The sequence below is a fragment of the Apteryx rowi genome, unplaced genomic scaffold (assembly GCF_003343035.1).
Source record: "Apteryx rowi isolate R43461 unplaced genomic scaffold, aptRow1 scaffold_677, whole genome shotgun sequence".
Taxonomy (NCBI): domain Eukaryota; kingdom Metazoa; phylum Chordata; class Aves; order Apterygiformes; family Apterygidae; genus Apteryx; species Apteryx rowi.
The window spans coordinates 1,575-73,663 of record NW_020450957.1 but is presented as its reverse complement, the minus strand read 5'-3'; the positions used below and the strand labels follow the sequence as shown (position 1 = coordinate 73,663).

Below are 72,089 nucleotides of genomic sequence, written 5' to 3'. Positions count from 1 at the left end.
GTTATAATATTTACGTGCCAGTAAAATATATAATATCACTGTGCTTTTCATAGCTTTGTGCAGGAGGAGATGGATATTCCTCATTACTGTATTTCAGACTTGAGTGTAATGTTAATATTTTAAAACACTTAAATGAGCTGATGTTGAGAGCTGTTGCAGTTAGGTGCCTAGGAGTCACTGGCTTGGTAGAATTCCCCTGGGTTTAGGTATCTAGGTTTCTTGCACTGTTGTCTCAGAATAAGGTATATAACAGTCAGCACGCATGACTGTGGATGTGTCTAAATTTTCCAGTTAAAAATTCACTGTTTTTGTTTTCCTCTTTGGCTCGGAGGATTTCCTACCAGTTCTCTCTCTCTCTTACAGCAAGAGAGTTTGTTAATCGCCAAACTGCGTGGCAGGGGAAAAGGAAGCTTTGGTCTGCTTGGCCAGCACAAGCCTGCCTAAGGCATGACTTTGGCTTACTCCTTGCCTGCATCTGTCACCGCTCATGGCACTGCAGCTGCCCTGGTGGCCCCAGCCGCCCTCCCGGTGCTGGCCCTGGCCACCGCAGCATGGGGGACCCCCAGCAAGGGGCACAGGCTGACCGGGCTCTCCATGAGCTTCTGCTGCTGGAGCAGCCCCTCAGCCCTGCTGCAAATACCCCTGGTGGGAAGACCAGACCCCATCATAGCAACTGTCCAAAAGAAAGTGAAAGAAAAGGCTTGGGCTACAGTCAAGGGGAGATGAGGAAGTCCGACTTTGCTGAGTCCCTGAGCAGGGAAAGGCTGTGAAGGCTGGGCAGTGCGGCAAGACTCTTGCACGGGCACAGACATAACCCTGTCAGCTCTTTCAGCTGGTGCGCTGGTTTTAGACCATCTCCGCAATTCGAGTCATCTGGCAGCCATGCATTTTCCTTTGGCATTCAAAATCCTTAAACAGGCTTGACAAGTAAACTGCAGCCTTACTCTGCCCCCCCTCAGAGAGCCTGGCGCTGGTTTCGGGGCCGCTGGCAGAGCAGGGAACCCTGCTCACAACCCAGGACCAGCAACGGAGGTGCTGTGTTGTCTAGCTTCTCGTGGATTCGGTACCCCAGGACCCTAGCTTTTCTCCATTTAATAAAACCCAGCTATTTTTATGCATAAACATATTCAAACTACTAATATATTTTCTATCCTTCACAGATGAAGACTGAATGTAAAATAAACCCACTCTAAATTATTTGGTAATGTTATACTTGTTTCTTGTGCAGCTACTTTTAATTGTGCACTGAAAACAAAAAACTACTTGTAATTTTCTTAGGTTTTTGTAATTTGTTATTGACTCTTATAGATTATTCAGTAAACTCAGATTGCTTTTTGTCTTAATTGGGTCTTGCCTGCTTTCTGCCCTGGCCAATTTTCAGCCTATCATCTAAGTTGTTCTGTGCCTTAATAAGATTGACTTGTTGATTCAAGGCAGTATAACATTTATTTTACACTTCATATTCCCCTCAGTTTGTGTAGAAAGATTATTTTAGAATTAACATATTTTGCAGTTGGCTTTAGCAGATACTGCTTTTCCGGAATATCTCACTAGCTAAAAATAATCAGTAGTAAGAACATTGCAGAGGAACAGGGAGAAGAATGCTGTTCATTCAGACTCTTCCAGCAAACATTTATTTTTTGAGCCATAGTGGTAATCACACACCCCATAGTAAACTTTTCTAAAATCAGCTTTTGGAATTTTAATACTTTTCTCATGCCTGAACTGAGTTTGTCTGATTTTCAGGCAGAGGGAGGGTTTTGTTAGCACAGAAATTGGTGGTTGCAGGTGTTTAATAAACCTATTTATGTAGCAGTTAATAAACAAGTGTTCAAGTATATCATCTGCTTGAGCCTCTGCCATTCCTGGTTCTGTGTTGATGTTTTTTAATGCGGTTAAGTTACCTCAAATATTTTATTCAATTTAAATGTCATATTATGGGTAACAGGCATTTTGGATAATCTTTTTCAGTGATAATAAATCTGTTGATTCCTGTTCTAAAAAAGGACATAACCTTGTTTCTGACTTAATACAGTGCATAAGAAACATTAATGTGAGCTTCAGAAAGGATCCATTGAAGTTTCGGGATATGAATATTGCTGACTCCATCATACTCCCATAAACTTTATCCAAAGATAATTTGTGCGGTAGTCACAGCAGAGATAAGGTATTGACATATGAGAATTATTGTATGCTTGCTATTGAACAGTCATCCTACAAATCTTGGGAGAGGTTTTGAACAAATGAAGTGCAACTGTCGGTCGTACGTCGCAGACGAAAGCTAGCAGTGAAGCGCGTGCGCAGGCGCCGAGGGAGCGCGGGGGCTCCCAGCCGGGCGCCCCGGCGAGTGGCCTCGGGCAGGGGCCCCGCAAGCCATCCGCGCGCGCAAGCGGCACCCCGAGACCGGCGCTCGGCTCCGGGCTCCGGGCTCCGGGCTCCGGGCTCCGGGCCCCGGGCTCCGGGCTCAGCGCCCAGCCCGAGCACACGCAGCCTCCGCCGCGCCGACGCCTGCTCGCCCGCACGTTTCTTTGGGAGCCGGCTGGAAGTTTCCGTGGTTTCCCGTTTTTCAGCGGTTCTGTTCTGACTGGGAGGACGATCAATTCTCCCTCCTGACATATCCCATTAGCCGGGGCTGGGCTGAGCCTTTATCGGGTTTTGCAGTTCAATAGAAATCTGCATTTGAAACCATTCTCCTCTTTGCCAGCTGTGATTACAAGGTAATGATCGGATACCTGCCCTCACCTTACTTTGCCTGGCTTACTTGCAGGTGGCAGGTTCTCCTTTTTTACTTTTGTTTCAGCTATTAAGCTGTCTGAAAAAGCTAGAGCTTTGTTACAGTAATGAAGACGTATTTTTTTTTCTTTCTTTAATTGTTAAAGATTACAACATGTATCTTTTGATTTCTGTTCCAAAATCTTTCCCACAGATGAACTGGTGGTTGAATGGTTGCATTCTTCCACAACCTGATAGGAAACCTGATAGGATTAAGAAAAAATGAAAATTTTACGGTGATTACTTGTTCATCAGAAACTGAACTCTAATTTAAGAATTAGAAATATGTATGATTTCCTTGGAAGTACTATCAGCACTGTATACTCATGAAATAAACAAGTGTAGATTTTTTTTTTTAAATTGCTGCACACGAGGTACTTAAGTATATTTTTTCCCATTTTTTACATACCCCTACAGTAACAAAATTAAAAGCTATAAGTATCATTATTAATGACCTGTAAGCAAGTATAAAGGTTATATATGTATAGCCCAGAAATGGGATTAGAAAGGAGACCTAATTTTATAGTGCTGATACAGAAGCAGCTCATATTCATTTTTCTTCGGCAGCACACCATCTCTGTGTAGATTCATTATAAAGTTATTAAAGCAACACTGTATTATCAAACAACTTTAAGGCTGAAGATATACGCAGGCTTTATAATAACTACCAGCCCCTTTAATAGAATATAAATATCATACACAATGTCATCACTGTGCACAAAGCCAACCATCCTATAAATCAGTGTAATACACCAGGGATTTACATGTATATATTGTATAGGAATTGTCATGTAGAAGCCTAAATTAAAATAACTTTCTTTCTATAATTAGTATGTCAAGTTAAGTGAGAGATTGAAGTGCAACTGTAAGAGTAGTTTTAAATGTTATTCTAAATTTCTATCACTGTTCTGAGAAAAAATACATCCTGCAAATTTTCCTTTTCAGTCTCCCCCACATTTTCCATTTTCTATTCCAGGCCTGGGGAAGAACAGTTATTTTTGAATTTATTTATTGTGTTATTGTGGATTTCATGTAAGTCTGGATTCCTTCTCTTCCACATGATAGGAAATTTGCACCAATGCAATATAGAGAAATTTGAAGAACATAAAGCTTTTCTCACCCTTAGTATCTTCCTCACCCTGCTATGCAAATATATTAGGCAAGTGCATTATAATAAGAAGCCCTGAACTGGCAGAAACCCGGATTAGATGATGGAAATGTATGACCCGTATTTCTCCTCCAGTTCAAACTAACCATAAAACTCCATGTTAAAGCACATGAAAACATCGTCCTCCACTTGAGGGAGAAGAGGTTAGACGTGGTGTTGAGCAGGCTCCTATTTGACCTCAAAATTACAAGAAGCTTGAGGATCCATGGAGAAAAATGGTTTTACCCCTGCCTGCTCTGGAGCTCTGCAGGAGGACCTTTCCTAGCCTGTACTTCTACCTTCCTTTTTCAGACAGTTGTGTTAAGGAGTTGAAGTTGGCCTTCAGCTCATCGTTATACTGAGGATAAGATATGTGAGAGCTATGGATCGGAAGATGAAACTATTTGAATAATTTATATTTCAGCTTTTCCCACCACTTAGGTTTTGTAGAGAAGCCTGTTGCTTTGAAGAGGCCTGAGTTTCTGTGCAGCTCCAATGCATATTGGAAAGGTCCCCTCCAGCCAGCGCCTTCTGCAGTTTCTGCTTTCCAGCTTTAGCTCGTGCAGTTATAATGCCTCATTTCCCACCTCAGCTATGAAAGAGGGTAGCGTGCCGCTGCCTGGTATCTTAGCCCCAGCCCGCGCCGTGCTGTGCGGAGAGGAGCAGCCTGGATCCATCTGGTGAGGGGTGACCCCGGCTCTGCTTGCTCGACCCCTCCCGGTGTGCATGCGCCTGGCTAGGCAGTAGCTTCGTTTTGAAGACTTCTGATGATTTACACCTTTTGTAAGTATGCATCTCTTACCTGTCACTTTGCTCCTCCAGTTTCCTTTGCTGCTCTGGGCCTGTGATCTTTAAGGAAGACTCTTTCTGGGTTATTTACTTAATTGTTGACTTTAATGGTAAGATCATTTCCTTCTAACAGGAAAGCAAACTGATAAGTTTGACTAATTATTGCCCCTTACTAAATGTTCTCTATTTTTCAAGTGTGAAACTGGGTGTTGTGTGTATTGTTTTGTTGACAAAAACACCTTTTTTTTAAAGAAAGCAGAAATCATTTATGTGAGTGAAGTAACAGCTGTTAGTGCTTTGCTGTGGCATTTATCATTGCAAATAAGTAGAACACTTATTCTCCTGCCCTCTCTCAGCAAATTTCAGCTCTGTGTCACCCTTCTTTCTTGAGTGTATAATACTTGCTTGGTACAAAATCAGTGTAGCTTTACTACTGAAGCAATGAAAAAAATCTGCTCTATTTAGTAACTGTTCTGTGGATATTATTTTTTTCTGTACACAGACTGAAGAGTCACTCCCTTGCTGCTTATTCACATCATTCTTTATTTCTGATTGAATTTCTTCTGTCCACTGAGCTTCATAAAGGATTGAACAAAATTTAAATATCAATTGCGTCTTAAATGTATATAAAGTATTTGAATATATAAAAGCAAAAAAACCCAATGCATAGAAATAAGTATCGCAGGAGCTGCAAGATTTCTGGTGGGAATTTTTGAAAAGAATCTATTTTTCTGGTGGGACCTTTTGTAAAGGATCTATTTTTCTATTGAAGATTACAGTATATTTTTAGCTAATTATCCTCAGACATAGTTTTTATTATCTCCTCTGTTTAATGACAGCAAGTGCAGCTGTGTGTGCTAGTGTTAATTCTCCCTTTATTCCTGTGAATCTCAAGCTTACAGTCTTTCTTTGGCTTTCATCCATTTTTTTGGTATTCTGGAACTTCTTCAATCCAAGTTCTCAAATGAAAGGTTGTGCTTCGGCCCCTAAGGACTGCAACATAATATGGGACATGGAGGCTACGAAGGCCTGACAGATCTTGTGCTTTGGTCTGCTGGAACTTCTACTGACTTCTCATCCTCCCCTGCCTGACAAACAATTCAGGGTAGATAGAAACCACTGAATCTGAGGTATGAAAGCAGGATTTTACAGTGCTCTAAATTCAAATGCATAAAGATATAGGGATACGTCTTTTATTAATGGTAGCAATTTTATTAAATAAAATAGAATTTTCAGTAAAATAAAAGGAAAGACTAAATAATTGATCAAGGGGGAAACCTGTTAAATGAATGTTATGCTTAGCCTATGTTGCTGCAAACAGCTGAGGTCTTTGAAAGAATAAGTTACAAGACTGCTTGTTTGTCCAGCTTGAGGTTTTGTACTAGTACACCTTGTTGTAGCATGTGAACTCCAATAAAATTGTTTTGTTCAATTGATTTTTTTACACTGTTATATCTTGCTTTGCAAATAAATTAAACAGAAAATTACTGGACTTTTAAGAAGAGCACATCTCTCTACAAGCAACTAGAGCAGAAAATCTTTGTAGTAATTGACCTGCTGAGACTAATTCAAATATTCAGTGGCTCTGATGTCTTCTGCCTTAGTGCACCAAAACCTGAGTACAATAGTCTTCAGGACTAACTTCAGGAAATGCTCATTTTTCCAGGCAATTATTTTTGGGTAAAAGTAGGGAGGTAGGAAAGATGTAGTTGTGTAGAGTTCAGTTGGACAATTCTTTTTCAGGCTTGTTTTGTCATGAAGCTATGGGGAAATCTGTTTTGCATTTAAGAGCTGCTGTTACATTTGTTTCATCATAGCTTCCTTCATAAGAGGAAAAAACACATTGGAGTGCTCTGTCTGAAATGTCGTACTGATGACTCCTGCTATAAATTGTTTCTGTACCTGCCTTTACGTTTGGGGCAAACCCTGAGGAGAACAGATTTTTTTTAAACTGCTTCTTAAGGCCTATCTCCAGTTATATCTTTCTCTGTGACCACGTTTTCTTTCTAAGGAAATTATATTTAAATATGTTTGTTGTCATCTCTACTGGCACGATAGCTGGTTAAATGTTGGACTACAAGCTTGGGGGCCTCAGATCCCCTGGGAATTTATCTCCCAGACCCTATTTTTAGGAGGTGTGAGGCACCTGGCTACACATTGCTGGGCCAGCTGGGAGCTGGCGGTGGTGGCAGCGGTAGCGAAGGAGTGGTGCATCCTGCGGCGCCGCACAGGGTCCAGCCTGCAGGGCTGCACTCTGAGCGCCAGCCTCAGGGGGCCTGCAAGGCAGAGCGGCCGCTGTGAGGTGTCCTGTATTGCATGTTCAAATCCTATGTGCTGCATGGAAAGTATATGGGACATAGCTTTCCTGGTACTTCTGTGGTTGTCAGGCATCTGGAAAAGGAGCTGTGCAGCTGAATGACCCTTTACTTTATTCTCCACTCAATTTTGCATTCTCATAGTTGATCTCTGCACAGGCAATAGCAGCTCTTCTAACTTCTTCCAATAAATTACGTGTCTGTTAGGGTCTGCTCCAGACTGAACAATTTCAAATATTACCTGTGTCCCAAGACAGAGGCCCCCAGTTTGCTATGTATTCACTGGTCCAAGAAGTTGGAGGCAGCTAACTTTTTGCAGGTAATGCTACAGCTTGAAACCATTCATCACCACTTGTCTGAGTTTTTGAGAACCCCAAATTCCAGTTTGTGCCCAGGGCAAATTTGGTCATTTGAAGGTACCTGCTTCTGACAAATCCCAGATGGATTTTCCAAATTCTTCCTGCTTGATATCAGACATGACAAAAAGGGTGAGTGTTTTCATCAGACAAAGGGACCAAGAAGTGGATGGAAGAGGGGATAGAGGTGACATGGTTACTCAGGAGATGTAGAACAGCTAGCTGATTTTGCACTACCTCAGTTGTATTTATAATTACCTTCTCATAGGAGGAGACTTTACTATATGTAAATTGAATCCTTTTGTTTCTGTATTGTTAGCCCAGTTTCCTATGATGTTTTCTGTTTACCCCAGCTACCTTAGAACAACTTCTGGTCCGGCAGATCAGTTTTAACCACATCTGGCAATGTGGCAGGTTTTAAAGACATTAAGTTCCTACAAAGGGCCAGCACATCACGTTTGTTTTCCATCCAGCCTTCCCCTCCCTGCGCTGAGCAGAGCAGCTCTCCTAGGCTTGTGTGGACACTCAGGGACAGCGGTTCCTTGGCCTGGTGGTACCCATTCTCGCGGCGCACCGTGCTGAAGGGCTGGGAGTGAGAGGTCTAAGAAGTAACAGAAAGAAGGTGAGGGTAATGCAATTCAATTGTGAGGGGAAAAAAAAAAATCAAAGGCAACCATTCATGCTGCTGCTCATAAATGGTTTCTTTTTATTTTCCTTTTAAAAAAAATCTCACTTCATTTTTATTGTCTTCCCCAACTCCACGTGAAATCCACAGATACAGTAATTGTTCTTCCTCCTCCTGTCAAAAAGAAGGTGACATACTGAACAATTAAGGTTTTTCTTTTTTTCATAATAAGCTACAATGTCTGAAAGAAGAGAAGACTCAATTTTTAAAATCACCTGGAGAGTGAGAGGACAGACTGCTGTTTCAAAGAGACCCGGTCTTTATTTATAGTAAAGTAGAAGCTTTTTCTTCTTTAGGACTATGAAATAAATTGTACCACTCACTGCTTTTGGTTTGCAATATTAACACTTGCTGCAAGACCTAATCTACTTTCTGTTGTCCCAGCCTGAGAAGATTAGTGATATACCAATAGCTGAGACATTTTTTGCTATTAGGAATCCTGTCCTCAATGAATGCAGCCCTTTCTCAATGAATTCAGTCTCAACAGGGCCCTGGTTCAGACCGCCTGCACCTTGTGTCACTCCAAAACCAATTACAAAGCTGTCATCAGGAGACAGGCTGCGAAACAAAACTGCACATGTACTGGTAATTTTCTGTACCTGGATACACTTTGTACTGCTGGCTGCTTCAAAAATCCACACCCATAATCTGAAAGGCCGGTTGGTTATTACTCGCTTGAAATCTTAAACAGCTTAACAGAAATTATGCTGTAACGTAGAATATTTAGGAGATAATATTCCAATGAATAGGATAGTCAAAAATATGTTTTTTAACTCAGCTATGAATATTTTGAGGCACGTTTTCCTCTCCACTTGAGCATAAAAGGGGGGAAAATTCCTAAATACGTAGTAACCTTGTGTGCCTGGCAGATGAGAAGCAAGTTATGCATGTTGCAATGAACAAATATACAGTATGAGTTCTATAATTTTCCATTGCATTAATTTATCTGAATATATTTAGGTCAGTAATTTAAATTAAGGCTGTTTATGACAACTGCTGTAGAAGGAAATATCGTTTGCTGAGCTATATTTTAAAACCATGTCATTGACTTTTGAAAACCGCTTCAAAGTTAAATGCACAAAATTGCTTCGTCAAAATAATATTCTACCATACAATTAAAACATAAAAGATGAAAAGTTAAAGGTCTTGCATATTTTATACATAAGAGTTAATTTTTCTAAAAACTGTTTAACTGAACTAGGATTACTTTTATAGAAAGACACTGCATGATGTAGTCAGAATATCATATAAAAATCTGGCCTTCTCACCTTTCTCTCTTTATTTTTTAATTCTGCATTTAATACACATTAACTTTTGGCATTTTAATTTTTCAGAACCTAACTGAACCATCCTATGGTAAATCTTGCAGAATGAAAGCAGAGGTGTCAGAAAACTCTGTGGAAGCCCTGCATTAATGTTCCTCTCCTAGGAGAACGTCTGAGCTACAGATTTTCCGTTGTAGCATCTATGGACCACTTTTGAATGAGAGGGTCCTTTGCTGTAGTCAGGTGACCTTCTTCCTCCTGACCCCAAAACCTGTGCAAAATCTTTTCTGCAGGTGCCAGTGTTAGTGCTAGAAATAACTTTACAGATGGATAGCCCATAAGTGAATTAAGCTCTGCCAACATGCCGGGTGTTCAGAGCAATCAAGGGAGTGACAAATGGTCACTTCCTACCAGGAAATCCTATCTCAAGAATTGTAGTCCGGTTGCAGGAGAAGAAAGATGAGCTTTGACTGCTCCTAGAGATGGTTAATGGTGTGGAGGGAGTGAGAAGCAGGTTAGCAGAGGTGCTTGGGACATGCAGCACTGCTTCTTCACTCCAAAATTCCTGGTACTAGAAACCGCCAGTCTCCAAACATTGTCCGGGGTGGCAAAGAGTTGGTTCTGGCATGGAGGCTGGGATTATCTTCAAAGGGAAGAGCAAGTAAGGAAGGAAACTTAGCACTTTTAAAGGAGGAGGAAGGCCAATATGGGAAAAAAATAGGAATAATAAAACACTCAGAATGAACCTTTAATAGCTGTAAAATTGAATGCGATTTTTAAAGTAACAATGCTTTGACTGCTTAAAAATTCTTTTTCACTGGGAGAGAAAAATAGAGCAAAGGAAGTAAAGTTCAGTTAAATATAGAGAGAGCTTTCATCTTTTATTTTCAATTGTTGACTCCAAAGGGGTGTTCAGGAGAAAATGAAAACTTGCATCACCATATAGCTGCTTACTGAATGTAAATCTCCTCCTAATTGTAAATCAGACATTGCAAAGACCCTGACAGTCAAAGTCTTGAAGTAGCCACTGATTCTGCCTGTCTTTGCTCTTGATTGTCTATTCTGAGATGCTTTACATGGTTCAATTGAAAAAAAAAAAGTCATGACTGGTAACTTGCTTGTAGATCTGCAAGAGCTACTTTACAGATGCTGCATTTGCATGACCACTGTACTATTTGTGAAGAGTATCTTTTGACATTTCCATCCACTTCTTTTTCAAGTTTAACAGAAACATTAATACTCGTTCTAAAAACGTGCTTATTTTTTCACAGTGAGAAGTCATCTGTTTTTAGTTCTTTTCACACTTTAAAGTCACTTAAAAATGACTTGAAACTGTTTAAAAAGTAGTTTGATTATAATAATATGGAGATCTTGCATCATGTTTTTTAAACCCTTTGCAATGAAACCTAGTTATTGGACTATCAGATTCAGTCCCCTACTCTTACAGGCAGCCGTATTATACAGTTCCTTTCATAAATTCCATTTTAAAAGTATTTAGGCTTTCCTTAAGCCATGATATTCCAGGTGAAAGGTTGTTCCAAAATTTCAGTTTTATTTAGATCTATTCCTTAGATGTGTGTTTAGATCTTCCTTCTGATTTCTCGAGTGTGAGCTATTTGCACTCATTCATTTTTGTGTCCCTGTGTTTTGTGCCTCGGTGGTTCTTTTCCCTTCCTATTGTTTACCACTGAGTCATATCCTCTCTTAGCCTTGGGTCTCGTTACCAATCTAATTGTTTCTGGTATGATAAGCTGAGTTCTCCTGGCCATCCTAGCAGTCTTCTCTGCATCCATCTCACTTGAAAGTGGTGGTGTGGAGGACCCAGTGGTCACAGAGTATGCAGTGAGGGGGTTTTGCTTTGGACTTGCTCTAGTTTATTGCTATGAACCGAGCACCCATTAGCAGGTGGCGCACATTAAATATGCCTCTGGAGTGTATCTTCCAGTTTTGCTTTTTCTGAAATGAATTTGGTGTGCTCTGGGGCTGCTCTGTGATGTGAATCAAAGCATTATAAGCAGGGGTGATAATGATTTACTTAAAAAGCACACTCCCAATCCAGACTACAATGCTGCTGTAGACAATCCCTTATAATACCAGGGCACTTCCTTGAGGAAGTGGGATTTATTCCAGTGTCCTTTTCCCAAACTTTTTCTTTTCATTCTGTTACACTGAAGGTCATGCATGGTAATTGGTTGCTGTCCTGCATTGCTATCCATTAAGATGAGCACTACAGGTTTTTTTATGAAGAGGAAAATAGAGATCGGTGTAGGCAATTTGCAAATATGCCATTTCTTTCTACTCAGATGTCTTGATATTAATTTTTTCTCGTAGGATAGGTCAATTAAAAGTAAATCAATTTTTAATATGAACTAGTTTAAAAATGCAGGTACTGAAACCAATGATCATTTATCCACTTCAAATAAATGTGCTTCTGAGTTTTTGTTTTAACTGTTTCTTTGTATTTTTTGCTGTTACAAAATGGCATGATTTTACTAGGATCTAAATGTGTTTAAAGGCATATTAACCAAGAGAGAGGAAAAAAAGGAGCTATCTATAGTTTTACTGTCCCTTTAGGGAACCATTGCTTGAGCTTCATTAATATGCATTTTAGCACAATCTAATTTACTCATATGGCTGGCCCCGGGTGTTTGGAAAGGCAACCAGAGGAAAATCAGATCATACTAAAATTAGAGACAAGAAATATTGAATGCCTTCCCTTTTAGGTCCTTGAAAGGCACATATTAATTATAACTGGATGAATTTATGAAAACTAATACTATGAACAGCTCCAATAGCAATTATTTTTGAAAAATGATCTCTACCAATAAGTGTATGCTGATCAAAGTGCACATAAAATGTTCTTTTAAAGAAAATATGTATATACTGCCCCCCCAAAACATTAAATATTTAGTGCAGTGCCCCCTGTGACACCCTTTTGATGTTTATTTATTCACTGAAAACCAGAATACAGAGCTTCATTTCTTGTGCACCATCTCTTGAATGGCTTTGAATGGGGCAGAACATCAGATTTCTGATGGATTTGCCCAGTCCTGCTAAAAGAGAGTAGGTCTTGGCTGGGCCACCAAAAGCCAAGACCAACAACACAGGGAGGAAAAAGTGAAAAGGTGTGGGGAAAAAGGGTTAAAAAACTGTCTTTGTATGACCATTGAAGTGCTCCGTGCTTCCGCTAAGGCAATAGGAGGGTTTGGCAAGCAAATGCTCACAGCTGGTCTCTGAACTGCTGACAGGATGCAGTGGTGACATAAAGGGGCTTTCTATGATCGTTTCCTAAGTGACTCCTTGCTTTGCAGCGTGAAGCGTAAGCAAAACAACATCAGACAAATTAGACTGCAGGGGCCTTTGGAGCAGCGCTCGGCGGTCTGCCCTTGCCTCTGCACTCTGAACTCTCCAGCTGGGGAGGCACTTGCCTGGGGAAGAGGCTATTTCAGAATAAGTCCTGAGGGCTGCAACAGTCCGAATGACAGAGAGTGCAGGCTGCTGAGAGCTGCATGTGCTGCGGAAACACTTAGTCATCTCCAGAGAGATTCTCATTTGAAATATCTGGCCTTCCTACTAGTCAGAAATAGTTCAGACCTCACCGCAGAGCTTGGTGACATTGCGTGCAGCGGCACAGAGGCCTGGATGACCCGTGGTGGAGAAGCAGTGCTGCCTGGCTGGGCTGGTTCACCCGCCGTCCCGGTCTGGGAGCCTGTGTGCACCCGGCTCCGGAGCTGATAACGTCTCGCCAGGGTTTGTGAGGACCATGAAGGAGCTGGGAGGGTGTCTCCCATCCATGTGCTGTGTAGAGCTGCTCAGAATAATTTTAATCCTTGTGCCAGAAATTTGGTAAGAGGTCTTGCTACTTCAGCTAGGAAGCAACTTTCCTTATTCCTAAAGAAACAAAGTTTCTGCTTCTGTTTCAAAAATGGTTTAATTTCAGGAGAAACCACACAGAAGCGTACTCACATGCAAATCATCTGATGTTTGTCGGATGTATTCATTATATCTCAGTGAAGCACCACGAACAAACATTGCTTTGATGTGATAAGCAGGGTGACATTAAAGGTGAATACTAGAGCATGCTATTAAGATGGAGTTTAAAATGTACTTACTGAAAGGAATAGACTCTCTGCAGAGGGTGCCATTTAAGAATAGTCCATCTAAAGAATGTTCTCTTAAAGTAAAACATCAAAGAGGGGATAGAAAATATGTTTTTGACCAGGATTCTGGAAAGAAATCAAAGACATGAATTTTATTAAATCACCAAGGAGTTTAAGGAGAAGTAGATTTAAAATGTGCATGAAAAGTATTGCAGTAGGTGAAGATGGAAAATAAAATATCCAGCGACCTGGGAAAAACAGAGAAAAGAAGAATAAAAAAAAAAGAGGATTTAGAAGTACCATAGGGAAAAAGGTTACACTGATGGACGGAAAAACATACAGATGGGAAGCAGATTTTGCTCCTATCTGACCCGAACAACAAGCAAGGACCATTCCCAGAATTAAACAGTACATAAATGTGTTCTTTTAACCTTGACGAACTAATTAGGGGAACTTTTATAAAGGCAACTAGAAGGAAAAAAAGATGGTTGAAACCTCTCTGTACCCACTCTTTCTCTGAGACTGAGAATTGTCAATGAGCAAATTTGTAACAAAGAAAATACTGTCTTTAATCATTTAACTGCCTGTTAATAAAAATACATGCTTTTACAATAGACAAAGCTATGCCAATAAACTGTCTTCCTCTGAGTGTCTCGGTAACATTGCTGCATAGCAGGAATGACCAGAACCTGGACCTTAATGAGAAAAAGTTATGCTCTGCCCTTGCACTCCTGCAGCCACCAGCGTGTGAGACCGCAGCCACGCACAAAAGGACGAACTGCGGCTTGCAGAGTTGAAAATTCAGCAGCAAAAATGTCCAATGAGAGGGAAGCCAGTGTCCTGCTACCAGCCTGCGGGGTGTCCAGGGAACAGGCTGCCAGGAAGAAGGAATTACATCTGGAGCCTGATAACTACCCTTGCATCCAGTGGTTGTAAGCCATGTGGTTGCTGCTCTCAATGGGACGGGAAGAGAGGCTGATCTTTGCCCTTCCTGCTGCTGTCCTTGTGCCCATCCATCTGGCAGCAGGTGCAGCCGGGCCTGCAGCTTGCAGCCAAGGGGGCTTGGAGCTGCAGGCAAAGGGAAGAAGAAGGGATGGGGGGGGTGAGGAGAAACGGCCTCAAGGCTAAAAATAGTGGCTGGGATGTAATATGAAAAGGTTAGCACTTCAGTCCTGGGGAGAAACAAGCATTTTTCAAGTTACGGGCTCCCAGTGCGCAATAAGCAGAATAGCTGCTGTGTAACATGGACTCCATTCTATTTCTTGCTTGGTTCATCCCTTTCTCATTTAAACTACTTTCTTTATATCAAAGGTTTGAATGCTTATTTGTCCGTTGTTTGAGCCAGCACTTTGTTTCACCTCTGCTGGAAGCACAGAGTATTTTCTACGGCACGTGTTCTAGCTAATGCTCCTGCAAGACTCCTCCGACATTGTGAGTGGGACCTCTCATGGAGAAAGGCTCCTGACTTTCTCTTCCTTCTGGCTGCTTTGTTCAGTTAGATGCTACAGGGCTTCTTTAGAGTCTCTTTGTTATACACTGTCAGTTAAAATGTTGTGTGAATGCTGTAAGAAAATACATGAAAAATGTTAATGACATATTACACATGGTATTTTGATGAATAAAATTATAGAAGAACAAGGATATCATATAAATGATATTCTGTGTGTCTTTGTTGTAGTCATTAATACGATGCCACTGCTATATGTGTTTCTGGGCATTAAATTAGATCTACGAACAAATATTTTTACTCAAGAGTCAAGAGCTAGAGGGCCAGGAGTTGTGTACATAAAAAAATCCAGATGAATCCAACTGTGAATCACCATTTACACTATCTCTTGATGGCTGGTTAAATGTACTTAAACCTGTAGTTTTAACTAGGGATGCACAATCAATGTATACTGTACTTAAAAATAGGGATACTCAAGGAGGGCAGAATATGCACAGTAAGCAAGTTTGGTTTCTCTTCATTCAGACAGTTCAACTCAGGTAGAATTTAAGAAATGCATCTGAAGCCTTCAGGGTTAAATGCTGGACTGGTTAGTAACAAAGCAGATCAAGAAGAAAAGGTGGAACAAATAGGGTGCTGGTACTTTGTGTTACTTTCATGTGGAAAAAAGAATGTGCCTGAATCATACTGTATTTAAACTTGAGTTGTGAGCATTTACTGCTTGGATAAGACATCATCTGTCTAGAGTTCTCTGTATAACTTGGCATACATAACTGCAGGATTTTGCTGCAGAGCTGGGAAAAGAAAATATGTTGGGTTCTTGACATCACTGGTCCTGAGAAACCTATGCAAATTTATACCTATAAATATACTATGCAATTGTTATTATTATCTAGTCATGCTTCATTCAAGCCTAAAATTCTCTGCTTGTCACATGCCAATATGCTGTGAATGGATATTACTGTGCTCAGCTGTAAACTTTCTGTCCAATATGTCTTTGCAGAGAGCATCTCTTTGCCCTTGCCTTGTTCTGGAGATGTTTGCAAGGTCAGTCTGAAAGTTCCTCCAGCACCTAAAGGCAAGCAGCTGCTTCACTCAGGCATGTGCAAGCACCTATTTCCAGCCTAGCACCTACTGCAGTCCAGAGTTTCCACCTTTCCTGCCTTTTCTGCCTTTGCACCGCAGAGATTCACCTTGTAAGTGTGCTCTGAGAGTCCTAACACCTACAAAAATAGCACCAAAAGCAAGATCTTCAGTGACTGGACACCAAAAGCAAGAGGTCACCTAACCCCTTCTCCAGCTCCCCGCAGGATCGGTTTGTACCTGCATTGGACATGTCGCTTACGACTTCTGCTGGAGAGATTCTATCGTCTCCCCAAATGAGCTTTTCTAGAGCATAATTGTCTTACTGCAATAAAATGTGCCTTAATGTCTAGCCTAAATATCCTTTCTTTAATCAAAGGCTACTATTTCTTGTCTCATCACCAGAGATGGATAACAGATCCTTCTTACTTCTTTGCAGCAGTCTTTTAGGTACTCAGCGACTCTGATCATGTCCTTCATCAAAACCCCTAACTCTTTCATAACAGTCCTTATAAGTTACGTTTTTTAGACCTTGCATCATTCACACTGTTACTGCACTCTCTCTATTTGTTTCATATCATTCTCAGTGTGGTGCCATTAACCTGGCACTGCACAGAATACATCAGTTTAGGCCTTCCTGGTATTGAACACTTCAGACAAAATCCACACACCTTGCAGACAATATTGCTGTTCGGTTAATTGATGCAGCGGTGCTTACGCCTGACATTTGAGAGCACTTATCCAGGAAATGGAGAGACTGATTTTTATCCTTTCCTGAGCCCCTAAGTGTTTGGATCCACCCTGCCCCCAAACCAGGAGAATGTCTGGGTTTTAGCTGGCTGAGATAGCTCTGCTTTCATTTGTAGTTGCTCTACTCCGTGTCTAGAAAAGGAAGATTCATTTGGGCAGAGAAAAAGATCTCATGAGGTAGGAATGCAACCAGATGGTTATGGCACTGGGATGGGAATGGCCTCTGGTGTTAATGAATTTTTATAGGTGACAGTCCTCATTCTTATGTATTTTAATTGTGAGTTTACTCTAAAATACACAGAAGCTATAATATAGGGCAAACCTAAAAATGGAAAAAATTGTTCTAAGGATGTACTGTTCTCTGTCAGACAGGGATGGTACTGATGTGCTTAGGTTCAATTTCCATCATGATTCTGATTCCACATCACCAAGGACAGGAATGCCTCCATTTCACAGGATCCGCAATAGTTATGATTCATGTATAAAAATGAAATTCAAGCATAAAAAGTCCATGCATAAATATTTACAGGATAAAGACCAGAGTCTTGGCCATAATGAATTCACTGGGATCACATAACCGGACATTTGACAAAACAACCTTTCTTCAGAGGAACAGCCTTGGAATATGAAATCACTGATTAAAAATTTCCATTCAAGTCAATAGAAAATTATGTCAAATATATTGCGTACATATATATAGGCAGGGAGGTGTGTGTGTTTGAAAGTGAGACCTGGATTTTAACCTGAATTAAAATGTTAAAAATAGTAGGATCCTGTTTAGCAGAGGTGACATGAGAGCCCTCCTTAGATATACCACTGTATCTTTCTACATTTTGGGCCAGTCATGCTACTTTTATGCATCTGCCTTACATATTCAGCTAAGATTTCTTCATGACAGGAGAGGGAATTACATGCTCAGAGCTGGGTAAGGAGGGTGACTTACCAAAAGAGTACCCCTGAGAAAATGTGTGTTCTTATATAGTGTGTAATTTAACAAATAAATGACAGGGTCAATTTGATAGCAGGATAAACAAATATTTTCATCTTCCTCTCGCCTAGCGAGTTTGACGATGATTACCCTTATTGTCCACTTTTTCTTTAAAATCTGTAATTTCTCTTGCTTGTCATTTTAGCTATGATGGCATTGCTTGATGAATGTGAGGTCAGGTATGCACAAGAAAGGACAGGTTATAGGGAGAGGGCTATTACTGTAAGAAGATGTAATGAAATGTTTATAAAGTTTAGCAGTCATTAAAATGTCTTAATTAAGTAGGATAATTCTAGTACCATTCAATTCTCATAAAGTCAGGTGATTGGGCCACGACGCCATGAGGGTCTTTTGTCATCAAATTCCTACTACAGCTGCATGGATTTTGGACACAGAGAGACTGTCAGACATCCCTATTAGGTGTGTAGGAAGGAGGGAGTGAAGAATGGCCGGGCGAGGATGGCCTCAGAGAAGCATTCGGTCTCTGCCAGCGGGTAAAGAAAACCCTTGAAAATAGAAGTGATTTAGATTAGTGATTAGATTTTAAGGTCCCTTTATACAACCAAGTAATGCAAATTCCCCTTGGTAAGAAGAAAACCAAGGTGTAATTTTACAAATATGCCACTGACTTTGCACATGAAATTGGGAATATAACTTGCCTCCTTTAGGCCTCAGCTCCTTTTCTCAGCCTGCCCTGAGACAAATCAAGACTATTTGTAAGGTGTTTGTATACTGATGTGATAGGTAAAATGGAAACACATAAACAGGAAATATTATTTATCTTATAAAATATTTATTTAAATTCACCATTTTCTGCAGTCTTTTTGATATTATGTAGATTTGATACTAGTTTGTCTGTTCATTTAGCTGAATTGGTAGATATATTATTTAAAGTCAGCAATAGAGATTTTATAACATGAACAAAAACTTCAGTAATATTTCCACTGTCAGAATGATCTGAGAGCCCATGAGCAGACCACTAACCCACACAACATCAAAAAGAGAACCAAAACACTGTACTGCATTTAGAATTGAGAAATTAGCCACCAGAGGGAGTTGAGTGAATACAATACAACTGGTTGGTATTGGCACATAAAAAACATTAAATGTTTAAGATATAAGGCTCAAGATTGAAATTTTCTCTATGGCGTCCTCAGAAAATTCCATAGCAATTCAATATCTAATGAAAATCAGCTTAAAAGTTTGGCTTTTTTCTACACAGGTCTGAGTACAAAATTTATACAGTAAAAATGCTGCCTTGATGCCTCATATTTAACCTTCATTATTTGTGCAAAGTATGTGCTTGCTCCATAAAAACAAATTACTAAGTAAGTTGTCCAAATTTTTGCTTGGAAATATAACTTTGGGACTGAAAATCAAGACATGCTTTATATATCATGAACACTTTCACTGAATTAGTATAAAAATCTCAGTAATCTGGAATTCTCCTGGCAAGTGCTTTGCTGGTGATAAAGCAGATTACAGCTGATTGCTGTAATGGCTCTGCATTGCTGATACCAGAATGAGCTGGAGAGCATCATGCAACAAATACTTTGGCTCTGAATATAATGAGTAGAGAGTGGAGGAAATACAGTGCCTTTTTGTTTTTTCAGAATTATCCTTTTTAACAGACCCAATGTTTAAAGAGGTATGGGATCTATTCCAAGCAATACTGAAGCCTTTTATAATGCCAGTATGGTATAAAGGTGCCTAACAAGAAACAAGAAGAGAAGCTGATATGATCTGATGCTTCAGCAAGAAAAAGAAGTTCTTCAGAGGGGGTCTATCCATTCAGTGCTTCATTTGGTCTTACTTACTACACTTTGACTCACTTCTGCAAAGCTCTGTAATACAAAAATGCATGCACACTCCTCCCTGAAGTAACAACCCTATCGAAGCATTAGGAATCCATTCGTCACTCATTAAAAAACAGTTTCCCATTCCCATAACTGCACAAGGCTGAACTCTATATCTCAGCTGTATGAAGAAGCAACAGACTGAACAAGAACACAAATAGCTAGGAAATAGCAATTTCCTAAATGTGGCAGGTAAGGGGAGGTATTAGAGGGCCTCCTCTACTGTTTCCTGCCTGCTGCCTATTCCCGATGCCCAATTTCTACTCACTACTGTTCCCCAGTGTATCACTTGCACAGTTTTTCTGCAGGCCTCTGTCCAAAGTAAAGCTCATTTTAAGGCTAGGGTATGTCACAGAAGAGGTACTACTGAGTCTTTATGCATTCTTTTTTAATGTGGGTAATCCTTTATAAACCTGGAGATATTTTACCTTTCAGGAATTGCAACATTTTTTGTTCTACAGACCCAACATACCATCACTCCTGGGTTATCCTTATGACCTTTACAATTTCCATAATCCCTTTCTTTTAAATCTGCAATAAATTTGTGGTACAGAAATGGCAAAACACAAACCCTAACCAGGAGGATCTTGCTTTCTATTGTTCTTTTTCATACACAGCAGAAAAGTTCTCATCACAGAACAAATTTTTTGCAGGAGCTGCTGTGGTGGCAACCTAGCAATTCTATTACTTTAAATTGTTGCACACATAGAACACCACCTGTTCATAAATACAAGTGTAACAGTTAAGTGAAAAATATTTATATCTTTTTTATTTTTGCCACCTTCATACTTGTAGGAAATTAAAAAAATAATTAGAAAAAAGCATTAATTTAGAAATTAAAATTTAAAATATAATTTGCCATTTTCATTCATCTAGGCAATTATACATATTTGAGGCTATTGATACTATCTTCATTCATTTTTCTGGGGAGTGGAAGAGGAATTTTTGGTAGGGATCCATGGAAGGAATTTCATCATAGTTTACAAGAGCAGTAGAGAATCTGCCTCACAAATGATGCTATAGTGTAACTCAAGCAAACTTTGCAGTGTTGCTTTTCTAGCACTTCTGACTGGAGAATATAGCAGATGAATCTGCAGAAGTTCACTAGTCCTGCTGTACATTATCCTCTAACTTGCTTTTTATGCTTCACCCCAAAAAAATCCCATAGAGGAATATATATCACATCTTTCATGCTTAGTGTTTGTGGGTGTTTTTATATGACATAGGTAATGGAGCTGCAGTGCTGTGTTCACTTTCTAGGTCAACCTTCTGGAGCTTTGGAAGGGATATATATGTGTGGAGGGAAGGAAAATATCTTGGCCCTTCTTTAAAATTAGTTAAAAGAGAGAACAGGTCCAACAGTGCTTACATGGCTCCATAAAGCACTGTCAAATATCGTTCGTACTCTTACCCGCCCCTTTGTAAATGGCGAGGTATAGTCATACCATTTTAAATCTGCCTCATGCAAAATTATGGCTTATTTCAGCCCGCAAGTTCTAAATATATTTGAAACTTGCATCTGAACAGGTATTCAAATGACTGTTTTACTTTAAAGTTGGTCAGAAAGGCTTTCGGTTAAACTTTTTCTTACTATAGTTTCATTCATTTTTAAGTGTTATTAGAATATGTTTCTCCATTTTAACAGGGAAATTATTTAAATTGATTAAATTTAATTAAGTACAAATGGAGAAAAATGCCTCATTTTTATGAGATAAAATCCTTTGTTCAACTATTATTTTGATTCAATTTGGACTTTAGAGTATCAATTGGAATATGATAGACTATTGTTATATACATACATATATATATATATTTATATAGTCCTTATATAAAATATTAACTGTTCCAATACTGAAAAAATGTGGTACTTCAGCATAAATACAACTCTGTTTTTAGATTTTTATCCCACTCTGGAATAAAACATTTTGCAATGTTAGATTTTCCACAGAAATGAACATTCCATTTCCTTGCAAGTTTATTTTTTCAGTATGAGAAATACCATTAAAACACAGCTCAGACCTGAAACTGATGCTTATCACAAACAAGAAATTCATAATGACACGCTTACTGTCACATTAGCTTGAAGATATTGAATCAGATTCTATAAAACCCTTAGTTTTGTAAATAGTTCTTACAAACATGACTAGGCCAAATCTGTTCTCTTTAGTAATATTTTTAGGCAACAGAAAACTCTCAGCAATTAAAATATTGTTCTCAAACCTTGCTATTTCCCCAAGTCAAATGAGAAATGTACAGATTATGTTTTTAGTGCATTTCGTGCTAATTTAGCAAGCAAAACAATGTGGAAGACAGGCTATCTTTGGAGCTGATTAAAGAAACCTCAGATGTCAGGAAGTACACAGCTCTTTTAAGGAAAGAAGAATATTAAGTAGCCTTTGAGCAGCACTGTGATGTGACATTTTTGTAAGGAACTCATTTGGAAAAAAATGAAGTGCAGATCCTCAGAAGAGACTGAGAAGAATGCAGCTATTATGCTTTTATATTTTTTGAAAAGGGCGATGACTTGTTATTCTTATCCACAAGAAAGTATCCTTCAGTAGAACCAAATCCCAGAAAAATAGGAAGGGTAGATATCTTCTCATAGGGTTGTCTTCTTAATTCTCTCCCTTTATTTTAAGTATCACTTATTGTTCCTAGGGCCTTGCTTCTAATCTCCTTGGAAAATTATCCAAGATGTTAACAGCTGAGAAAAGATACAAATGCTCATGGGAAGAGATAGGAACACAGTAATAGATCCACTCACGAACAGTTCTTGGATACTAAAGAGCAATTCCCACAGGCAGTGAAATGAATAACATTATGTCAAATATTTTATGCAAGAAAAACCTTAATAGTATTTCAAAAGTATTTCTACCTAAATGGCTTTCCTGTAATATGCAAAAGTCTGTGTCATTCCCTCTCACTAACTGTAGGGAGATGTGGCTGAAAAAAATCCCTGTAAAGGTGCTCCTAAGGCATTCTGTATAGATGTGTCCCACGGCAGCTGGTTTTGCATGGTTGGGAGCAGCCAGAGGAGCTGCCCAGGTCTCGCAGGTTGGTTGAGATGTGCAGCTGCCTGCAGAGAGCTGGGGGCTTCCTCCAGACCCTGATACTGGGGCTTCTGTCCCCAGCTGCTGCTTGGAAATGCTTTTACTGTCTCTCTGAGAGGCTTTTCTTGACTCCACCACAGAGGACCTATGAGAAGGACAGACTGCACCGGACAGGCAGCTCTGTGCAGTCCCCAACATATAGTGGAGGAGTGGGAGATGCACTGGCATGCACAATTCATACATCTCACAAGCTGGTAATACCTTCCCTTACGCTGAAGGAAGCTGCGTGGATTTATAACGCGTATAAGGCAGCTGCATAGGATACCCTAAAAAATTTTTTTTTCATCAGTGTAGAAAGGCAAATCAGTTTGTTTGGGTTCATCACTGCTATGTGAAATCACTGGTTTTGATTCTCAAAGAGGCTGCTGCAAGGAGAAATCCCCCTGGAATCCACTTGAAACCTGGGTGAATGAGAGAAGAATCAGGCTCATTTTACAGAGCTATTTCTTGAATGTAGATAAATGCAGATCACCTCACACTCCTTATAAATTGCATTATTCAGCTGATGTATAAATCCCTTGTGGAAAGCCATAGTCTGCTGAAGTGAGTCTAGAAACAGAGTCAGCTGTTTTAATTTGCCTTGCATCTGTTTACTTGCAAAGATATTAAAGGACAAAGTTTTATGAACCCAAACCCGTATTTGGAGGCTTAAGGAAGAAAACAGTCTCTGGGTCTATTTACCTAACTGAAGGTGCAACACCTGATGTGTGCACATCTTGAAAGATTTGTAATGGGTGAATTGCCATCCCTACTCAGAGAGCAAATAGCTAGGTACCACCAAGGTTGCTAATGGCTACATTTCTTCCTTTTGTTTTCTTGTTTTGTGTCCTCTTCATTGTGATGGAGTGCACTGGCTGAGCAATGAGCTGTGAAACTGCATTTGTTCACACAATGAAACTCTAAAGTGATTTGGTCCCAATGCAGCAGAAACTCAGACATTTGCCTTTACCTGCAAAGGAAGCTTGTCCCAAGAGACACAAAGTGAGATAAAAATAAATGGCAAACATACATGCTATAGTGCCAAGGATCCAGAAACCAAGCATGGACTACAGTATAGATTTGTAAAGCTGTACTAGTTCCAAAAAAAGGAAAAAGAAGAAGAAGATGGATCCTGAATTTACTGGTGCACCTCCAAGTGCAAATAACACAATCATTTCCATAGATATTGTCATATCTGGAACTCTAGAAATATCTTGTTTTTCATATTAGGAACAAAGACTATGACAAAACCCCAATCAGCAGAGCCTTGGAGTAGAATTGGTCAATATTTTGTTTGGAATGAGCACACCAGCACATCAGAAGGCTCCCAGTCTTGGCATAATGCAGGCTAAAGAGCCACAGCAAGTTAACTCTCTAACAAGGCAACTGGAGGAGACAGGTTAAATAAGAAAATTTGTAAACCAACATCTCAGAGTCTTTGCAGGACAAGACTTTTCCTCCAGTCTTGCCTCTAATCCAGCAACTTTCAGTGGCTCCCTGGATTGAACAAATTTCATAAGGTCTTCTATGAGCTCCCTAGACAGCTTCTGGCTTTCCATGACCCCTGAGGGTTATGGTGATGGTATTGATGGTGTTTCTGCACCCTGCTCTTCTCACATGTCTCCTGGACTGTGCTGACTCCTTCCTACCTGCTTCATCCTGCAAATTAGAAGCCTCCTCCAACTGAACAAGCACAGCCACTTTCAAGAAAAACACAGTTTCCTTTCTTCTTTCCTTCCCTTCCACTGGTTATAACTCATCCACTTTGGTACTTTCCCCTCTGCTGCACAGCCATTGTTTTTTTTTAGATAAAACATACACTGTACAATGCCATTTACTGTAAACAAACACAAATCAAAGAGTTATAACCTCCATCGCAGAGGGCAGAAAATGGAACAGGGACACCCAGTCATAGCTGTGAACAGCCAAGTATCCTGCTCCTAAGGAGGAAGGGAGTATGGAGGCAGTTAAATAAACTAGCATTGGAAGGAGGAATTCTAGAAGAAAATTCTTCTCTTTTCCTCCTGCAGAGTTCCCCATTGCCCAGCCACATTCCTCAGCTGGATGCAGACAGATTTTAGCCTTAGGGAGACATAGAAAAGGCGAAAGATTATGGAGACACAACATTGATGGAATATAAAGGTTAAGACTGAAATAGCTTTCATTCTAATCCAACCATTTAGTCTTTTTAATTTTCTGACAAAATTTCTTATTTTAGCCTGTTTGCATTTCAGGGCAAGCCAAATGAGTTTGCTATTTGATCTACAGACAAAGGCTGAGCTATTTAGAAGCCTCTTGTGCCCTACCAGGTAGCTACCGAACGCTGTGCTCTTCCAGGATCATCAAGCAGACATGCAGTAGTTGTGGTAATGTGATGCAGACAGCTAACTCCCATGCATGGTGCTCCTGCATCATTCAAATTTTGTAACTATATGGGTATCACTTTGGAACTACTTTCTCAGCTCAATAGAAGAATTCTTCCAGGAATGGGACAATTAGTTTATGGCAGGACTTTTGGCATAAGACTGTGAGGAAGCCTACACTTCAACCTCATTTTGTGCATGAGGAGAGACACAAAGCAGTATTTCCAAAGTTAGATGTCAAAAAGCAAGACCTCTGAGTAAAAATAACCCCATTTTCAGAATCACCAAGAACCTATGGCTCTCATTGCCTCTGATGTGTCATCTAGGAAATAATCTATGTGAAAAGCACCTGACCAGGGCCTTAATTAGGTGAGGTGTTGCAGGCACGCAGCTTGAACAATTTTGGTGCAAAATTCTGAGCTTATATTTAACCAGGAGCATTTCATCAGATCCAGCACTTTTTAAACTCCCGAAGACATTTCTCCCGTAGTTTGTAGGAAGCTGCCTTGTGCAGAGTAGGCTAGAGGATAAGATGTTAAGGCGGTTAGCTTGAGATCCCAGAGAACCAAGTTCAATTCTCAGTTCCACCATAATCTTCCAATTTGGCAGTTCATTGTTTCTGCTTCACTTCATCATTTTTATTGCTTTTGAAAAAAAGCTGAAAATCTTTCTAGACCATGTATGACATTACATATTTTTTAAGTCTCTGTATATGTCTGCAAGTTTAATAAAAATGACAAATCTGCAGCAAGTTTTAACTATTTGCAGTTTGGGACTTAATTTGTTTATATATGTTTTTGTAGTTTTGACCTTTCCATTGTTTTGAGATTATCACACTTTAATGGAAGAGCATTATGTAAATATAAATTAGAGCAGAAACCAAATTTCCGTATTTTGAGTATGAGTGAAATTTTCTGTGTTACCTTGCATCAACAAGAGTGTAATTCTTCCAGGAACCATCTCAGGAGGAAACTGAGTTGCTTTTCTTGGCTGACTCCTCTCTTACCTTATGGACGGTAGAATAAAAACCTATTCCATCCTTTTTTGGGGCATAGATTACTTCTGAAGAGATTCTGCGCTCCCTAATCAGCTGCACAACAGTCCTTCCGAGCCACCTCTCACAAATGGATATCTCGCTGAGGAGTGGAAGCGAATATCTCATATCTCTTTATGTTCCAGTATTTCTGGTTGTGTCCTAGGAACCAATAGACAATGATCTGAAACACTCAGGAAAAAATAAGAACATATAACATGATTTGGTTAAACAATCTGACTCACTAAAATAAAAGCTACTTACTTGAAGATGGAGAAAGTTGTTAGAATAAGTTTCATAGACATAACTCTGTTCTGAAAAAAGTTTTAACAGTTATGTATAGTCATGTAGATGGAGATATAGATAAATTACCTGCTCCTCTGTATCAAAAATAACAGAGTCATCTTGTTTATCTCAATGTTTTATCGATGTTAATAGATATGAGTTAAATCATTCCACAGATATGACAAGCGCTGCACCTAAAGGAAAAGTTCCACAGAATTTAACATAGAGCAGATTTAAAGACCTTTTTCTTACCAAATTTATGGAATTCTGAATGATTTATAATATTCCATTACTTTCTGAAAGTTTTTAGAATCATATCAGTTGGATCATATTGATTTCCAGTGGTTCTCTTGGTTTCTAATTAAACAGCTCTACAGGCCTCGACTATCCTCATCACTGACAAAAAGCAGCCTCAATCAGACAATCTTTATGAAAAAAATGTGTTCTCATTAATGTTTGCTTCAGAACAGCATCCAGATACTGTCCTTAGTCATGAGTTTCATTTAGAGTGAAATAAAGACACATAATATATGCAAAGACAAACAGTAAAATTCATCTTCTTAACAAGATTAGGATTTTACTTACAGCTTTTGTCACAATACATTTACAGTTAAACTTTAGCCTACCAACTTATCTTCAGGCTTTTGCAGAGTCTCACCCAGGCACAAGTATTATTCCCGTACATAGATATTTCTACAGCAGATAGCAGAACAAGGTATAAGACAAAATAATTCAATAGACGTAAACAACCATGGTCCTTAAACTCTTATAAACCCCATAAACAGGTGCATAAATACATCCCTTTTTAGGTCAGCACTTATACATGTGCTTTAATTTAAGCTTATGTTTAAATCATATTGAATCCTATAGGATTTATCACATTGATGCTTTCCCAGGCAGGAACCTGCAAATGTGTGAGGGAAGATGTAAGCCAAGCTATGGGAATGTGCTCATACCAGGATTTAAATTGAATTTTGATGAAAAAGTATTACCAATCAAATAAAACAAGTAGACAGCTATAATGCCTACTACCTACCCTACATAGCCAATATCATGTGTTATTTCTTCTTTTCCTTCCCCAAACAAAAATAAATGAATTTTGTTAATAGAAGCAAGAATGCATACCCACAGAACTTCTTGTCTTCAGAACTGTTTCATTACCATGAATTAAACTAATTAAAAATAAATGTGCTCTTTGAAAATATCAAGACATGGCCTTTATCTTTTTTGACTTGATATATTTTATAACTTTATACTATCACTTCTTGTTGAATTGTGTAAATTGCTGGCATTAGTATCTTGATAAAGTACTTCTCTAGAGAAATTTCATTTATCTTAAAAAAGGGAAAAAAAAGAACTGGATTTTCCTGAGATTTTGCAAGTTGCATCCTACCTTACAGTACAGCAGTTTTTCATCTAAGAATTTTAGTGAAAGTTAAGAAAAATGATACACTGAGTTTATGGCTCCATTGGCTTTAATGGATGTTTTAGCATTGTAGTTGTAATTTCTGGAGATCATTTTAACATTTTTTGTTCATGATCTCTAAAGTAGCTTGACCTTCAACCACATAGGTAATTTTACAGGTCTTGCTAAATATCATTTAATGGGAGTATTATTGAGAAAAATAAAGGTTGTTCCCTTCTCCCCCTCAAAAATCTAAGAGGAATTAATGCTTAAAATCAGCATATTAAGAAAAAATATGAGTTTTTTTTTTTTTTTAAACTCTGAGCAGATACTAAGCTGGGAGGGACATGGATGGGGCCTGGTCCCTGGGACTTCCAAGTACATGAGGCCATGCTTTCCATTGTAAACGTGGGGAAGAATATACAGAGAGAGGACTTGAAATTAGCTGCCTATGGAGAGGGGCTCAAGGAACAAACTTGCATTCATGTGTCCAAAGGTAGGCAACTAGAATACGACATACTCAGAACAAGTGGCTTCTTTTGAAAATGTTGACTCATTTCCCAAAGTGTGTGTTTTCGTTCTTTATACAGAGCACACTTTAAGATGATTCTATTTCTAGACAAACAGATGCCAGTTACTTAATTTATTCTTCTTAGATTTCACATCTTATACTGTGTTTGTGAAAGTTGTGCCCGGTTCTGTGCTGTTTTTGCTACTGCTGTAGTTACTCTAAAAATAACGTCTGTGAGGGCGATATTTTTAGTAATCATTTTAAATTACTTTGTCAGTGGTTGCAATCACATTAATCATGTTGAATGTTTTTGGGTGCTCAAATAAATGTAAGTACCTCCGTAGGAGCCCTGTTATAATTAATACTAACATCCTCTTATTAAAAGCCTTAGTTTCAATGAAAGAAGTGTAAGATATCTGTTGTATATGAGACTGAGGTGAATTTTTTGGAAACTAAGAGATTTACTTCTATATATTTTTTTTCCAAATGAGGATGACAGAATAAAGAATAATATGCAACTGAAGTGGCTTAGAGAAACAGGAAAGCAGGTGAAAGTCTGAAGACCGGACCTGTGGATGAAAGCACTGATGAGAGCCCGAGAGTTAAAATTCTTGGATCCTGAGACCAGTGTCTGCCATTCCCATCTTCTCTTCTACTGGGGACTAGCCATTTTATGAGGGACAGAGGTCCCTGGCTTGGGAGATGTTCTGAGTTACCAGCAGGGCTCCTACAAAAACTTGGATAAAATATAGCTTTTCTTCCCCCACTGGAAACCCACAGCGAATATTGACACGGCTGCTGCCTACTATCGCTGGGAGAATCAATCCCCCACCAAGGAGAGTTGCTCACGCGGGGATGTAATTTGCAAATAAGCGCTGGTCCCATGGGTATATTTCCTTACGCAAAATAAACCTTAAAGAAGGTCTCCTGCATGTCATTTTCTTTTATGGTACAGTGTATATTACTAAAATATCTCTATTTAACAAAGGGATCTGTCTTTAGCCCAGCTCTTTGCTAAGTTGACATAAGCTTCTAATTTAATTGAGGATTTCCAAGCATTTTTTATTTAAGGCAAAGGTAGTCATTTTTTGTCTTGAAAATGTCTCATACTAAATTCTTTTCCCATCAGTTAAGAGACACTTTTTGACATCTTTAAGCAACGGAAAATAATAATTTCTGACAGCATCAGTGTGCTATAGGCATGGCATCCCAGAATGCTACTACTCCTCAGAATGTAAGAGGAAATGGTCAAGATTTTTTATAATACGTTGGAGGTGAATAAACATGTATTTTTATTTTAAAGACATTCCAAAAGAGTTTAGAAAATGCTGGTGTACTTCAGCATCTTTTGTTGTGAGAAAGTGAGCTGTTATTTCTGTCACTTGCTGAGAACTGCTATCTTAGTGATACAAAATCGTACTTTGCGGCAGAACCCTGAGCCTTACAAAGCAGATTAGGTTGAAAACACTCACATCCTTTCAGAAGAATTTGGGAAACTCGACTGCTTCAGTACTACAGTAAATTCTGCTATTAAAAAAAATATTTTGGCTAATTCAGCAAAGAGCTTGCAAGCTGCTCTGCTTGTTTGATTTAATTTAATGTTGTCTTTTAAAACGCTCTACAAAAGCTTGTACGGGGAGAAGAACTTTTTCATTGTCAATATGCTGTCCCTCCAACTAGACTTTTCATTTTACATAGGATTTTTTTGTACTTCTTGAGTTCAATTTACTTAGCCCCTTTTTAATGAGTAAAGATATCACATAAGTGAACATGGCTAGTGAAACCTAGTCTGACGACATTCTTATCAGGGAAACAATAGATCAGAAAATCTATATATTAAAGAAATCTTTGGCATTGATTACATGCATTACAGCTGGTAATCATATTGACTTCTTGCTCACAGAATCTGTGAATTTGTGATCTAACAGTGTAAAAACACAAATCAAATCTTTTTCCTTGTTTTGTGTCACAGTGCACAATCCCATGTATAATTGCTGAGTAAACACCAAAGTTCATGCTGTTTTCTTGCTACACCACCTTAGACATCAGAAAAGACTGCAGTTAATCACAGTATTCCTATAAACTATGTTATAGGGCATTATATTCCTCTTTGAAATTTACTGCATTTAGGTGCAGTGATATAATTTTTTTCATGTTATTCATCTCATCCAACACACTCCCCCATCCCACTCTCTGCAAAATACCTTTTAAATCAAATCACAGTTCCCAGAAACCTATTTGCAAAGGCTCTTAAAACATTTGTTCCAGGAGTGAAATCTGAGTCCTATCAAATGTTATCAGCATAGCACTGGTAATAATTCTACAAGTCTAAATAATTAAATAAGGGAATTCTTAAGAGAAAATTATAGTTGATTTATTGTGGCAATCTGAAAAGTTGAGTGTTAAAAGGTACTTCTTACTATCAACTGACCACAAAAATTATTGAAAATTAAATTGCTTTACTCATGAGCTCTATAACAATATTCATGGGGAAATCATGACATTAATTTCTGTGATGACATTGTAGCATTTTCAGTACTGTAGTTCATGAGTATGGCCTGCAGGCTATCTGTAGTGAAGGACTATGATTCAGCAGCATGTGAGGTGTTTCTACGTGTATGCAACAAAAGGAGAAGTTTGTCCCAGACCCCTTCTCTTTATATAATCCTCTGGACTTGGCCCCAGTCTTCTCCCTTTCTCCCCACAGTCCCTGTTTCTCTGATTCTCCTAATCTCCACTTCCTATTTCATGAAGGTTATCCAGTGATGTGGATTAGCAATGTAAATATATGGTTATTCTTTTCTATGCCTTCTTAGATGAAAACTAACATTTCTTGTGCTTGTTTGTTCAGCTCTGCAAAATGAGTAGGCATTTTAACAGGACACCCAGGCATTCCTCTTGCATGGTTCCAGTTAATTTAGAATCCATCACTGTGCCTTTGTATTCCAGAGTAGTCAACTGAGAAGTGTCTAGCACTTTCAAAAAATGACTTTTTCTCACAGAGCCAATAGTCCAAAAAATACTGACTATACCAGCAAATAAATAAATATCAACAATTTCTCCTTTATTATATTTCTCTAAACAAAATAATTCTAACAGATTTAGGAGGCATGTTTTTTTGTTGTTGTTTGCTTCCTTTACAGAGCTGCGTTGTCCCTACCATAATGTTTTTTTCTGTTTTTAGTGATTTCTTTCAATTGGAATGACCTTGAATTGGAGTAAGACTTATTGAACTGTAATTCTTATGTTTACACTTTAAAAATGGCCTTTTTAAAAGTATGGTTAAACACTTGCTTTATTCTAATCCTCTAATAAAGACTTTAGCAACGGATTATATGCCTCTGCTTATGTCTCTTCTTCTTAAATATTCACCTTGATCTTTATCAATAACATCAGATCTCAAAAGTACTTAACAAATAAGGCAATTATTTTTATCAGTTTTGGAGCTAGGGAAATAGAAACATGGGGTGGTGAAGTGACTCTTTTAAAACCAGTCAGAAGATTAGTGCCAGGGCTGAGCATTCAGATCTCCATGTTCCAGTGCAGAGATAATGCTCTCTCTCCATCTTAACCTCCTTTTGAATTTTACTGCGAATTTCTTCTGGTTTGTGTGATTGTGTCCCCTTAATTTCTTTATTTAGTTTGGTGCTGTTTTGGACACATGGTTATCTGTCTAATCTTTATCAGAATGAGCAGGTGCTTCTTCTATGTTCTCTCTGATTAGCTATGATGTAAAAACAAAGCGTCTTCTTGGCAACATCTTTATGCTTCTCAATTTTCTTCAAAACTCTTTGCTAGTTTAGCTCAATCTTCCCCAAAGTATGATCCATCAGATGGATCCAGCCTGACTAAATGATTTTTCTAGCCCACAATGTATTCCTGCAGCCCCTTTTCCAAGTGCCTTGGAGGCATGAACAGGGAGTGGGATGCTTGTTGAATTAATTGCTTTGCCAGCCTGTGACCTGTCCCTGCCTCCTTCTTTCCCTCTCTCTGCAGGGCCTTCATCAACATGTGACTGGATGTGCATCTTTCACATGAAAAATTATAGCATCCCCCAATAAATTAGGGTTGTATTTCTGGTTCTAGGAGTGCACTGGCAAATGTGGCTGGATACTTGCTTGTGTGCCATGGTGTCTGATAGACCTTCTTTACTGTTTCAGGTTTTGATGTCTGCTATGATACTGGTGCATGGTGATGTTGGCTGGTGTAGTGCTTTCTTTTGGCCTACCTTTTAGAAATATGTGTCTCACAGGATATGCTGACTTCACAGAAATTAATAAATAAAAGTATTAAATCTGATCTCTCATTTAGACTAATCTTCCTGCCTGGTTCAGGCATGTGGACTGTCCTTGCATTCTTACAGCAAGTCCAACAGGAACGCCCTACCATCTGCAAAAGCAATTCCCTACTCATATCATGCTTTGATTCTGCAGGCCTTTTTAGCCAGTACCTCACTTAGGCACACTCTTCAAGTTTAAAACTTGCTTAAATGTTTTCCTTTTGATATATTTATTTCAGTCTATAGGCAGGAAAATGCACATTTTTATTAGATGGCCTACTTTAAAAGATGACTTATTTCAAAAGAAGCAGTGACGCATTTTAGGATAATCCTTGCTCCCTTCCTAAATCTTTCTGTCTCTTGGAAAGATTCTCATTCCCTCAGTTCCACTTACCTCTTTACTTAGAAGTTTTGATAATAAAGGAGAATTGTGCAATGAGCCAGGAAACACAAAGACTAGCTTTTGTAAATCACTTTGGCAAACAGGGATGGGTTCAGATATGCTTTTAAGCACTTTACTGATTTTCTTGTAGCTGAGAATTTTGTTTCAAAGAGACTATATTTCCTTTACTGTTTCTTTGCTCACCCTAGAAGTTTCTATATAAACCTTTTTTGACATTTACTATAGCTCTTTAAAAATCAAATGATAATTTTAAGGTTAAACCACAGAATTGTGATTCAGTAGATCTAGATTTTTTCTCTTTCTAACAATAATTTTCTCTGGGACCTTGCCAAAAATCACTTGCAGGGTATGTCTGTATCCACCACCCACGGCAATTACTGCCAGGAATAAGAAATACCTAAGTAAATGGCAGAATTCTTCTTATGGCCTCATTTTGCCCACATATAAAAGGAAGCTGACCCCTTTCCAGAATAATGATGTGTTTAATTTGCTACTTTTTGGAGAGAACTTTTGAAGCTACCAGAAAACATTAAAGAAATGCCATAGACATGCAGAATTACTATTTTTCAGAATAATAATCCTCATATAAAAGAGTCTCATGAAATCTAGTAGATTTGAAGTGACAAATGTTCTACATAAATTGTGTTTTAGAAGACAGATTGTACAACTTAGAAGTCCTTAATGAAATTAGTATTGTTAATATACATTTTAATTTTTAAACAAAATTATAAATGATCTGTTCTTTAGGATGGCTCAGCAAACCTAAGGAACAATTAAAACTTTCTACTAAATTCTGTATCACTTTTCCGATAAGAATGAAGAAACCATGTCAAATTTTTTGAGCCCATAAGGCCTTTTGGGAATAATTCTGATGAAGATTTCTCATAGAAAAATACAGAGATGGAAAGGTTTGTTATGATCACAGTTGGATGAAAAACTTCCTAGGGATTTGCAAATGGCAGTTGGCAGACAGTATGCAAATTAGAATTCTGATATAGTATATCGGAAATAAAATTGTTATGAGTTATTAATTTTCATAGGGACTTCTTCCTTAGTGTTAATTTGCGTAAAGTTGCCTTTGTCCCCAGTCAGGAAGTGACAAAAGAACTTTACTATAGGTGCCAAAAGTACTGTCATCTTGAATGAAGATGGGAGTCTGTGCTTTCTGTTATATAACTGAACTAACTGAGAAGGAAAATGGAAGCAGAAATATTCCTTGATGGAAATAACTACTACTTTAATGGAATAATGTCAAAGATCACTTAGTGGTGAGTTATCACTTCAGAATCTTGAAATCAGTAGGAAACATTGGCAAGCTACTTTAAAATCTGCAATACTGTGAGATTATAACTGACTGTGAATAAACACTTTTTCCTTCTGTCCCTAAAATATAAGGAAAAATATGCAACATTTGATGAGATGAGATCCCAGGTCTGAAAACAGCCACAATGGAAGAAAAATATAACACTGATGGTGGAGGTTATATGTACAGGAGGATGTAGGATCAGATCTTTAAAATGTGACCATCTGTTAAATGTTAAATATAGAAAAGATCTGTATTGTGAGGAAAACATGAAAATTGACATTTCCAACAACTGACATCATTAAAGAAACACACCAGGGCATGTAGTTAATGAGTCCATGCCTATGATGCTCAAATGTTTATTACAGTTCTATAAATAAATGACTCACCTGTAAAAATTTTACTTGGCCTTTTGGCTGAGGTCTGCACAGGTATGGGCAGTGTAAGCTTTTCTAGGAGGCAGGACATATGCGTCTGAGCTTCCCACTGCTTCTGGGACTGCCCCAGGCCAGCCAGAAGGAAGTGCAACACTACCACCAATTCTCTGGTGATCCACAGCGCTCAACCCACTCCTCAAGGAAAGTCACTGCTCCTCTTGTTTTCTGTCTTAGAATGGAACAGAACTCACATTTCTGTTTTAAAGTAGTGGCAGTAGGGATACATACCATCTGTCACTGCATAAAATACTTAGTCTTTGCAGGAGTCATTAAAACTCTGTCCTCTTGACTATCTCTAATCACAATAATGGAGTTATGCTTGTTTTTGTTCTTGCACTATCCCTCTGGTCTCACAACTCTTGCAGTACTTCCTACACTGTTTCAACGGGTAGTTTGGATGGTTTATTTATTCAAAAAATGCTTATGGCCAGTGGTTCAGGCATTTACCTAAGAGACATGTTGTAATCTGATGAGAATCAGAGAATTTAAGTAAACCAGTTGGATAACTACCATTAACTTTGCGGTAATTAGACAGATTTTAAATGTTAATATATAATTAGAAAGGTATTATACATACATCCATATATAGAAATATTATATATTGTATATAATTTTATAAGCTTTTATACATATATTATTTTATTATTGTTATGTTACTTGAATTTCCAGAAATCCTGAGAAGTCTGGGAACCCTAAAGTGAGAATGTACGCATGACCAAGAATATGTTGAAGCTTCCTTAAACCATACCTGAAAAACTATGCAGGTGATTTAAAGCAATCTTTCACCTTTCCGTTTAATGGTACGTTAACTGCTCATCAGCTGAAGCCCAAGGTGTGCCCCACTGTTTTCAAATAAAGCTGAATGTTCAAGTAAAAATGGTGAATTTTGGAGTAATATTTGAAGAACTTGCAGTCAAGCTATTCCCTTTCCAAAAGTTGAACCCTCCATTAGCAGAGTAAGCTAATGTGACTGTTATATTACATTCAGAAAGGACAGAATGATATTTTTAGGACTGTGACTTGAGATTATGGGATGCCAGTCTTTCAAATTTCATTTAGACAGACTGTGCTATCTTCCACATAATCACTGTTTTAGAACATAAAATTCTTTTGTCACAGAATCTGCTGTCATTTCCCCACTGACAATACCTCAGTATGAATGACTATGATGTTCAGTATAATAGAATATTAGAATTAACATATTATTAGTGTTGTATACTGTGAGGTATGATGAATGTGTGCAAACTTGTCCAGGTCAGTGTTAGACCACATACATAGGACACTAGTTATCCCTGCTTCAGGTAACTTTCACCTATAAACTCTGCTAAGTTGATTCCAGGATTTATAGCTGTTTTGCATAAAACACTGCTAATATGAGAGCTGCTGTGTTATTTATCAGCAACAGCAGCATAGTCAATACGCTTCTTGCTGAAAGAACCAAGAATCAGTAATGCTTTACTAGAGAAAAATGTGAACTCTATGTAGGCCAAACAGGATTATCTTCTTAATGACACAATTTGCATTACTTTTAATAGAATTTATTCTGGCTGGCTTGTAGCAGAGAATGAAAGAAACATTTCAGCTCTTTAAACAAGATGTTCCCTAAATGAGTTCACAGGGTCATATGTAATGCTGTTATTGTATAGGCACCACTGTCAAACATAGCTAAATTCAATGACACAAGCAGGAAGAATCATGGCAGAATTATTTTAGTTCTTTTGAACATAAATATTTTGTTAGTGAAAAGAAATCCTAATATAATTTTCACCTGAGACAGGGAAAGGAGAAGAATAGATCATTACGCATGTTCTCTGACGTATCCCTGGGAGGTAGCTTGTGACGAGGGTGCGTCAGGACCGATGGAGAAGAGTGCGGCGCCTATAGACTGCTCAGAAATGGGTCTGCTCAGAAGGCAGGGCCAGTCTGCACACCTGCGGCTGCTACTTCCTTCTCCACAGAGAGGACAAATGGGACTGGGGAACACAAGTTAAGACAATTAAATTCTACGCTAACTGATTAAGCTACCTAACACATAAGGGCTTGCCCCCTGAATACCAGGTAAGACTGCAATTCTACAGAGCTTTCTGGGTATATGGTCTGACTGACATGTGCTTCAGCAGAAGAAGGCTTGGCACACAGGCTGTGCACCTCCACCTGAGATCTCAGAGCTGCTCGGTTAATCAACACACTGAAGGTGAGGTGGTGGCGATGCAACGAGCTCCCACTATCAACACATGAAGCGCAATACAGAAAATGCGTAAATTAATAGTAACAGTTTTCTGGATGTCATTTCATTCATGCTATGTACCCACACAGAGGCTGAAGTTTTTGCATAACTTAGGCCAACGTCTCTAAATTGTGTCAAAAAGCAGATGCTACTTCTGTGCTTCCCACTGGAGATGTGTAGGCTGCATAGCTAAAACAGCTAACCAGATAGCCTTAACTACAAAACCTTGCTAAGTTGTGAACTACTGTCCCCTTTTACCCTTTTCTTATGTTTTGCATACTTTATGCTTATACATTTGTAAAGATAAAGGAGATCAAGCCCAACATTTAACACAATATCATATGGTGTAATGTTATTACTAGCCAAAATAAATCTGAATTATGTCATTTAAGAAACTATACCAGATGACTAAAGCTATATGAAGCATTTTGATACAAGCTCCTCTATCTGCCTCTGTAATTTGACCACAAAATACTGCAAATATTGAACTATGTTAATTTGAGCAGAAATATGATGCGCATTACACTTACTTTTCAATAATTGAATAACTAATAAGGTATCTGTTTTGAATTATTATATTTAATTGGGAGGAATAGCAGTATGATATATAAACCTTGAAGAGGAACTAGCTATATGGCTTAAGTCACTGGAAAACCTGATTGGCAGTTGATTGGCTCTGAATTCCCCAGAGAAAATTTTACTTCTGAAGCAATCTTAACAACTGTATCACTGAAGTGTAGCAATAATCAAGAATTGATGCTCTCATAAATTACCTCCTGTTGTTTGATTAACCAGGCGAAGAGTCAAATGATTTCATGTCTTCATAAGGAACTACTGAAGAAGAAAAGGACTATCAAGAAATATACAGAGATGTTACATAAATATTCTGCAGTCCCTGACTACTCTGTAGTCATTTTTACTCACTGTAAAAATGCTGAAGGGAACTGCCTGGAGTTCTTCAACCTTCATTAAAAGGCAAAAGAAAATTCTATGGGAGGGCAGGCAGCTGACCAGAGCTAACCTAGCAGATGTTTGGGATATGGCCCAGAACGTTTTAAACAAACTGTTCTGGCACCAGATATTTGTGCAAAGAAATGAATGTTTCAAAGTTGCAGAGAGAAATAATGCCGACACTTCATTTTCTCATTGAATTATAAGGAGGGATACAAATGGTAGATTGAAAGTGGGAAAATTATTGCTTGGGTTAGCAAAAGTGCCCCTTGCTTGGTAAGAACAAAAGTCCTGTTAAAAAAAAAGGCCTTTCAACACTGTCTTTTAATGTCTCATCAAGAGAGAATGGGGCAAAACTGAAACAGAATAGGAACACTGTTATCATAAGAATGTGGATGACTTGAATAAACTGAGAAACTAATCAGTACAAATGGGAAAATGAGCTGAAAAATCCACCTTCTCATCAGTTCCAGCTGGTAAATTCGAAAAATTACTTTTATGCATGTGGTATTTACCTGAATAATAACTTGGTTAAATGCTCCTCAAAAAAAAAAAAGTATATATCTGAGTTAAAAGTTCTCTGAATGACTAAAATGTATGATCTGTACTTGTATTTCACTAAACAGAAGGTCCAGAAATTATGCCAGTCAGATTATATCAGTCAAATTAAACTACTGAAGAGGGAGAAATTCATTACACCTATTAAACTATGTGCCCATACAGTAAATATTACTGTAAAGTCCTGAGTGGACTAAACCCATGAATCATTCATATTTCATGGTCAAGAGCATGAACAGTCTCTAAGAATGAGTAAGACATCTGAGCTGGCCTAAAAGCTAAACATTTTTCTGGTATCTCAACCTTTGGATAGAGTGCCATAAGAGCTCAGAATACTGACTGAATTTGAAGGAAAGAGGATTTTCTTTAAAATTATGAGCAGAATGTTATTGTATGTATGATAGTCTCATATGTAAATGAAAAATGAGGCTGTAAGGTTTGTCAGCTGTTATGTTGGCAGAAGTGGAGACAGGGGTAAGGAAGTGTTTTAAAGCAATAAAATCAGCCCATCGCATGGCATAGAGCACATGCCAACATGTATGGTACTAATGTTGGGGCTGAACTCCACTTAGTACATAAGGTCATTTTGAAGTGATCTGACACCCTTTCTGGAATAGATATCTTGTATACTTTTCTAATATACTCAGAACAGACACAAACAATCCTGTAATTCCACTGGCACAGACGCTTGACTGGAATTAAATACGGACCTGTATCAGAAAATAATATTTCATTTTTGTAGCAAAATCTTTTGCATGCAGTCAGCAGAAACAAAGATGAAAGTGTGAATTTGCAACAAAATTGTGATAAGACTGAGCTGAGTCATTACCTTCTGAAAATAATAATGTTGAGCTCTAACTCAGTCTTTAGTTTGCTTTAATTTCTTGTCTGCTTCAAGAACTATCTCAGCTAATATAATTCCCTACTCTGCACTTTAACTAAAACACAGACATCCCAAGAATGATGGGAAAACTCAGAGAGGTGATTAGCTCATGCTCAGAACAGGATGTCCTTTAGAACCTGCAGAACTAAGGCTCCTCATGCATCCTAATCATACTTACATTTTCGCCTCATTATTGCTGCAGCATGTGTATTCATAGTGCAGTGCAGCTGCATCTGGAATCCTCTCTAATCACAGGTTTTGTCTTGGTGGACAGGTAAGCAAAGAATATTTTGGTTTGACAGGTCTTCTTCTCTTCCTGGAGCTCCTGCTCCTGTTCATGTTTGTTGCTCCTTGAAGAATTTTCCCCTGGTTGAATTGCAGGCAGCTAAGTAAGAGTTTATCAGTGACAGAGCCACTGACAGTAACATAAAATATGCTTAGTAAAACCTCTGAGGGCTGGATTGTTTTATATGAGGCTGAACAGAGCACTTGTGCACTTTGTCCTTGGGCAGGATCAAGCAGTAGTGTAAAATCCAGAATCATTAAGTGGCAATAGCACTGTCTTATAATACAGAAAAGTAGAAGCAACTGTGAAACCTGGGAGATTCTTTGAGCTTATTAACTGCAGAAACAAACTGGGACTGGATGTAACACAAAAAGAATCTTAAAGAAGAGTATGTTAAGGCCTAATGCCATTTTGCATGTGAGTGAGTAAGAAATTTAGGATAAAAGACATCTATGATGTCTCTTTGTGTGTATACGACTGAGGATACCTCTCAAAAGCATGCAGGTAAACAGATATTCACATTTTCCAGAGCTGCAAGGATGCCTGTAAAAAAATTGCCTGTTTTTATCTTATCTGTAGAAACGGTTCATTTTTAATGGTAATGTTTTAAATAATGAATCACTTTCAGAGCTGGGAGTAAGCAAAAGCATTTTCCATGTGGTTATTCATTCTCTTTATTTGCAGAGGCCATGTAGGAATTCAAATTAAATGAATCTAAAGGGACTGTCTTTTAAGATAGAAAAATATAAACAACGCATATAAAATCATTCTCCTTATGGCTTAAGAAGACTTATTCCATATTGGAGTAATACTAATTCAATCTATTTTTCTGCAGTTCTCTTACTTTTTTCTCTTCAGATGTGAGTCTGAGAAAAAATTAGATTTGTTTTTCCTCAGTTTGGTTGGAAATTAAATATTAAATAGTTGATTTACCAGGAAATTTAAGGTGTGTTTTTCAAACAGTCTTCTTTTGCTTGAAACAAATTTATTGCAGTAACAGAAAAATACATATTAGTCATCAAAAGCTGTTTATAGATGAGCTTAAAGTGCTATCAAGTAAATGATTCTTATCATGTAGACTAAATTCGAGACCAATAATGCAGGGGAAACCTAGTGGAGGATGGATTAAATAGCCAGAGGTAACTGAAAATGAGGAAAAGTAATAATCTGCATTTGACCTACCATATAAATCCAATGTAAAAGTTTATATTTTCTAACTTGGTGATCCAAAGCTTACTTTTGATACTGAGGCCAAAATTTTAAAAATGACTGCTTATTTTAGATACATATTTCATGGTAGCCAAGTCTGATCCTAAACATATCAGGTTCTTAAACTCTGAATTAATCCTGATTTCAGTTGTTACTGTATCAGTGCAGCCTCCTCATATGAAGACTGAAACTGGAAAATTTTTTAAATGGGGAAATGAGACATGAAAGCTATGTCTTACTTACTGAGGGGGATGTACATGGGAACTCAAGGTCCCTCTCCCTCAGCACCCCGCATCAGGGGAGCTGCTGCAATGCTCAGAAGTTGCCTTCCAGACTCTGTGTCCAGGTTTCTACCCCTTTTGGGATCTAAAGCCGAGAGTCGTTTCCTGAGGCTTAATATCCACCAACGTTCTTCTAAAGATGGAGCGAGTCCCAACAGTTTTACTTTTAGAACAGCGTCAGTCTTCTGTAACATCAGAGGCTAACAGTGCACTAGCCCAGGAGGAAGGAGGCATAACTTTTAGGCCCTCTTCAGTCTCATTGAGAACTAGTCCGTACATTGACCAAAGGCAAAACTGGGAAAAACTCCTCATTCTTCTTGTTGAAGCTGATCCACTCTGCAGCAAATAATTAAATATTTACGGGTTGCAGAGGGAGAAAGCTAGAATCTGTGATGCATTGTTTCAGACACCCACCAAGGAGGGCCCATGCTTTTCTTCAGGTGATGTGCCAGAGATGTTTATAGATGTTGCACTCAGCAAGGACTGGATGGAAAGCAACAAACTCTCCAAACTCTCCCCCCTACACCCACCAGTGACAATCATTCCAAGACCGGGAACCAGGCCCAGGATTCCTCCCTCCACAGTTGTAATATTATGTTTAGTACTGAACTCAAGGCTGTGTGTCAAGCATTCTGTGTCAAGCATGACCTAAACTTACCTAACGGAGTTGGTCTGAGAGGACTTAACTGGGGACACCTAGTCTGTGAATCTTGATTGGATAGGGGCATGAGATACACTCTACAATTCCCAGTCTAGCCAGCATGGTCAAAGTCCTGGGTATGCACAATATTAGCATAATCAGAAAATTTTTATCATCATTAGAAACATGAAAATGTGGATGTTTACAGATTTACCATTGCCTAAGGAGCTGGGCACAGCTTTGAGGAGGGCACCACTGGAATTAAGTGCCTAAGTCCCACTTCAGGTGCCAATACCCTTGGTGGATCCAGGCCTTAGCGTCTTCCCCAAAGTCCCACCAGAAGCCTGTGCCAGTGGTGTGGGTGTGGGCTCAGCAGGGAGCTGACTCTAGCTCTGCACCCTAGATAAACTCTCGCCAAAAGGCGCTGCCTCTGCTTTAATTCTATGCTCAGCAGTCACTGGCTAAAATACCAGGATACCCAGATTTTGGCTACTGTCTTTTGTACTGAACTCAGAACTAAGCTACCTGTACAGTACTGCTGTAAATTTATAGCTTGCAGAGCTTGTTCAAATCCTTCGGGATAAAAGGCCCTCTATAAATGCAGGTATTTTATTAGGACACAAGACAAAATATATTGAACTACTGAAGTAAATATCTACAGGGTGATAAGAAAAGGTTAACTGTCATCGCCAGTCAAACTAGGACACTGACAAATGGACTCCAAGAGCTACTTTAAGGGCAACAGCAGATGCTTTAAAGCTGGATGAAGCACTGAGAACAGATACTTGAACCTTTTTGTTTTATAGGATCTTATTCATGGGAGTGAAGCCACCAAGAGGATGATATACTTGTTCCTCCCTCCCAATCCTCATGTCAAAAGAGTGCTAAACATTTAGAACAAACATGTTTATAATAATAGCAGGGGAAAGAGGAGCCAAAGGCCTCCACACAAAAGAGAATCCATTAGAGATGTTTAGGACTGTAGAAATGTTTGGGAGCAGAGGTAAAACAGGTGGCTGAGAACTGGGATATTTCTGTAGACTGTAAATTATAAATTATCCTTTGCAGTTTTGCCATTTAATATCTCTATTCAAAAATGTGTTAGCTGTAAGTAAATTAGATAAGGATACAGCATCTAATATTGTGACAACATTTTCTTTTGGAGGCCAAGGCTCTCTCATCAACTAAAAGCTTTGCCAGAATTGATATTATATTTAATGAACCAGAAAATAATATATAGCCAGGTTAATACTCTTCCAAAACTTCTATAATAGGCCACAGAGAGGGGAAAGGACACTGTAATAGTGGCATGTTGCAGGAGGTCAATTACTGTGTGAAATCATTTCACCTGGTAATATTTAGTGCCCAAAATTTCATCTGGCTTGCATTGATTGGATGGCAGCCTTCATGTGAAATGCCCCGTAAATGCACGGTTGTTTTGCAGTAGGTTGCTTCATTGCAAATATTATCTGGTGCATTTTTGCCATTTCCAGACTAACAAACGGTGATGACTTTGCCCTTTTAGTTATAATAAGAGCTGATCTGTTGTCTCAACATCCCCTCCCTGGGGACTAAGTTAATGTAATGGAGAAATTAATTAAGATATTCCCCCATCCTCATTTTTGCAAGCTGGTGCACTTCTAGACTTAGTGCTGAAATATTTTGGAAAAACACAGTTTCCCCAGGAATGGTGGCTTGACTAGACATGTGATATATATTAGATGTTTTAGGACATTTTGTTCTAATGAGATTAGAAACTAGTTCTGCTGATACAAATGATTAAAGTAGGATATGATAAACATAAGGCTCAGATAAGCACCAAGACTCTAAGACACTTATCTAATCTGACCTTCTACATTTCTTTTCTTCACCTAGCACTGCATAAAAATGAGCGGACAAGTCATGGGATCCTTTCATTGATCTAGACTGTCTTGATTAGCTTTTGCTAGTGTAAAAGTGCAGAACCACTCACGGCAATACGTTCCCAGCATTAAGACACTGCAGTCCTAACCCCCCTGTAAGCACACCAAACCCACCAAGGAATTTTGGTAGAGCTAATGTTTCATTATCCCTTCTGGTGGCCTCTAGCAGGCTGATCTTTCAGTTAAGTACATTCTTTTTTCCCAGATGGGATTAAAACAATCACCTCAAATAAAACAGTTCCTTTAGTCTTTCAGGCTTTCCATGACTTTCTTTTGAGCACTGCTGTGAGTTTCTCTGAATCTTGACCAGTTTTTCAATAATCATCAGGCCAGAAACTGGTCATAGTATTCTGGTGGCAGTCACATCAGTACCAAATGTAGACGCCATACAGCCTCTTTACTGCTGCTCCACATTGCTTTGTTCATATACTGAAGGTTTTCATTTGGTCCTTTCAGCCCCTTTTGTGCACTGGGAACTTAAGTCTAGCTGATTACCTACCAGGACTGATCGCCTGAATGATTGTTCCTTAGTACTGAATTCCTGTTCTTTAAGCAAGAGCTGTACTTCTTTGTTCCCGCATGTAAGACTCAACAATAAACTGAACAGAAATGTATATTGTTTGCATGTACCTGCCCAAAACCACAGTCCAAATTGTATCAGTAATCTGTCAGCCTCATTATTTGTCACTTCCTCAATCTCCATAAACTTTAACAGTCATGATTTTATTTTTTCTTCCAGGTCACTGGTAAAAAAATGAAACAGTTTGAGGCCAAGAACAAATCCCTGAAGGCTCCATAGAAATATTCCTATTTGATTCATGGTCTACGGTCTCCTGCTGAGGTCTGTCAGTTACCGAGTTTTCAATGGGTTTAATCAATTATTTTTGTACCTTGTTTCTTAAACAGAAACTTGTACAGGTCTAGGTCAAATGATGTACAGAAGTCTGAGTATGTTCCATCCCCAATATTCCTTTTAACAATTACATTTGTAATTAGTCAAGAGTATTGAAATCTATAGTTAAATTAAAATTAAAATTAAAACAATTAAAACATTTTTGATTGGGATTAATCATCATATCATTTTATTTCTTTATTGTCCAGTTTTTATTAGCTGTTCCTTTACTTCTCCTCATACTGATACCAGGCTGAACAGTTTGTAACTTGAGTAAATATTTAAAAGTATTTGCCTAGCAAAACTCTTTTTGCAGACAGTGGCCCAAGATTATCAGTAACAATTTATGAGACTGTTTATCAGGCAGGCTAAAACCTAGGACACATATCTGTTAGCAAAGAGCTATTCACTAGGCTATAACATCAAGTTCTTCCATGCTTAATTTCTTTTTGGTTTCATGAGCCCTACAGCACCATTTAAACAATGACTCCTTCTCAGTAGATTATTCTGCAGTCTATGGTCTTGGGGCATGGGATGTAGGAACTGTAGGTTTGAATACCTTCAAACTGAGGAAGGCCTTGAATTATCAGGTCTCTAATCATCACCAGAGTCTTGTTTTAAAAAAAAATTAGCCTTCGTCAGGAAAAGATTTTGTGTTCTGGATCTTGACTGGACAAGAGAGGCTTGGTAAGGGACAGGAGGTCAAAAAAGTGTTTGTGTGCCCATTGTCTCCTACTAGCTGGCTCTTAGTTACTTATTGCTTATTTTGTAGGCTTTCTGAGTTGCCCTATGAGTATGCCCCCCACCCCCTTCCCATTAATTTGATATGCTGTCTAAGGATATGCTGCCAGTCCTCTGAGTCAACATGCATGAAGTAGTTGCCTTATTTTTAGGCATTCCGGGGCCTAAATTACAGGCATCTTGGTAGTCACTTTGGTTCTCTACTTGATCTTATCGAAGTCAAGGGTAAAAACTCATTCAGTTTGCTGGCAGTGTGCCTAGATGATAGTTCAAATCCTCAACTGTAAATTGATTTCATTAATGTCAGAGGACCTATGACAAATAAAGACTTGCTCTTTAGCCTATATTGCGTAAATATTAAAATAATTGTTTTTTTTCCTAAATAATGCTATTCTACTTCTAAAAAAAGTTGTAAAGTGTTCTCAATAGAGTTGAGATATTATTAATCTTTCACTTCATGTGTCACTGAAGTGTTGCATGTCCCATATTTCCTAGTCAAATGAAAGTATAATTTAATAACTATACTTAAAATTGTACTTAATTTTGGTGTGTTGGGGATCTCAAGATTAAATTCAGTGGGGCCAATTCAATTAGATATAACTGCAGACTACAGTAAAGATGCCAGCTTCTGGAGAACATAGATATTAATCAGTACAAGCCACATTATGTCCTCTGAGTTAGCTAAATACATAGACAGAGCTGGACCTAAACCTACATCCTTGAGGACCAGACTTTCTGCTCCTTTAAAGATTACACAATGATAACAATGCTATTACTGAGGAAGCCTGACTTAAGGCAAATTTGACTTTCTAAAACTAGAAATGAACACTTTAAAGATTTTACATCTGAAGGTATTTAAACTAGAAACAATCCTAAAGCTCTCAAGTAAAACGGCTAGCATCAACCAAAACAGGACTGAATACTGGAGAGAGAAGTATGTGAACAACGGGAGGAAACAAAGTAATTCCCATAGTGATTTTTGATCACTGGTTTCTAATTTGGCATTTTTTTCTCTGGAAGGACATCCAGAAATAAAATGTTTAACCTTTCCTCAGTGTATCTGTACACTGAATATATAATGCGGGGCATAGGGAGCATGGGAGGGGAAGGGCTCTTCACCTTGGAAAAAGATCAGTTTATCCTCTCATCTGGAATTTTAAGATTAATTATTAATGAAAAAGTGAAATAAGTAAACTTTTGAATACTATATAGGACATTTAGATTTTCTTCAATAAAACATTGAAGCAAAAAACACCCCAAACCTCTGGGATCTATTTCTATTTTAGGATAGGACTGAAGGGAGCAGTCTGCTTCATCTTCCTATAGCAACCCTAATCCTCTGTTCTGACTTCAAACCCTCCCTCATACCCAGCCAGGAGGACATATGCTCCACGAGCCTTCTATTCCAATTTTTTGTCAGTGAAGAGGAAAAGGTACTTGAATTCCAACTTCTGAGTCATAATTTTTACAAATTAAAGTGTTGGGAAAGTCACAGTTTGCTAGAGGAGCAGCATTTTTAAGGGGCTTTTTGATAAACAGATCAGCCAACTTGACCCATGCTATCTGTTTGAATCCTGAGTGAAATTAAAGCATGTTATTAAACTTGTTTATCTGCACTGAGGATAGAGATGAAGCCTGCTGATTCTTACTATTTATTGCTATATACTGCAATATGGACATCAGTATTTCTTAACTAGCCTCATAGGATAAAATGAATAATCATTTCTCTTTCTTCACTATTTGTACAGTGGTCAACTGAGTAAGACATTTACATGAATTTAATGCTGGTAGTACCAAACTAGTTTTTATTCCCCAGGAAATGGAGAGAGGACAGAAGAATTTCTGTGTTATTATTTACTTTGGATATCCTTCCCCATATAAGTATTGGTCCTGCAAACATTTATGCACATAATTAATTGTTTGCACCGCAGAGGTCCTGCTGAGGCTAAGACTACTTATGCTGTTAGTTGACATTTTTACATTTTTAGTACTCTAAATTCAGTTTGTGTAATCTCTTCAGAATTTTCCATTATTTCTACAAGCTTACTTTGCTGCTTGCTCATTATTAGTAGGACAGAAAAAAAACCCACATTGTTATGTAACAACTTCTTTCTTTCTTCATGAGCTTCATTCAGTGCCCTCAAAACGCTTGGGGAAACTCCCACTGGCTTAAATAGGTTCAAGATCAATATCTGAGTGGATCATTCAGGAGTTCTGTTTCTGTGATCAGACATTTACTCGCCAGGGGACTACTGTTTCCCTTTTCTTGCCTCTTCTGTTTGTTGTAATCCATTCCCCTTAGTCTACTGGCATTCAAATAACCTTTCTTTCAACTACAGTAACACAAGTCATTTATTCCCAAATCATTATTTCAGTTCTTTTCAAATATTGGCAGCTACTATCCTGATAAAGTTTGATTGCACTAAGAATTCCTCTAGAGAGGAATAACCCCATGCACCAGTACAGGCTAGGGGCTGACTGGCTAGAAAGCAGTTTTGCAGAGAAGGACCTGGGGGTCCTGGTGGAGACCAAGTTTAACATGGGCCAGCAATGTGCCCTTGCAGCAAAGGGAGGCAACAGCCTCCTGGGCCACACCAGGAACAGCGGCACCAGTGGGTCGAGGGAGGTCCTCAGTACTGGGGAGGCCACAACTGGAGTGCTGGGCCCAGGGCTGGGCTCCCCAGGGCAGGAGAGACATGGACCTACTGGAGTGAGTGCAGCGAAGGGCCACAAAGATGATTAGGGGCTTGGAGCACTTGCCCTGTGCGGAGAGGCTGCGAGAGCTGGAACTGTTCAGCCTGGAGAAGAGAAAGCTCTAGGGGATCTTATCAGTGAGTATAAATACCTGATGGGGGGAGTAAAGAAGATGGTGCCAGACTCATCTCAGTGGTGCCCAGGGAAAGGATGAGAGGCAATGGGTGCAAACGGAAAAAAATGTAATTCCACTTAAATGTAATAAAACACTTCTTTACTCTGAGGTTGATCAAATACTGGAACAAGCTGCCCACAGAGGTTTGTGGAGTCTCCATCTTTGGAGACACTCAAAACCCGATTGTAAATGGCCCTGAGCAACCTGTTGTAGTTGACACTACTTTGAGCAGGATGGCAGCTCTAGACAATCTTCAGAGGTCCCTTTCAAACTCAGCTATTCTATGATTCTGTCTAGAATCATAGAAACATACTGGGTGGGGAAACAAATATTTGAATCTGTTCTTACATCCTTGAATCAATTTTGTGCACATTTATTACTGAGAGTAGTATCTGCTATGAGAAGGACCACCAATGATGAATTGTTGCCTCAATGTTCCTGGTTATAAGTTGTATTTGCAAGATTAGGTCCTTCACAGATTCAAAAAATTTGCTTTTAACAAGCCTATGCTTTCAATTAAGGGTTGTGAGTTGTTCTTTAACACTGCTTCATACAAGACTGTATTCTATACACTTCACTGGTTAGACAGGTTTGATGGAAAGAGGGAATCAATAATTTATGTTCTTTTAAAAATATGCATAAGTACATCACAGAGAATATCAAAACTTCAGGGGAAAGGTGATATTATTATTTAATGCTGCGTTGATGAGGTTTATTTTGGTAAGGTCTTGACAGCACAAGGTAACATATCATCTTTGTGTTGACACAAACACTATCAAAATGTGAAGGGACACATAGCAGTAAAAGTTCTGCATCTAAAATAGACTTTTGAGAGAGCAAATTATTTTTTTCCTTCCCAATAGCTTGTTAATTTTCTTTGTTAGACTTCTGCCAAGACCTTTAAACAAAATTAAGAAGCATTTTTGTTATTCTGTGTCATCCTCTACAGGTCTATTCAAAATTCTCAAATTTTTTCTGCCTTCCATTCAATACTGAAAAATGTTTGTTGGTATTTGTGATTGGGATGAACGTCATTATATTTCCATTACTTTCACAGTATAGCTGTTTTCATTACTCACTGCACTGTGCTATTCATTTTTACACTGGACACCAAGGCCTTTTCCTATTTTGCTTCTTTAGGTCCTTTGTTTGGTTTGTGATGAGAGTGATTCAGAATGCTCCAGAGGGCAGTGTTGTGCTGAAAGCTTAGGTTCTGTGGACTTTGCCTGTATACTTTTTGGGCATCAGAAGGCTGAATGTTATTTATTCACATGCAGACTTGCTTAAATGTCTTTAAGTCTTAATTTCATAATGGCTTTGGATATACACATTCTCCGATTTGGGTCCTTGCACAAACAGATTAACTGTGCTTATGCACATAAAATGATCTTCAAGGTTTTTCAGATGCTCATGAGTTAGATGGAATCAATTAAAAAAAATACAATTAAAAAATCACGGTCTTCTTAAACAATGATGTGCCAGATTCACCATGCAGGCTCAGTGAGTGGAATAATAATTTCCTTGCTTGTGTCACACAGGGGAAAGGGAAGAGGGAAATTATCCCAAAGAGGGCACAAGGCAGTGCTGTTCCCATCCTCCCTTAGGAGTTCTGCAAAGGAGCAGCAGTTTTCAGTTCCAATTAAGGCCTCATAGGAGCACACTGATATATGCTGCAAGGGAAGCATCAAATCGCACATCTCCTTCAAGTAGGGCCTCTCATACTTTCTTTTTACCTTGTATTTCCCATGAGGAGGAATGTGCCGGTAATGCTAGCTGGCCTGGAAAAGTCAGGATCACCAGGTCCAGTTGTCACTGACCCCCACACTGCTTGAGAGCTTCCTGGTTGCATTTCTCTTAATTTCTAAGTATGGGTTCAAAGTTCCCCCTAAGCCAAAGACATCTTGGCTGTGTCTAAACTGATCTACCGATGCACATAATGGCTACTAATGAAAGGTCACTTTCCAGCAGCCTTTCATACAACAACACTGTCCCACCCAGCCCCACCTGCCTACCTGCCCATGCATTTTCCTGCTCCCTGCCCCGAGACCCTCATGTCTATTCATGTCTATTCTCATGTCTATTGCAATCTGTCCACATCACCTCTTTCCTTTGAGCACCCACACTGCTCCCAGGTATCCCTCCTCCTCTCATTATAATTTCTCTCATCTGCATCTTCCCTTGCTCAACCACACGAAATCCACTGTCTCCTTCCGTCCTCCCACTGCAGTTCCTCCCTTTGACCACCTTGCAGTACTCATGGCTTATTCATTCCTTGGTTCTCACTGCCTCAGAGGCAACTCTTGCTACTCGATGTGCTGCTTGGGTTAGAGGCAAGAGTAATGAAAACAAAGGTGTGAGTATCCTGACTAGGCAGCTCCTTGGCTGAGGACATGCCCATCCCACCTCAGTTCTGGGGTAGAGAATCATTTGCTCACCCACCCACTCCCCAGATCATAGACAGTGCTCTGTGAGCTGCATGTGGCTTACACTGTGCAAGCCTAGCTTGAACTGTCTGGATGCAAGCCTGCATACAAGCGTAGGCTTTCAAGAGCTAGCAAGCCACCTTTTTTAAACATGCCCTTTAAGCAGTAGCAATGGGACAGGTGCAACCATAGCATATTTGCTGGCTTGAACCCAACATATGCATCCCAAAATACTCTGTACCAAGGTAGGGCAAAAAAGGCTGTTTGGATTCTTTACTAGATGATATGTGTAGGAAGGTACTCTGAGATGGTCGTTGTGACCTAAAGCAAGGACAAATGATGGACAAAACAAGGGTCATGGAGCATTTTGTGCTTTAGCTTGCTCTTGAGCCTCCATACCACTGAACAAAAAAGATGTAGCCTCTGATGGACTAAAGACTAGATACTGCAAACCCTTATAGATTTAAGCAGTCCTGGTAGGACAAACCTTGAAGCTGTCATCTGGGAATGAACTCTGCACTCCTACAATGAGACCCTTGGAAGCAAGCTTAGGGGTATTACACAGAGCTAGTGCAAGAGATGAATTTATGTTTGCTAAATATTTGTTGAATGGGGACAAATACAGCTGAGTTCTGCTGCTGCTGCCCTCCAAGAACAGGATCTTTCAAGTGTGCAGCAACTAAAAAAGCAGAAAGGCAAAATTTGACAGAGGGGGGCAGTACTTGTGCAGAAGAATGGTCACAGAATAACTGCCATAAAAATATCCAGTACCTATACCTCCAGTAGCAAAATGTTGCAGGTCTCCACTCACTTTCTCCATTTGAGTGTTGACTGAAGTCATAGGCCCACTCTCTGCCCTATGGAACTACTAAAATCCATGTGGATTTTGAGGATCTACTAGAAGGCAGGGCCATTTGCATCCATGTGGGTGCCATGGGTGCTCCATGGGTACCAAAAAGAGCCCCACTGGCAAAAATGTCTATTGACAGGCTTCTCAGAAGTGCCCACATGAGTGAAGCAGGGTTTCAGCACGCTCAGGAGACTGAGAAATACATCACTTTTTAGCCTGCTCATACAGCAGAGGAAGGCTTTGCTATTAGCTCTCCTCATAAACATATCACAGATTCGTGACTTGCAGAGAGTGATATGCTCCATGCCAAAAAGGAAGGGGAAAAGAAAATATTGCCACCTGCTTGTGAAGAAGTTTAAATCCATGCACCAGCTCTCCTGCACAGATAAAGAAGAATGATTCTTCCTTTTTCTTTAGATTTCAGTCATAACAGTGAGGCAGTTGTCTCTCAGAGAGACCTGAAGAAACACTGAAGGGGATACTCATGCCATCGAACCTCGGGCTCTAATTTAGGTGCCTACATTTGAAGCCTCCAGAATTCAGAGAATTGCTGAAGCTCCACTGACAGTCAAGGGAACCTAGGCTGCTCATACAAGAAACCTGAGTGACACACCTAGGATACGTAGTGCTACTGTTCCCACAGGATCATTATATATGACCTGAGTTATGCACGTTTGGGTTCTAACATTGAATTGGTGTGACCTGGTTTCAAATATTAAGATGTTACATATTGCTAAAATCCACCTAACTGACAAGAGTATGGTTGCCTGGCAAAAGTAATAATTTTTAAAAAAATCGGGGTATCAATACTTGTTTTTATTTATAGCATTTGGTGGTAACCCAGATATGGAATCGCCCAGACAACTGTGCCTTAATCATGTGTAACTGCCAGCTTGCATTTTTGCAGGCACATCTACCCTGACAAAGGCTTTTAATATTTAAAATCATGCAGATTATCTATTCAGCCCTCAGAAAACTCATTGTGGTGAATTCAGTATCTCAGTTGCAGGCACTTCAGCTGCTGACACCTTTCTTCAGGCTACAGAGAGACTTTATTAATTGTATTAAAAATCCTGTGCAAACATTTAAAAAATATTATTTAGCACTCAATAAAGTATTTTTTTGAGTATGTTGCTATCTATCAATGTTGTCATGAGTCTCTAGATCTCAGAAGTGGGTTTTACTTTCCTTTTAAAATGCATTTTTATTCTAAGAGCCTCTGCTTATGCAAATGTATCAGTCATGTCTACTCAGAAATGCTTATATCATATCTGAGGTCAGGAATTCAGCTGTATTTAAATTATACGCCAGATGGATGGGCAATGCATACATTTCAGTTCTTTGACAACTTAATGAACATATCTCTTGGCAAGATTAGGTTATCTGAACATCCCAAATAATCTGCAGCAGTTGTCCCCAAACTTTTGGGTTGCAGTCTACTGTCAGCAATGAAAGCTGACCACAATACTGTCTCATCAACCTTTAATCGAAATAAGTAAAAAAATTATTTGCTTGCCTAGGGCAGCTATGGGTGTATTACTGTGGGGAAATCCTGATTTATAACAATTCTCAGAAATCTAGAAACATTAACTAATTAATTCATTCATCAGTTTGCAACCCACATTTTCAAACTGACCACTAATCTGGATATCTTATTCTTGGAAGACTATCCTGAAATACTGTAAGCCCTAATCTTTTCAGTGTGGTCAGGAAACAGAGCTTTTCTTCACAGAATATTTTGAGTTTCTCAAGAAGAAAAGGTCTGAAAAGTATTTTGGAAAGTTGAAATTTCCTGCAGAAGGCCAATACTTGGAGGAACAACTTAAATTTAACATTTTTGATCAGTTTTACCACTTATAAACAACATTGACATAATTTATACTTATGGATGCTCCATTCCCTTGGGAATTGATTCACTAGTGTCTTAAAATGGGAACCCATAATGAGCAGTGCTTAAAATCGGTGGATAGCCAAAAAGTTGGGCTATATGAATCATCCAAGGTCACACAAGAAATGATGTTAGTGGCAAAGCTGCAATGAGAACCTGGAAGTTACTGACTTTTGTCCTAATGGTCAGTTCACCAGACCAAGATTATGGGAGATAATGATAATAAAATACTGCAGTGCTCTCAAATTGCACAGAAATTGCACTTTCACTGTTCTGAAAAGCTATCATTGTTTGGAAGTCATCAAAATTGCTGGGCCAACATACTCTAAATACATAGCATCACTTACCAAAAACATGTAGTTTTTCTTAGTGAGTAACATTACATAAAAAGGCGAGAAAAGGAATATGGAAGTAGAACAGAAAATCCTGTTAAAATGAATGTAAAAAGGAATGAATGGTAAATAATGGATATAATTCTGTCTTTCTCTCTTCAGGCTTTGACTGAACTTATTTATATATAATACAAGCTCCAAGACCCTGAGAGCACTGTGGGACCACAGCTGTCCAGATGTCACTACTGCTAGAATCCCTTGGCCCTGCCTTCTTTTGCCACGGGTTAACACAAAGTCGATGAGAAGCTGAACTTCTAACAGACAACAGCAAACTGTTCCTGTCTGGGTGATACTCATTGCTGGCTCTTGCCATACTCCTCTTCTGCAACACAGTGTCTCTTGACTTCTTTGACCCTCCCATTCCTCACCTAATGTCATTCCCTTTCCTCATTTATTATCATTCTTTCCATCCTTCCCTGAGTAGTCCATTTCCTGGAATCTCAAATCCACATGTCCCTGCTTTACTCCAAGGACATTTATCCAAACTTGATCTTTCTTCCAGCCTTCCCTTCAGCTATCCTCACCTCCCACCACCATTTCCAGTATCCAGTCCTGTCCCTCAATCACTCCTTTCCTGGTTTCCCCAACTTCTTGCTGTCCTCTAATTCTCCCCATAACAACTCATGTATCACGCAATCTCTTCCTTAATTTGAAAAAAAAAGTGGTGGTGGTGGGAGATTCTGTACCCCACATATTTTGGCAACTCCCATACCATCTTATTTTACTTCTCATTTTTAAGCTCATTGACTACAATCAATACCTGCAGTCCATCTCCTCAGCTTTCACAACTGTCTTCACTGAACCTTACTTTCAACATGACCTCTAATGACCTCTTCCTACCTAATGCTGTGAATCAGTAATTATTTTCTTTTCCTCATTCAACTTCAATGCCACTTCATGCCACTCTTCTGGGCCTATCATCTTTCTTTCTTTCTTTTCCAAGAAGTTCCAATCTGCTCATGGTGACAGGCCATCACCGACGAATACATTTTCAGGAAACAGACTTTGTACTTTCTCCCAAGGTTCTCTTCTCTTCTGAGAATCCATCCCCTTGTTTTCAATTCCTTAAAACTTTTATTTTCCATGATCTCTCTCTCAACAAAAAGTCTGAATATGCTGGGACCTCTCTGCCCATCACGCTTACCAATACTATCGCATAACTTCCACAGAATCCCATCTATCTCTACCGATCTGTGTTGTTTTAATGCTTTGCACTTAGAGACTGTGCTTTTTCACAGAATCTAATACAAAGGCTATTAAGCAACATGGTTACATAAATACAAATTATAACAGGAGTTCAGATTTCATTGTAGTAAGCATAATATAAAGACCTTGACATAAAGAAAATAAAGAACTAAAACTCTTAAGAATGTGGGCTGGGCCTTAAAAACTCATTTCTTGGACACTCTGGGCATAATTAACTCAAATCCATTGACTTCAGAAATTAAGGTTTATATACAGATTCCTGACTTCATTGAAAGCAGTAGGCATTTTATTTATAATTTCAATATGGTCATGAATTTCCTATCTGTGTCTCATCATACTTTTTCAGTATTTGCAGTATTTGCAAAGAAGTAGTCAAATGGAATGCATACAACAGTAACATTTCATAGTCATATTCAGTGACCAGAAATTATCTTGACAGCTTGGTTTCTAATTCTGTATTAGGTTTGTATGCTAAATTTGACAATACCCAGGTACCAAAGCCAAGGTTTAATGGATCACATACGTGACTTAAGAAAACACAGTTTGTTTTTGTGGTAGCTAGTTTTACACAGACATAATAGTCTCTTCTGAGCTTTAAATTAATAAATTATTTAGCAGCCAGCACTTGTTCTTAGATGGCATGGCTTAGATGTCAATAACACCCAAAAGCATCCACATTTGCCAAACCTGTCTTGCATGAAATGGAATGAGGATATTTGTGTAAGAAAAATGGCAAAGCATGAAATTAACCTCTTCAGGGGTTTCACTAATGCAATAAAATATTGTAGTAATAATTATTATATCAGCATTTACTTAACTGTTGCCAAAGAATCATAATATTCCTACAAGGCCCACTGATGATGTGTTTACCAATTAGACTTTTGGTTCTCTGGTTGGGAGATACTGCCTTTAAGTTAGTATGCTTAAAAGCAAATTTTGTTAGGTAAGCTTTTAATATGAAAGATTAAAAATTGAATCCTGTTTTCTCCAATACAAAAGGATACAACAAATCTCAGCTTTTGTGTTAGATGAAGGTCATCTATATACAAGAGTCTCCACAGACAACGGTCTCTTTCTTTCTGGAGATTTACATTTGAATGAGAGACTAAATGCTTATTGGGGCAGCTCACTGGAGCCCCATGTGTGCGCATGTGCTAACTGAGTGGAAATAAAAGAGAGTCTGAGAGACAAGGCAAAACTGTGAGGGGTGGCTTCCATGTACATCTCCACCCTTACGAAATTCCTCACAAAAAGGTTGTGCTGAAAGCGATTTGCTTTATCCAGTCATTCCCTTTACATACACTCCTCTTTTCACCTGCTAAACACAGAAAATACTCAGAAAAGCCCTGAAAGAAAAACAAGTTCAAAACATATGAGCAGAATGGACTGTGACCAAATAATCCACCTGGAGTAAATCCTTAGACTGCTGGGTTTAGTGAATATTACTACTACACAAGGTGCTTGGGACAGGAAGTAGACTATAATATGTACTACTTCCAGTCTCTCCCTTACCTACAAGAAGTCAGAGTACAGCCTCAGCAGAAGCATTCCTCACCATTTTACTGCAGATGCCCTTGCAGTCACTTAGGAACTTGCAGTGATGCACAAGGAGGTATACAACTGAGCCCAAAGGCGTCACTTACAACTACTAGCATATTTAGCTACCACTAAACGTCCCTCACGTTCCTTGCATCTGACTTTGTACTCACTTAAGATACTAAAGTGGGATACTTTGTGTTCTCCACTGGAGCTTGTACTTTCCATATTTGGTATCAACTACATTACATTATTTCAGAGAATCTGAGAAAAGTTAATATACATGCACAAACAATTCCTCTTTAAACCAGTCAAAAGATTGGTTTTGCCCATAAACTATGACATAGATTACATTTAAACTCCTGGTATGCCATGCTCTCACTGAGAACTAGTCAAGTAAAAAACATGAACACTTATATAAATAATCAAGATCTTATAGTCTTTATTGAGACAGTTTCCACAAAAGAGAGGGGAAATTTTCCTTGGGTAGGGATTGCAGGAATAGAGTCAAAGTTACAAGGGATTACATACTGAATGGAACTCTATTTTCTAATATTTTCTAGCTTTGTGCCCATCTTGCTACAGCTATGACAGTCTGTTAATCAAAGTCCTATAGAACTGTATTTATTTTTGTGTATGTTTACTTTCCATTTACACAATCACCCTATAAAAGGAGTACTTATCCTTTGTGCTTGATGTCTTACAAAGTAATTTCAAGTCGCAGCTATCCAAACATACTATTCTAGGAGCCCCACCACTATCACTTCTTTTGCCCAGTCATTACCATAAAGTATTACACAGGAGCTAAATATACATTTCCCATCTTCATGATGTCCAAACAGTCCTGCAGTTGGAGAAATCAAATGTTCCCTGTGGTGTGCCCTAATAATCAGCATTGAGTGTTTTGGATCAGATAGGAGAAAATTCCAAAGCTTAAGGGCCTTCACAGAGAATTCAGGAAAAAACATAATTGTAGAGTGCTTTAATTTCAAAAACAGGATTTGTATGTCTGTAACACAGGAAATCCTTATGGGAATGAGCAAGCACATACACTGATATATATCTCCATTATCAGTGCAAAGCTGCAAAAACATTTTACTGATAAGTGTGTATTTTAAAGAATACACTAACGTGATTAAGCATAAAATCAAGTGAATCAAATGGTCAACTTGTAACGTGTGGGATGTGGTGGTGGCAGAGATGGCACTCATTTCCCCCCCCAAAAAAATCAAGAACAAACCAGAAAATTTTCTGAGTGAATTCAGAGGGGGCAACAGGGCATAAAGCCCCACGCAGTTTGCGAAAATCTTTATCTTTGGGCCTCTGCTTCTTCCATTACTTCTGTTTTGAGAAAAAAAAAAAAAGAAGCATGAGTCACCTGTCTGTAGCCTATGAATGTTGTCTGGACATCTCTGATCTTCCTCACTGGTGAATTTCATCCATTAATACTGGGCACAGGCACAACTTAAGTCCTACTTAAACTCAACATGTAAATGGATCACAGGCCTTGAATGGGCCTGTTCCACAGGTGATTTCACTGTGGCAAAATAGTAGGATTTTAGCTAGCTCATACACAGGGGTGAAAACTTTGTTGCATCCTACAACACAACTGTCTACAGTAGTTGTCATATGTGCCCTCTTCTTAAGCTATTTCAAGGACTTCATCCTCCAACATTATTAAGTGCAAGACTTTCTATTTTGAGCAATTTATTCAATTTGCATAAGTATATTAACATGCCTGAGCTCTATGGTTATAGCGTGAAAATAAAATGGGTCAAGAAATGACACAGTTAATAGCGGTATGAGAACTTTACATATATTGCATATACACGCTGGAGATAAGTAGGCATGTTGATAGACTATTACCATGTAGAAAATGCAGTACATATAGGACAATCTTCATCACAGCAAAGACAACCTTAACAAATGTATTTGTTTGGCTATTCTTTCTCTCCCCTCCAGTACCCTTGTTTTTCAGAACTTGACTTTGCATTCCTAAAATTAAAACTTTTAACATTCCACAGAAATAAGAGAAAGAATGAACCGGGAGCATGTGATTGTTTTTGTTTTGTTATGGGTGTTTTGCATCATAAATGATTAATTCCATTCTTAACCATAAACTTTTGTGAGTTTATGCAAAATATGACTATAACAATGTCATAGATAGGTGGAATAATAATTTAAAATCAAATGTGTCATTTCATACTCGGGATTTTTAATTCCACAGTACAGTAGAACTTGTCTTAGCCAACCAGTGAAAGGACCAACAAGATATAGGTCCTTAACCAGATGAATCTTCTAACGAAGGTGAAGTAGATTTTTCCTCCATTAATACAGGGATAATTTTGAATAATCTCTGGAGACAGTAATTTTTCTAATATTTGGAGAAGCTTTAGTACAGCTAATGCAGAGTTTGTTGAAGATTATATTGTATGAATTTTGTTTTCATATCTGTGATGCTTACTAAATACAAAGCATAATGCAAGAACAGTGTTTCCTATAGTTAAGTCTCTCACTGGGGAGCCACAGTCAACTCACTCTCTAAAGACATTGTCCTTTAAATGAATCAGGTATGTAAAATCACTAGGTACTGAAAATCTCAATAATTATTTTGTTATCTAAATTTTATGAATCATACAGATGACCACATTTATTATATTTCAAATGGCTGAAGATTGTTGTTACTTATTTCCTCTTTAGACAATTAAAAAGTCTAACTTGCTTACTGTGGCATTCATTTATCATCATATATTTATATAATTACACAGTTAAGCTAAACAAAAAACACAACAAGAACTCTTTGCTATTTATAATGAGCAGTCTTTTAAAATTCACACTTCTTTCTCCTTGCTGGCTAGTTAAAGACTTTATCCATTTAAATGGACAGCTTCATCATATTCTCTTCTAAATATAAAGCATGAGCTATTTTCAGGCCACTCAAGGAAAGTCATTGTGTGCAACACCGAACTATCTGATTTGTTGCTGGCATATGCATTTCAAAATGTCATGTTGTCCTGTTAATGGACAGGACCAGAGAACACTTATGACCATTACTGATTTAGATCACTGATTTCTTCACACTCAAAGTCACTTCAGTTAACAAGGTATATTGAATTTTACTTTTGAATAACACTATCACAGATACAACCTTCTCCTTCTCTGAAAAGTCAGCTGAATTTGTAATGTGCACTTATACAGTTCTTGATGAATATAAACTGGAAGGAAGTTGTCTATATGGTATGCAGAACTGTACAGTCAACTCTTGGTTGTCTGTGGGTGTAACCCAGGCTGCAGATTAGCTGTGCTATGCTAAAACAAAACAGAAAAAAGGAAAAACACCCACCATTTCTCTTTGAATTTCTGATCTCACTTTTTACTTCAGCTTAACTTAATTCTTCGATAAATCTCATAAATACAGGAAGTTCTTAGAGTCTTGTGTGCATATGCTTTGTATTACCTATGCTATAGCTTTATACAAGTTAGTCTACTCCATTTCCACTTCCAATAATTGAGAGCTGACTGTGTAACCATGGAAGAGCCCAGCAACCCAGTTTTTATTTGACATTTGTTAAAAAACAGATGTTAGTCAAAATACGTATTCTAATTCACCTCATCAAAAATATCAGACTTCCCTTTTATTTTTTAACCCATGAGTAATAACGGCCTGCTGCAGTACTGGACTCCTATTAATAAAACCAAAACGTTCTCATGCATGAAAGGCGGAGCAAAGACAATGCAAGTGAACAAACTCAATGCACTTAAAAGGAGAGAGATAAAGTGGACTCCTCTGCCCTCAAGGTCTAGAGATTGACTGAATGCCATTTTAAAAAAATATTTTGCAGCTGTACCAAAAATGTTGCCTTAATTTGCTAACTGTACATTTTATTCATTTAGAGGGTCATTAGCACTGAACATGCTTTTCAAAATCAAATGCTCCTGGGCAACACAACAACTGTGGTTTCTCTATGATGGGGATAGGAGAAGGGAAATGGTTTCCTGCTGCCCTCTCCCCATCCTCATTTTTCTCTGCATAACCTGGATAGCATCTATTACATGGCCAAAGCCAAAAGACAGAGATACCCCATCCTGCTAGCTAAATGTTGTGGAATGACCACTCTGAAAACTACTAAAGCAGCTGGGAGGAACCTGCATCCTCACTCTGTCTTCAGGAAGGGAACCCAGACACTGACAAACCCTGGGAAGCTGCTGCAAGAAGTGGATTCCTTATATCTATAGTGGAGGAGGGATGGTGAAATACTTCTTAAAGAGCCCTGGAGCAGGAGAAATATAAGACTTGGGAAATGAAATACATCCTGAAGAAGGTTTCACAGACAGACTGTCAAAGCACCAGTGGGGCAACAAAAGGGAGGAAAACAACAGAAGCAGAGAGCCTTTTCTTGAGGGCATGTATCCTTACTTTTTTTCCTGCCACCTTACTCAGGAAAATTAAAACAACTAACTTTGCACAATGCCATAAGCACTACAGATGAACGCAGATATAAAATAGTGTGATATTCATTGCCATTCTGAAATAGAGCAGTAACCTACCAGCCTGGTATCCTAGCTTTGGTAACAGCCTAAATCCTGTATTACAATGAAAGCAAAAAGCCTTTCATACTGTGACAGACAACAGTGTACTGAATTGGAAGGAACCTCCTTGCTCCTTTGAATTTATACTCTAATGTATGATGTTTGATATGCTGACTAGGATCAAAATGACAACCATGACAAAAATAGCAGGTACTATTTTAATTCATGTATACATACAATCCTAGTAGGAGTCTTTAAACTACTTGACATCCTGTGTCAGTGAGTTCCACTGAGTAATAATTTTGCATAAAACATTACTTGATATGTTGCCTTTTAATTTCGCTGAATATCCCCTTGATCTTTTAACACTGCAGAGAATAAAAGGAAGTACTTTTGTCACAAGACTTCTTATGGAACAACTACAAAAACTCACTTAAAGTACCCTTCCTTTGTCAGATAGTAATACAATTGCGTATTTTTCAGTTAGTCAAAGGAATTATATTCATATCAAAAGAAAAACATTTAGCAAAATATTTGCTTTCAGACTTGTTTACTGTTTATTATTTTAATTTACATCAGTTACTGCTTGCAAAACTTCCAGGGAAATAATTTTAAATAGTTTTTTTCTTTTCCCACTGCATAGTAAATACAGCCTTCTTAGTATTTCAGAAGCATAGTACTATAGAAACGCTAGGGCCTGCTTCTGCTCCAAATGAAGTTAATGGGAAAACACCAACTGACTTTATTAGGAGTTAGGTCAGGCCCTGAATTTGCAGCTTTTGAAATTTCATAGTTGAAAATGTTCTGGCTAATCTTCAGAACTGACTACTTCTACAACTACAACAGTATTTACAACTTTATTTATATGTACTTCTTTATTACAATATGTAATATCAATGTTCCTTGTAAAGGTTACTATTTTATAGAAATTAGACTGAAGTTATTGCCAATCAACCTTTTAATAAACTTAAGTGGGATAACTTTCAGAATTTTTCTCAACATACGATTTAGTTTTTATTCACTCTTGCTATCTTTGACAATTGCTTAGCTATCTAAATTTCAAAGCCTTTTTCAGTGTAATAAAAAAGTCCTTTTGGTAGAAGTTTATTGGTCCCGTTTCAAATTATGTTCTGAAATATTCTTGTACTGATGAGGACTCATTATTTTAGCATTTTTTTCTGTTTCAACACAGTATATTAAGCCATGCCTCTCAACCAATCAACCTCAGTGTAAAAGTGTAAGTGAGGTCAAATAGATTGCTCACTAAATCTTTGATCAAGTTGTCTGATCACATATAGACACAACTCTCTGAATTGTTGCATATGTTGCATAATGTTATCATACACATTTAAGCATTTTCATTATTGACTGCTGCTTGTGTAGGTATATATTAACTTGCTGGTCATAAAACAACAACAAAGGACAAGATACACCAATACTGAATTAAGACCTCTAGTCTTGTCTCTCCAAAAATTAAGAAAAATCAATGCTCTTTATGATTAACTGACTCATGATGTTGTGCTTCAAATATACACATTTTCCAAAATTAAACTGTGAAGTTTATGTCAAATACTGTGTTGTAACTTTAAATATAACTGACATATTAGAACAGATAGATGGGTAATTATGATAAACTACACAATAGTGCTACTGTAGATAATATCATTTATCAATCCTGTGGTCCCCATCATTCATGCATTTACAGTTTGGGAATACAGTGACTGCAAAGGATAATAATTCATAATGGCTACATTCGCAGTACTTCATGCTAGCTCACTAGACAAAATAAAAAAGGTTAATTGTATAACTGGAAAAATGTAAAATTTTATTCCAAGAAAATTAACAAGCTACACAGGTAAATTTTGGCAAATGCAACTTTATATTGAAATCCACACATCTGTATCTTAAAGAAGGAAAGACTCACAGACTCTAATGTATTTCTAAAATACTAAGAAATCATATTATATGCTTTCACAAGTTAAAACTTAAATAATTTAAAACAACCAATACACCAAAATGTGCAGAAAATATAAACAAGACTGTGCCTTCAGTAGAATAAATGCTTCACAAATTGTGCAAGATATCATACTAAGGCTGCGGTCTCCCCATGACAGCTGTCTTAAAATATAAACATACATCAACTGCCTGTGTTTCTCAGAACAAACTAGAAAGGGCGGCACACCTAGAAAAAAATCATATCATCCCAGTGATGTGCATACTGATTTGGGGAACCATTGGAGTAAAAAGGAAAAAAAAGAGGACTAAGTGATCTTTCATGCACTCCCAGATGACTGACCAGAGTTACTGATTCAATTTTCCTTGCTTATTTGCTTCAATGCTAAACAAAATGGAAGATACTAGATAACCCTTTAAGGCAACATGTGTTTATTCTGTATAATTATAACTGTTCAATTATGACTGGATATTATCATTATTGTTGCCTAACAGACTGATATCTAGCTTTTTAAAAAATATAAATAAGAGTCTATTAAACTTTATACCAAATCAGCAAAAAACACAGAATACAGTTAAATGTTAGTAATTTCACCGTTAAGGAAAATGGTATTTAGAAAGAGTAATATATTTGGAAAAAAAAGTAAAGTCTAAATCTGAACAAAAATACTGCTTTGGAATGCTCCCCAAAACTTACTCACAAGGCAAACAGATTTGTAAGTGTGATAATCCAATAATGCATGGCACATCTTTAATCAGTTACAGTACTTGAGTCCCCAGTTTTCAGTCTTTGCAAAACAATAATTGTATGAAATGTTTTAAAGATCTTCAGATGTCTAAAATTAGTTTTATCAACACATTAACCTCATATCAACTTAATTTATTAAGATGTCCAATGCTAATCTTTTTGATGGTCTTATTTTATGTAGTGATATACACAGCATTTAGCACTGATACTTAGCACCTGCTACTTTCATAATCTAGATTTCAACCACATAAAGGAATTCAGGGCAGTAGTTCAGTCCTTTGTTCTTAATTACAAACCTTCAGCAGTGGTCAGCAGGAACATGTTTAGGTTTAAAACAGGATTAGAGGTGAGCTATTGCAAAGACTGCAGAATGTTGCCCAAATCCTTACAGCTGCTGACATCCCATTCTTGATTTTCTTCTCAAGACATGGCTACAGGCCACAACTGCTTAGCAGAGAATGGTAGTGTTTCACAAGGCTAAAGATTTACAGATGCTCCCTCATATAACACAGTAAGGTTCCCTTGGTAACCTGGATTTTCTGCAGTAAAGAAGGGTTGTGCTGAAACAGCGCCTCAGCTCCCTGTTGGAGAAAATGCAGACAAAAGGATTGATTCCAGCTTGGGCAAAACTCATCCAGACAGCGGCCGTTAGAAATCCCCCGGGTACTACAGGCCCTCTTGCAAAAACTCTCCAGTAACAGGCTACCAAATAGGGACCCCACAAGGTCAGAAAGAGGAATGTCATAATGTAGAACATTCTGCTGATTCTCTTCTCCATTTTGAACTCATCTAAAACCAGTAGCCTTCTCCTGCCTGTGGTGTTCGCATTTTGCCTGATTCCCAACAAGGTTGGAGGTGTGGGACCCCTTCCAAATCCAGCCAGCCAATTAGCAGCTGCTTGACCACTGGCTCCGGGACCATGAAAAGTCCAGTTCTGACTCACTGCTGCAACAAACTGGACTGGCTTCATTTTCCTGCGATCGTGAACAAAAAATATCAGCTTGAGGTAGACAAGCTGTGTGGCTAGGAGGATAAGGGCAAGAAGAAGCATAAATCCCAAGGAATCATTAGCCCTGAAGGAACGATGCTGGAAAGTACATTGGTCTTCCTCCCTAATGAACGAGTAGGTGCCCACATCTAAAACTGGGGGGAAAGCCATGGCTACAGAGAGGGTCCACACCATACAGATAACTGCCAAACAAGTCCAGAAGGTCAGTCTTTTTGTATAAAAACGGTGGTGGGCAATAGCTAAGTATCTGGTGACGCTTATGCAGAATAACATGAAAGCAGTGTGGAAGCAGGACAAAACCCCCAAAAAGGCAATCACTTTGCAAGTAAGAGTCCCATATGTCCAAGTAGAGCCATTTTTTACAGAGGTGAAAACAAATGGGAAACAAATTGCAGATCTGAGGATATCTGAGCAGCAAAGATCCAACAGGAAGTAGTAAGGAGCTCTATGCAAGGTCTTATCTTTGACTAGCAAAATGGAGATCAGAAGGTTACCCACCACACTGACTCCTATTATGAAACCCAGTGAAGTCAGTTTCAGAAAAGCTGTTAAAGGAGAGAGATTTTGTAAAATGTTGTCAGCTGCATGGCTGTAGTTCGCCATAGATGGATGGATGATATGTATATTGCCTCAGTCAAGTCTCATGATCTATATATAAGAACAAGGAAAAAATAGATCCATACATCTTACTGAAAATGTAATCCACAAACAGAACTGATCTTGTGTCTAGTCACACAGCACATCCTCTTCTTTCTGATTTGTCATGCCATCAAAATATCTGAAAAAAAATCGAGCTATCAGTTCTTAAGTTAACAAGAAATGATGTCAGAAAGTGCTAACAAAGATGTTAATTTATGGAGAACCAAATGAAGTTGTAAATTTGAGTACTATTGTTTGTTTTTAAAAATCATGAGGCAATTTTTTTTTTTACACTTACTGTTTAGCATGTTTGATTATTGGCATTTCACAGATTGGGCTAGTGACAGTTTCAGAACTGACCAGTGCCCCTTATATTTGGTAGGATATATAATTTTACAGTTAAAGCCTCAGAGATTTTATGAATCAAATGATTCCCAGTTTGCAAGTCCAAGAGTTAATCACTGACATCTTTTAAAAAAAATCCCCAAAGACTTCTCATATTTTGACATTACATACATTTATTTTATGGCTACAGTATTTGTCAATGTTTTAGAGGCAGCTACTGTGTTGATACGGATCACACCCAAAGAAACCCTGCAGAATTTATGTTTTTTAACCCAAGTCACCAAAGCACATTAATCACACAGTGTTAGTTCATGCACATTGTAAGAGAAACAGTATTCATTATCTCCCTCCCTTCCTCCTATAAACCATAATTTTGTCATTTAGGCTTTCAAATAAACAGGTATGCCAGACAGACGATAGCACTGTGCTTTAGGGTCTTCCTTCCCTTCTCTCCCCCCCCCCCCCGCTTTAATGCAAATCTTTAAAGCCTCGACATAATTCCGAATAAGCAACGGTTAATGGAAATACTGAGAAGAAAAATAGGCAACACACCCAAGATATAATGCCGATCCTTTTGGAAGGGCTGGTTTTGGTTATGCTTAAATAAGCATATAATAAATGGATTTTTTTTTAAGCTAATTAGAGCCTCGCGATTCCTACTAATCCACCCGGTGAATCGTACCGGAACGTATTTCATGCAATAAAATAAAATAAAGAACTGTCTGCTGCTGTTTTTCCCCTCCAGAGCCAGGGACGGGAGCCACAGCAGGCATGATCAGGCTCCGCCGCTATTCTCATGAAGTGTTTCCTATGCCACCTCGGGTGCACAAAGGATATTCCCACTGAATCCCAGCAAAATCCTGCCATTCTTACCGTCCACAAAAGAGCCTGATTGCTGCTGTGTAAACAGAGGCTGATCAGATCATGGCACATCGTTTTAAAAACCATGAAACCAGGCGTCCCCCTCCCCCTCCCGCCGCTTCCCCTCCTCCGTGGAGCTGTCCCCGCCGCGCGGCCGGCCTGCCTCCGCGCACACGCACCGCGCACCGGCACACCGCACACACCGCACACACACCACACTCACACCACACCACACACCACACACACGGCCGCACGGCGCCGCGCTGCGAGGCGCCCGGGTGCTGCCGCCGCCTGGCAGCCGCCGCTGCCGGCGCCCGGCGAGAGCCCCCGCGGCGGGGGGCTGGGAGAGCGGGAGAGGCTTTGTCTGCCAACGCGTCCATGACGCCGTTTCTTTAAAGTACCCCCCCCCCCCAGCCCCAACAGCCCCGCTCCCGCGGCGGGGGGCCTCCCCGCACGCCCCTGCCGCTGCAGCCCCCGCACCCCGGCCCCCGGCCCCTGGCCCCTCTCCTCCTACCTGTTGGTGCGGGAGGTCCCCGCATGCCAGAGCCGCTCCTTCCCGCCAGCGGACGGCTGCTTTTCCCCCGTGGCCTCTTTCAAAACCCTTTTTTACTCTCCTGTGCCGTCGTTCATTTTCCGTTCTTTCATTCCGTTTTTCTGTATTTTTTCCTTTTTCCTTTTTTTTTTTCCGCCTGGGTACCGTGACGGTGAATCCAGTCAGTGGCTCGGGCGGCGCATGCTCAGTGCGCCGCCTCGCGCGCCGAGCCCCGTCCTCCCCTGTCGCAGCGCCACAAGCTCCCCCGGAACGCGGCGGCGGCGGCGGCGCGCCTCGCCGAGGGCTGAGGGCAAGGCAGCGGCGGCGGCAGCAGCCGTCTCCTCAGGGGTGGCTCGGCAGCCTCAGCAGCAGCGGCAGCCTCCTCGGCGAGGGCAAGGCAGCCTCGGCAGCCGCGCCGACAGCACGCTCCCACTGCGATGCTGAGCGGAGCTGGGTTTACTGGCGAGCCGGGCAAAGCCAGCTGGAGGAAAGGCAGGGGGAGGAATGAGGTCCTGCACTCCTTGTTTATGCCTTGGACTCTTCCCTGCCGCCCCCGTCGCTTAAAATGGGGGCCAGGAAGCAGCTCTCCGCTCTCCTCGGTGCGCTCTGCCACCCGTTAGCAGAGGGACTGAGGGGCTTTTGCTGCTGCTGCTGCTGTTTGGATGTTGGCGTTTGCGGCCCATTTTTTTTCCTCCAAATTCTCACCCCGCAAATTCCTTCTTTTCAACTCCTGAGGCAGGAGCAGTACCGTAGTTTGGGGAGGGCATGTTCGGTGAGGAACCGTTAGGACACCACACCTTTCCCCTGGCTTCTCCGCTCCCCTCCTCGCAGCCGGTAAACAGGCTTTTTAAAATGCAGAAAAAAACGGTGCAGAGCTGTCAGCGCGTTTTGTGGCAACAATAATGAATTTTAATGTAAGCCTGTTCTGTTCGTAGCAAGGCCAACATTTTCCCCTCGAAACGTATGGCAAGAGCAGCGAAAAGTGCGGGTGCCCCACGCACAGCGGCGGGCTCGTGCTGGTCTGCATGGTGCCGATGGCCGGTGGGGTTCAGTGTCAGGCAGTTGGGATGGTGTCATGGGGGTGACAGATGGACATGGCCGCGCTGCTGGGCGGCCTGCGGCCTGGGCAGGGGCACGAGCGCTGCACCCATCTCCCTGTGCACCATGTGCTGCGCTTGGTCAGCCGTCATCATGCTAAAACTAGGAAAACACCCTGAAGGCTTGGATAAAACCCCTTTGGGTTTTGTGCTGGGTGAAAAGAGCATGTCCCTTTGCCCTCCTGCCTTTTCAGTTTTTATGTAAGCCTGTCTGAGAGAAACAGGAACATAATCAAGAATTACCCTGAAGTAATTTGGTTCGATTTCAAGGCTGTTGTGGAACAGCTTATTTGGGGGAGATTTGGATTCTGTGAAACTTCTTCACTGGGACCTTCCAATTCAAGTCAAAATAAATTCTTCATGGGGATGGATTTATGGGGTTGACTCATTATGTGTCTTATTTTTGAGACCATTAGTAGACTGTAGGCAGTTTTTAAGCTGTCAAAGGTTTTTTGTTGTTGTTGTTGTTGTTGTTTTTTTTGGCACTTTAGTCATTGTAATCAGTGGCCAAACCACAGAATTAGCCTGGTCAAGCCCAAGGGTCTGCAGCAACAGGAAAATAATTTAAAACAAAAATTTCACCGTTTCAAGCTTGTGGCTTCCTTCAGATGAAATTTAGTCCTGTGCAGAAAACTCATGCAGATCCCAAGTACCACATAATTTTTTCTTTTTTCCATGAGTGTGATTATTATGACCTTGTGCTGGTGCTCATCTTTGGAGTTAGCTTCACCTTTTAAAAATTGGCATTTTGGGTAGTTATTAAAGTCACCTCAAGCTGTACTTTTCCTATGTCACAATCAGCTCAGCTAAGCAGACCTCCCCTGCTGTCCCTTTTCTGTGGCTACGTATAGGTACCCAAACATACATGTACAATGACTCTTAAAGTTATTCTTAATGTCAAAACATGAAGGACAAGGAAGTAGCTACTAAGAGCAGGCACTGGGCTGTCTAATACAGCAAAGGATTCCCTGAATGCATTGAAAATTAAATACTTAAAATACTGGATTAGAAAACAGATAGACTGATTTACAATTTGTGATACAGAATAGTAATAATATGTGCATGGTTGGGGCTATTCTTTGACCCTGATTTATGATTTATATTTGAAGAGTAAAAAGTATGACATCATCATCATAATCATAAAAAATGTAATGTGATAATTTTTAACCTTTTCTGTCTGTGCTTTTTCATAGAAATGTTATAGAAGTGTACTGCTATATAACATTTAAGAACTTGCTTTTCTTTTATACTTCTCATGGACTGCTTAGGAGTAATCCATGGACTTTTAGGATTCATAGACATGTGTTCAATCACTGGTTTAGCATAAACAGGTTTATTGTCATATGTGTAATCTGAGAACCAATGGTCTAATATTATTCAGCCAAATATAGATATCTAAACTGAAGCTACAAATAGCTAAACTGCTTTTTGTAATCAGTGGAGAAAAGCAGGTATTTCAGGGAGCATTTTATCTCATTCTAAAGCACAAGTTGAATAAACATAGGTCGAATAAATTGCACCCTAATTTCTTTGATTGTAAGGGTAGAGTTAGGCATGAGAAACCCTCATCACAAGGGAAATGATTTTTGCTAGAGTGTGAGATAACGCTGTGGTTATGCTGGGAGTGTGTCACTTTACCCATGGAGGGAAAGCAAATCCAGGAGTCATGGGACTGGGAATCTGGGAGGTAAAGGCAGAGCAGTCAGTTAAAGATGACTCCTGGAAGTGTGAACCGGGAAATGAACATGCTATTAAAGAGGGAGGAGAAAAGCTAAGAAAGGACAGGGGAAATGATCTGTGCTCTGTAGTTCTTCGTTGGGCTAGAGATCTGAAACGTGCAGAAAACAACTGGGAGGAAGCCTTAGTTGCAAGCTGAGATAATTAGGGGTAGCCAAGCAGAATTTCTTGGGGCTCAGAATTTTTTTTGTGCCCTGAAATCCTGTACCTTTGCCATAAGGAGGGATCCCGAACCCTGAGTAAATTTCCCATCATGCAGTATAAGGGCAATGCTAAGAGCAGCAGGAAGGAGGCTCAAAAAACCAGAGGATCTGCATGCTATATAAGCATTACAGAGAAAAGAGGTGATGACCCTCAGGAAGGTAAATCTCTCTCTCTCTGCCTTTTGTTTAGTTAGGTGTTTAAGTCTGCTGTTCCCCAAGAAGGAAGGGGTAAGAGACAGTGCCAGTGAAGTATAAGAGCAAGAGCTCATGTACCCCATTATAGCTAATTGCAGACTGATCTAAGCATTCTCTAGAGTATGTGACAGCCAGGACTGTTTCCCTGATTTTCTAATTCAGACCAAAGATGTGAATGATGTCCAAGCTTTTGGGCAATCCTACTGCAAAGTCATTGACAGCTTTGGTGCAGATGTCTCTCACTTTCTGCTGTTAGAATTATTTTATTTTTGTAATAATTACAGCCTAGAAAGTAACTGGTGAGGTATTCAGTGTTGTCATTGGTGATTGAGGATCCAATATCCTGACTGGCAGCTTTTTCAATTCAGGTTTAAGAATAACCATTTCAGAATAACCAAGGGATTGGGTCCAGTGAATTGGACCCACTAGATCCACTCCCAGATCCAGAACACCTTATTGGAGAACCCTGCTTTGAGGTTTCTGGGTCTTTGGCATCAGCTGCAGATCCAAACAGTCATTGCAATGAGGTGGTGTTGATGCTTGGGTACGTATGGGCAGTACCAGGAAGTCAGGCACTGCGGTGGGTGACAGTTGAGCACTATTGTAGAGGAACCTTGCTGGCATGTAAGTATTAGTTCCGGTACTTGGCACCTAATTTCTTTTGAGAATATGTGCCCTGGAATTCTGTACCAAAAGTGTGAGCTCGATGGGGATACTGGGTAGGTGTTGTCATTGTTTTGAGCTTTTTCCTCAGGGTGGGAAAGTTTTTGAGAAAAGTCCTGCACTGAGAAATCTCACTAATGGAGTCTAAGGTAGAAATGGAGCTGGAAGACAGGCTAGTGATGACAAGCTACTATAAGCTGAAAACATGGAGTGAGATCCTGGCCTCACCAAGGTCAGAAACAGCACTCACCAGTTTCAATGGAATCAGGATATCAGCTGCTGGCCAGAAGTTCTGAACAGCTAAAATGTAAAATATTCATGCCCCTATTCTCTTGATTATTTCAGTAATTATGATATTTACTGGCTGTCCTGAAATCTGGATATATGCAATGTCTACCCAGTCTGCATAATGCAAACTGAAACACTGTAGAATTTTGTGACATTTGTACAAAACAGGAGAGAGACTCTGCAAGGTATACCCACCTCTGTGCAGAGGCCAGCACAAGATTTATGTATTGCTTAAGAGACTGTGATAGATGCTATCAAAGTACATCCTTTTCAAAGGGCTCAAGGAATTATCCAAGGGAAATTTCGTGCCTGTGCAGTATATTTTTGCAACTTTAAAAAAGTATTTAAGTAGGACTTATGTAATTCAGAGACCTGTGTAAGACCCCTGCACAATGAAGAATTTCACCTGCAATATATTTGGTTTCTGTGCTTTGTAAACTCTTTGCAGAATAAAGACATTGTCAGTAGTGTCTGGATCCTGGGTTGGCTCTCACCCCGGAGGTAAATTTCATTCTATGCTGAAAACCTCCAAACTGGCCTCCAACTCAGTAATGTACATTTTCACCTATAACAAAATTGTGTTCCTATGACCATAGGACTATAATTATCCTTATGGATAATTATTGCAAATTTTTTTGTATAAATCTTTAGTTAGATCCTCAGATGGCTTATATATATCCTCAAAAGTGTTTAATGAGATATTTTAAAAAAATGTTTCAAAACTGTCTTTGAAGCTTATTTTTTCCTAAAAATTGGTCTATGTTGCGTGTTTACACAGGGGTAAACAAAGATTTAAGGGCAAATACACATAATCTTATTTGCTGAGCATATGAAAAAGGCTTTGTCCTGCAGAGGAAAACCTCTACTCGGTGTG

The 72,089-nt window shown here is 39.1% G+C and overlaps 1 protein-coding gene across 1 annotated transcript; it reads right to left on the bottom strand.

The window, feature by feature from the left end:
- Nucleotides 1-26,471: 26,471 nt before the first annotated feature.
- On the bottom strand, nt 26,472-65,258 carry GPR85 (G protein-coupled receptor 85). Its single transcript, XM_026085807.1, has 2 exons — nt 63,943-65,258; nt 26,472-26,517 (listed from the first exon to the last, which is right to left on the bottom strand). Exon 1 carries the CDS (start codon nt 65,256-65,258, stop codon nt 64,146-64,148), a length of 1,113 nt encoding a protein of 370 aa, XP_025941592.1. The 3' UTR covers nt 26,472-26,517; nt 63,943-64,145.
- Between the last annotated feature and the right edge of the window lie 6,831 nt (nt 65,259-72,089).

Bases quoted from the DNA above. Each gene is read 5' to 3' on its own strand.
- GPR85 (XM_026085807.1), bottom strand. From the start codon at position 65,258: ATGGCGAACTACAGCCATGCAGCTGACAACATTTTACAAAATCTCTCT.